Source organism: Triticum aestivum, chromosome 1D (assembly GCF_018294505.1).
Source record: "Triticum aestivum cultivar Chinese Spring chromosome 1D, IWGSC CS RefSeq v2.1, whole genome shotgun sequence".
Taxonomy (NCBI): domain Eukaryota; kingdom Viridiplantae; phylum Streptophyta; class Magnoliopsida; order Poales; family Poaceae; genus Triticum; species Triticum aestivum.
Window position 1 is genome coordinate 173,979,394 of NC_057796.1, and position 72,089 is coordinate 174,051,482.

Consider the following 72,089-nt stretch of genomic DNA (forward strand, 5'->3'; position numbering starts at 1 on the left):
GAAGAGGGGGGAAGGGGACCATCATATGTAGTACGCTTCATGAACCTCGCTCTGTGTGGGTGCATGGTTTACGATTTTTGAGGCATGTGGCACATCAAAGTTGTGCATTTTGGGTATTCAACATATATATGTTTGGCCCACATGCAAAGCGATGGTGGTTGTCCTCTCGCACCCATTTAAGCGGTTATTAGCGATATTGATGCTTTCCATCTGTGGGCCTGCTTGGTCCATCACTACTTTTTGCCTGACAACAAGAGAGGTTAATTTGTCTTAGGAGGGGATTAATGTTTTTGCTTGTAATACGGTATATATATAGGTCATGCTCTGGGATGACATGCATGATACAGTTTGAGCACACACACATGCATGTGTACGCATGAATCCCTCCCATCGAGTCGAAGTGGCTAGTACAATGACACATCATGAACTGATCTCGCTCTGTGTGGGGATGTACAATTTTCGACACACGTGCCACATCAATGTTGTGAAATGGTATTCAAACATGCATGCACGCATCACCTCTATACATATGCATGTAGTGGTTGCCTTCGAACGGTACACTCCCACGCGTGGTTATTGGCGACAAGCGTATATATTTGTGGGCCCGCGTAGACATCCATGATCACCTTGACCGACAACAAGATAGGTTACCATGGCGGATTTTTCATTTGGTTCGTGTTATCGTAGTATAGGTCATGGTGAGATTAAGACCTAATTAAGTTTGAGCGCATATACTATGCACGCATGCATGCATGAATCCCCGTCGTTGGCTTGAAGTGTGGTGTAACATACATATGCATCATCAACCTAACCCTCACTCAATGTGGGGATTTATAGTTCGAAATCACGGTGCCACATCAAAGTTGTTCCATTGTGTACTAAAAACACACCTCTCCATACATATGTTTGGGCCACACGCATGCAGTGGTTGTCTTCAGGGACTAGCTACTTGCATGATTATTGGAAAGCTAGCCCATCTCCGGGGTCGCATGGACGGCCATCACTTTGACCAACAACAAGAGAGAGGTTGTACGACCAAGGTGGATTATTCTTGCTCCGTTTTGTGATGCATCTTGGTGAGATATGCCTCTCTGGCCCGCCGACAGAAAGTGTGTGGGGGGGGCTGCTACTTCGAAGTTTGCAAGGTGAACCTCGGTTGGGGGGGTATGCATTCATAGCTTAGGATTCCCTTCGTACCGACACGAGGGGGGGCTGCTAGCTACTTCGCACTTTGCTAGGTGAACCTCGGTTGGGGGCATGCATTCATAGCTTAGGATTCCCTTCGTGCCGACACGAGGGAGGGGGGCTGCTAGCTACTTCGCACTTTGCTAGGTGAACCTCGGTTGGGGGGCATGCATTCATAGCTTAGGACTCCCTTCGTGCCGACACGAGGGAGGGGGGCTGCTAGCTACTTCGCACTTTGCTAGGTGAACCTCAGTTGGGGGAGAGGGGGCATGCATTCATAGCTTAGGATTCCCATCGTGCCGACACGAGGGGGGCAAGCAATACCGTGCGCTTTGCGATATAGGTGCCACATCGAAGTTTCATTTGGTATTTGAAAATCAAACCACCCTTTTCATACATAAATTTGGTCCACATGCAAGTGTGTTCGTGTTCTGACCCTCTCCTGTGTCATTTTTCGCCAAATTTATGAACATTAGACACGTCGGATGACGCAACAGACATGGTTCACTCAAACTAACCGTGTGCATTGGGCTCCACGAGGCTCCCCCCTCAAAAATATCTACCTGCCTGCAGCTTTTTCTGTTTGATAACACACAGTTCTTGTGTTTCGACCGTGTATAATATTTCTTGTTCCCAATCCCGCCTGCATCCCTCGAAAATATCTGCCAGCCTCGAGGATTTTTTCTGTTTCATAACACACGGTTGTTATCTCCGGACTATGTGTGATGCACCATCATCAAAAAATTTAATAGCCCTGGAATTTCACTCCCGCGTAGTAAAGTTTTCAGTACCTGCGTCAGTTCCTCAAACAGACACCCCCCCTCCACACACACACACACACACCAAAACCTCCTCGGGCGTGCATGCACACACACACACACCCCCTCCCTCGCTTGAAACCCTAGCAAGGTCCCCGCCGCCGCAAGGCCTCCATTGTCAAGATCTGCCGGTTTGCCCGTGCAGCTTACCCACCGATCTCCATACCCATTCTGCCCTGAGTTTCTTAGATGACGCCTGCCAAACGCCCCCTTTCCCACAGATCACCATCCCCATCCCCCACTCCAGAGCGTCGCAGCCTAAGCCCGGCTACGCATCCTGTGGAGCTCGAGGAGCGACTGGCCCAAAAGAGTTGTATCGCGGTCTCTTCGCCCGACGTCGCCGAGGAAGCTGAGGACTATTACTGGCGGCAGGCACTCAAGCAGCGGGCTAGAGTATGCGGGCATGTCTCGGCCGCCAGCTACGACATCGAGGTCATTGACAACGTTGGCCTTAGGTGGGCTATGTCACAGGTTTAAGTGGCCCACCCCCAACCCCTCGGGTTCAACCGCCATCGATCTCATCCATGGCCCCGCCGCTGATCTCCACTGGCTCGCTGTCAACAATTTGCCATCCTACATCACCATCGAGCCCCTTTTGTCATTTCTGAACGACACGTTCTGCGATGCTAGCTTGGGATCCATAGCTTCCAAGTCAGACCTCATCGACGGTGACCACGAGGAGGGCACCCTCTCCAGCTCTTCCAAGGGGAAAGAGCCCATCTGCTCTTCCAAGGGGAAAGCGCCCGTCTGTGACATCAGGGAGGGCACCCTACAGCCGTGCTCTTCCAAGGGGAAGGAGCTCATCTGTGACAACACGGAGCGCATCTAGGGTCCGTGCTCTTCCCACGAGAACAAGCCCATCTGTGACAAGTGAGGAAACCCATGATTTGTTTTGCCTTGCCTCTTCACAGGGGGAAACCCATGATTTGTTTTGTCGAGTCCCTTTTGTAGTGTAGTGAGAATATATCCAGTTTTAATCACTATATCTGGTTGTTTGCAGTATGACTTGTTTATTTCAGTTGTTCATAATGTGATGCTCTATATGTGCAATTATTTACTATGCAGTACATTTCATCAATCCAGTTTTAAACATACCAATAGGAATGCATATATTTGCTTGCTGTTAAGCCTGTTATAGCTAGCACATGCCTCTTTCAAAGTTTCTTGATTGTTCGGTTGTTTGTAGTTAGCATATGTCCAGTTTCAATTGCTATCTTTGGTTGTTCGTAGTATGCCTTGTTTATTCTAGTTATTCACAATGTGATGTTCTATATGTGAAAGTATGAACTGTGCAGTTCAATTTCATCAGTACCACTTTCAACAATACCACTAAGAATGACTACATTTAGTTGCTGCATCTTGTAGTTAACACGCCTTTCCATTTTTATTAACAATAACTAGTGTACTTAGACCGGCACAATACCAGTTTGAATGGCTATGTTTGCTTGTTGTTAAATGTTAGGCCTGTTGCAGTTAACACACCTTTCCACTTGTTTTGCTTTACTAGCGTCCTTAAACCTGCACACTGAAGCTATCTTTTGGAGATTATTTTGTCTGCCATGGATAATTTTGGTTGACGTTTAGCCTGTTGTGCTTAACAGGCTTCTCGATGTACCTACACTGGACAATTTTGGTAACGACTGATGTTTTCCATCGAGGTTAGTTTCATCCCATGGCTTATATATGCTCACTGTTCAGGATATCAGTAGCTGGTACCATATAGGCCGGGGGCTGATAAGGGACTAATCGGTGAATCGGACTTTTAGCTGAATATATCTGCAACCCATTTATTGGTAGGTTAACTAGGGCCATATGTAATATATCTGAGGCTACATAGCAACATGCACTGTACTTAATGTCTAAATATGCAATCCTAGGCTACATAGCAACAAGGAAGAGTGTTACATTAATGTTGTCATGATGTCTAGATATATGTAGAAGAGCAGCAACAACAACAACAACAACAACACAGCCCTGTTTGGATACTCAACTTAGCTAGAGGTTAGAGTTAGTTTCTAGCTCATGACTAACCCTGAACTAACTCCCTCCAAACAACTAGGGTTAGATTGAAAAATAAATGCACTAGGAGAACTAGCTCCAATTAGCACCTCTTGGGTTGGATAGTTTTTTTGGGTGGGTCATATATGCAACTAGCTCAAACTAGCCCTCATGTTTATATAAACTTTAGGGCTATTTGAGCCCGAACTAGCTCAAACTAACTTTAACCCATGGATACAGCAGCAGTTAATGGGCCGATAATTTGTGAGAATGCAATAAACTCCTTCCGGCCCATAATATAAGATGTTAATTCATCTAATATGTGAGTATATTGGATGTTATAAGGTATTATAAAAGAGTGGTGTACTACATCATTGTGCAATTGTTGTTTAGCTTCTAATATTAACTTGGTGCTTTTAGATACATATGTCATTGGTAAAGATCCGTGCTTCGACCCTTTCTGCGTATGGGGAAATGAGATATCGATGAACCAGCATCAAGTGAGGAAGCTAATAAATATTGTTAGTAAAATGGGTCCAAAGATGGCAATTAGACTATTTGTTTACACTTTATCCAAGACAACAGCGAACTACAGGATGGTAAGTAAGAACTCTGCAACCTTCTTTTTACTGCCCATAATGAGTTGTGTTAGATGACAATGTCTAAATCTTTTTCCTTTGCAGTGGTTGCCAAAGCAGCTTACTCAAGAATACCTCTCAAACTACATTATTCGTGGGCATGCAAATGTTAAAGTATTTCTACCAGAAAACGATGATTATCTAGAAATTTTCATGAAGACCGTGAAGGATGGGCGGTCGGCCATCAAAAGGGGTTGGACTAGAGTCGTGCGTGCCTGATGGATATGAATAAAGCTATAGCATACATTCAAATTCAAATTCAAATCCAGTACAATTTGAAACAGCAGCAATTAAATTACGGTGAAATTATGCTCTCCAGGTCCTTACGGCACACACGGTTGGTAAAACACAAACGTTTGCGATATACACCATAATCCGAGACGGTTCACGAAGAGGAAACGTGTGCAAGCATGCACACAGTTGTCGTTTGCAAAGCGTGTGCGATGTCAGATAATATAACAAACGGTGCGGGCAAACTAAATGTTTGTGTTAGTTGCCTTATCGTACACGATTCGCAACCATGAACTGTTTCTGATGAAGTATGCATCGGAAACGTTGCACCACAAAATAGCGTGTGCGATATTTGTCGTGTACGACGATGTTACGATGGTCCGACGTTTCGTAATCCTGTCCGACACTCGTACGACGATTTGCTAATCTTCTTAATTAGTTATCGCATATGGTTGGGAAAAGCGAATGTGTGTGATTGTATGCTTATCATACACGTTCTATAATAGTGAACCGTTTGTGATGGGCCGTGCATCGTAAACGTAGCACCACAAAATACCGACTGCGATGGCAATGTGAGCACAAACAAGTAGGAGTACTGTATATGCATCTTGGCTCCCTATCCCCGACGGTTTCTGGGCCGTGTGGGAAGGACCCCCCCTATCGCCGTCACCCACTAGGCGACGATTCTAAATGCCGTCGCGGAAAGGGGTTAAAAACCGTTTGTATAGCATCGACGTGTACCAGTGTCTATGTGATGTAAGTGTAATTTGGAAATGGTTTTTAGCAACTAAATGCCAGTTTTAAATAGGAATCTCGCTTGTTGTCGGATTTGCTCTCGGGACGTGACGAACTTGTGTCTGTTCCAATTTTACTGTCTGAGTTGCTCGATCTGAACTTCCCTTGGTGACAGGTCGAACTTCCTGCAACATTGTCCAAATGAGACTTGCAATATACCGTTCGAAAGCTGTGCACACGATGGTCATGACCCAAGTTGAATTTTTGGCAAAATGTAAGCGGTTTAAGTGCAGTTTTGAACAACTGTTTTTTCTTCACACAAAAAACATGAATCGTATTTGTGATCGCATTTCTAAACCGTTTATCGGAATGAGCCAAATAATATGGCGTTAGAAATCTGTTGCAAAACCGCTCCTTCCACATGTTGATAGTTTTCTCTAATTCCCTATGGTTAACGAGTAATTTGGAAAATCGTAAAATTTCGCAAATCGAACAGCCGAGTTCATATTTTCAATGCCATTTCTAAACGGCTAATCCAATTGTGGCAAATGATATGGAGTTGGAAAGCTTATGAAAATGCGCTAGTTCCTCATGTTGAATATTTTTTTCTAATTTTGAACAGTTTAAGAGTAATTTAGAAAACTGTAGAAGTTCCACCGAGTTCGTATTTTCTACGTAATTTTTTAACTGTACGTCTGAGTGCAGAAAATGATACGGTGTTGGAAATCTTGAACAAATGCCAAACTATTTGGTATTGTTTCTCCCAATTCTTTACGGTTTTAATCCAATTATCAAAATGGCTAAAACAGTATTTTCCACGTAATTTCTACAAACTTTATCGGAAAGGGGAGAATAATATACCGTTGAAAAGCTACGGAAAATGCGAAACTTCTTCATGTAGATGGTTTTCTCTGATTCCTAGTCGTATTCAAGTAATTTTGAAAACTACGAGATCATCCGTTCTGCCTTTATCGCGAAACAGATTCTTTGAAAATGCACCGCGTAAAGAACTTAAACTTCTCGGCATGCCTACTTGAACTGCACTCTGTTTTTCACGTGCTTTTTTTCTCGTAGCACTCCATCCACTCACCGGAATTGAGCAAGTGATATAACGATGGAAACTTGTTGTAAACATGCAACTTTGTCGTGTTGATCATTTTTTCATACTCGCGACGGTTTTAAAAGTTTTTCATCTGTAATTCAGTCATTGTAGTAGTTGAACTTCCTGCTGTTTTCATGTTGAACTTCTGTGGCGTATTTTTGTTTGTAATTTTCTAATCCATTCGTCAGAGTTACACAAATAATATTCCTTTTGTACAAACCTCCCTCACAATAAGTTTTTCAACTTTCTCAGACTGAGGACTTGAACTTACACAGATGATATTTCCTGTCGTTTTCAAGTAATTTAGAAAATGGTGATATCATGATTTTCTGCCTTGATCGCGAAAGGAAATGCATTGCGTGAAGTACTTGGACTTTTGTGGCAGTTCTGTTTGAACTACACTCTATTTTTGACGTGTTGTTTTTTGCTCGTAACTCCCAAATGACTTATAGGAATTGAGCAAATGATATACCGATAGAAAGCTGCTGAAAACATGCAACTTTCCCGTGTTTATCAGTTTTTCATACTGGTGATGGTTCAAAAAGAATTTATTGAATACATAAAAACATGTTTTAAAGGGTATACTTGGAAATTTTAAACCGTTCATCGAAGTGTAGCACATAATATACCATTGGAAAGCATATGAATAGCTGCAAGTTTTTCATGTAGACAGGTGTTACAAATTTGTTGCCGTTTCAAAGCAGTTTTTAAAATGGCAAAAAAACAACGTTTTTTGCCTTCTTTCAACCTGTAAATGAACGACGGGCATCTCGCACATGGATTTTGAACCATGCAGGGTGGATCACGTGAACTTCTTGCAATAAACCTTTTTAAGCTTTTAGTTTTGTATTCTTTTATTCTCATCCGAAATGCATTCCTATAGTAGTAGAACTGCTCGTTGTTTTCATATTGAGCTTTTGTTTTTAATTCCTCAACCATTCTTTGGAGTTCCACAAATGGTAAATCATTAGAAACTTGTTGAATAGACTCAACTTTTTCAAGTAAAGTTAAACTTTTCCTTTTGACCAACATACACCAATTTGTTTTTACGATTTATTTTTGGAATATAGCATACAATATACCTCGGAAAGTTGTTGAATAGGAGAAACTTTTTTCATGTAGAGATTTTTTATTTCCATTTGTAATGTATAGAGAGAATTGTTTTAAAACACAAAACTAACATATTTTGCATGTGTTTTTTTCCAAGTAAATACACGGTGAACCTCCTTCACAACAGTTTTTGAACTTTGAGGGCCCACCACATAAACTTTTGGCAAAAGTTTTTCTAGACTTTGCCTCTTTTTATTCCTTTTTCGTATATGAAAAACACTCCATGTAGTAGTTGAATTGCTGGTTGTTTTCATTTTGAAGTCTTGTGTTACTTTTATTTGAAGTTCAATTTTTTTTATTTTTTGAGTAAAGATTTCTTTTTGATTTTTCAAACGAACGTCGAATTTCGTTGTTTTTTCATGATTCTTTAATAGCAACGAATATATATATATATATATATATGAGTATTTTAAAAATGGCAAAATCCTCTATTTTAAAAATAAACATAGACCCACTTCGTTGTTTTAGTTTCAACCTCTTGTTTTTTTAAAAAAAAAGGGTGAAAATATTTTAAAACTTTTTTAGTTGTTCCTTTTTAAAAAAATTGAATTTCTTCATTTTATTCTTTAGTAATGAGAAAATTATGACTTTTTTATATACTTTGGACTTCTCTATTAATTTAATTTGAACTTCTTAGCCTTTTTTCAGAAAAAAAATATATTTTTTTAAATAAGTACCACACATTTTTTAAAATTGAACTTCATAATTTTATTTTTCCTATAATAAGAAATAATTTTAGTTTTCCATACACATCGAAGTACTCCGTTATTTTATTTGAACTTCTCGATTTTATTTGTTTAGAGTAATTAAAATCCGAGTTTTTAATTCGAACTTCATAGTTTTTTTAGTCTGGACTTCTCGTTTTTTGAACTATGAAAATCAAATGCTTCGTTATTCTAAATTAAACTTCTAGGTTTTATTTATTTTTGAATGAGAAATTTTGGATTTTTTTTAAACTTCGAACTACACCATTATTATAATTTGAGCTTCTAGTTTGTTTTATAAACGACCTTCTTTGCCAGAAAACTGCGCTTCATCATATCATTTTTTGAATTGCTCCGTGTATTCACTTCGAACTTCTGTCATGATTCTTGTTCAAAATTAAACGTTAATTGAGCCATATTTTAAATTTTGACTATCTTGGTTTTTATTTTTGAGTAAGAGGAAAAATCTGAGTCTTGTAATTAATATCGAACTGCTCCACTTTTTTTGATCGAATGTCTTGGTTATATTTATTTAGTAACGAGGAAAATCTGTATTTATTATATAGATTGAACTGCTCCTTTTTTGAATTTGAACTTCTTGGTTATATTATGGAATTTTTTTGACTTCCTTATTTTTGTCTTGATGTTCCAAAAAGGAACAATGTGCACTCCCTCGAATTGTCATAGTTCACTCATCTACAATATTTTTTTCTGTTCGCCTCTTTTATACTTTTGGACACCCAAGGTGTGTGTTTTTCCGAAAGTGTTCATTTTGAATTTCCGTGGCAGAAAATATGAACTTCTCATCCACAGTTTTTTTGTGTGTATCCACATTATTTTATAGAGTTCACACAAGTTCGGATTTGTAATTTAATTTTGTAGAGTACACACCCACTGGCGCAGAACTTCAGCATCCACAGCCATAGGTTTGCCACATTTTTTATAGTGTACAAACTTTCTCATCAGACACACCTTGAACTTTCCAAGTTCTAGAAATGCATGAAATCATCAGATGTATTTTTTTCGTTGATATGTTCGCTATCATGTACTGACAAAGAGATAAAAGACCAACAATCTCACAACACTTAACATGTTTAGGAAAGAAATGAAGACATTTTTAGTGGGATAACATGAAAACAAGGTTTTCAAACCCAATTTCCTCCAAGACACATAGAACCAACACATTTTTTGACAGCACAACAGTGTGGCTTAAGGAAACTCGAATTTCTTGATGAATAGAGAGGTCGTTGAGCATGTATAGTTGATGTGAGACACCACAGTGGGTTGAGTACCTTTGTCCTAACCTTCCTCAACATTGATGCCTGAACTTCTCTGTTCGTCACCCCCGACCTTCCAAATTCCTTTTTTCATATGCATAAAGTTTCATGGAACGATACTTGACCATTTGTTTATTTCTCTTACAAAAAACACATACATTTTTTGTCTTGTGTTTGCACAAAATAAGCTATTACTTGTGTCCCGATTAAGAAATCTAGTGAATTTCTCCACCACGCACATGTTCTTCTGAACATCACCATCACCACACACATTTTTTGAACCTCAACCTCACCACCACACACACGCATACATGCTCCTTCTCTCCGTTATATTTTTGAACTTTGCTATTTTAAGTTGCCATGGCAAAACCATACTTCTCAAAGATTATGTAGTGAGACGTTGCTCTCAAGATAGCCATCCTTATTTTCCCATGTATATTCTTTATTTTGATCTTACAAAAATTGTTACAAGTACAGCGTATGGGTATGTACAACTAGACAAGTCACCACAACAATACAAGCCTGCTGTCCTGAAAAACGTACAATAGTACATTTTATAGGTAACTTGACCTCTCATAAACATGCACTTTTTTTATTGAAACTATACATGAACTTTTTGTTAGTCAACATGAAACATGTTGTAGATCAACCACATTTTCTGTTAGTGTGTTTGAACTTCTTTTTCTGTTTACACAAGAAATACAATAATTTTCTTGAACTTTTACTTCTCCGCATAAGGGAACTTCAACGTTACAGTGAAACAAAATAATTTTGTTAAAGGGACTACTACAAATCTTAATTAGAACTTCAACCACGACCACAAGATTTGGCGAAGGTGAGGTCACAATTTTTAAAATGGAATCACCAAGCATCAACTTTCATGTACATGAATTTGTGATATATGTGAATTCCTCATGTCTATGTACATGAACGCCTCATGTAGCGAGATAGATAGATAATAGCCAAGTTTTAATCAACAACAAGTTCATTGGTAAGTACCCTTAGACTAGTCAGGTTCTGACAATCGGGATTGTTCCTATTAGCTTGCGGCACTCTCTCTTTTTTAGCTCCTCGCTGCTCAAAGAAGGACATGTAACTCTAGCATTGAACTTGGAAGGTCATTCCTGGGCAAAGACTTGAGCGCCTCACAATTACTGATCTCGAAATTTTTGAGAAATCGGGGGGCTGTTGGGTAGCGCCTTGATGGCATAATAATAGGCAATCTCCAATTTTTCCAGAGATCTCAGGATGTTGTTCGACAACGACTTGATGGCATAAGAGCAGATGATATGTAATCCCAGAACTTGGTGTATAGATGAAGTAAAACTTAATGTTAATCCACGGCTGTAGTAGAACTTATCCTTGAGCAGGGAAGAGCGGGGAGACATCGAGCATAGCCGGAGCCAGCTCGTATGCAGGTGGATGCTCGGCCTGGGGCAATGCGCTGCTACGTCATTGTGTGGCCGACGGTGGGATGCACGGCGGCTGCTCCCGGAGGAATGTGTGGCGGTGGCAAGCAATCTGAATGACAACAGAAGATGAACTTATAACCTGCAGTTATTTCGCATTTTGATTTTCCTCTCACAAGTTGAACTTCTAACTTGTAGTTTTTTTTGCACTGAATTAATCTTAGATGTTGAAGTTCCAAACTATAGTTGACTTAATGATATACAGGAAGACCATCAGTAGAAAGCACCTCTCATCAACCAAAATATGTAGCTTTCTTAGTAAGCGAGCAAAGAAGAACATCTTCAAATAACATATTTCCTCCAAGACGATGGGGAAAGCACCACTTATCATCGCTTCAACCACGGACAACAGCAAGTTCAAACCAGGAAAACATGGACAGCAACAACATCTAATCTCTCTCTCGCACTCAAGCTGAACTGTAGCAGCAGCACCGAGAGCAAAATGGGTATGTGAGAATTCATCCGTATTCAGCTGCGGTTGTGAACCTCCCAGGGACGCATACCTGAACGGCCAGAGGAGGCGTCGATGAACGTCGTGGTGCGGCAGTGAAGCTACACCAGTAGGAGGCTGCGCGGTGGGGGGAGCCTCCGCCCAGCAGCATCACTGGGGAGACGGAGGAGTGGGGCAGCGACCCGTTGACGCGCGGGGATGGCTGGCTTGTGGTTCGGGCGAGGCAAGGTCCTGACGGAAATGGATAGGGAGAGGGGCGGTGCTCGCTGGCGTGCTCGTGGCGGAGGCGAGATCCTGGCGGAGGTGGGGTGCGGCCGTAGTAGCTAGGTCGGGTCGGGGAGCAACGCTGGGGGCCAGGGAGGTCACGCAGCGGCGGGGAATCCGGGAGGCCGCGCCGTGGCGGGGAGTCCCAGCAGGTCGCGCGGCGGTGGGGTGGTCCGGGCGGCGGCAAAATTGACAAATTTGACTTTAAAGCGAAAGTATTTCACAAACTAAACTGTTGTTGAAAATATTTCACACCTCTAACCCTTTTATGCAGCGCCCGACAATAAGACGCTGCACTCTACTGTGCAACTCCTTACAGCTAGGCATTGCACAGTGTAGTGCAACTCCTTACAGCTAGGCGTTGCACAGTGTGGCGCCTAAGTGTTAGACGCTGCGCAGTAGAGTGCAGCGCCTTGCTGTCAGGCGCTGCACACTAGAGGTCAGTTAGATGAAATACTTTTAAAAACAGTTTAGTTTGTGAAATAGTTTTGCCCTGAGGTTAAATTTGTGCCTTTTGCCCCAGGCGGCGATGGGATCAGGGGATCGGGGCGAAGGTGGTCTGGTGGATCTAGCAGGTCGGGTCGGGGTGTTTTTTCCTTTTATTTTTGTCGCTGCTGGTTTCGGGAGTTCGGGGATGTGCTCGCGTCTTCTTACAGGGTGCGCTAGGACACTATTTTAATCCTGGGATTAGAATAACTATTTGGATTACAACCAGCTCTATATAGGGTCTGATGGACATATTCCCGGGATCGCAGAAAACGCACACCCGAGAAAATGGCCCAGTCCCGCACCTCCCGCAGCTTGCTCTCACCCGATTCCTCGTGCGAAGAGCTCACCGCCGTTCCCTGGGTCTGCCCCCTCCCCCCGGTGCCCGCCTCAAGATTCGGCAGCCGCGCTGCCACCGACCCACGGATCAGGCCGCCGCTTCGCCACCGATCTTGCATCCGGCCGCCGCGCCGCCTGCCTCTGCTCCTCGCGTGTCCACCTCCATGCCCGCACGAGGGGATGCCAAGCCCTCGTGCTCGTCCATCGGCAGCCACCGGAGGGCCTTCCGCGTAACTTCCCTTCCTCTCTTCCTTCTCCTTCCTTCCCCCTCACACCCTCTCTCTCTCTCTCTGTTCTCCCCGCAGGTACCCGCCATGGCCATTATGGACAACAGCCACACGGCAGGAGCTTGCCACCGAAGTCCCCGAGCATCGTCAGCCCCGAATCTGGCCGGGAACTGGACGTGGCCGAGCCCTCGCGCCCAGATCCGCCGCATAAATCTAGAAGTTTGCCGCCGCCACCTCGGGTGGTTTAACTGACTCGCCCCGCTTCTGGCACCACCTGCCGGGGCCACCACTGCCTCTCCCTCATCCTGCTGCAGGTGACCTTCCTCCTCCTGCTGAAGCTAACCTTCCTCCCTCCTGCTGCTTCCTCCCGCCGTCTTGGGTGATTTAACTGCGTCACATTCTACACGTTCAATTCTGCACTGGCGTATTGAAGGAAATATGCCCTAGAGGCAATAATAAAATTATTATTTATTTCCTTATATCATGATAAATGTTTATTATTCATGCTAGAATTGTATTAACCGGAAACATGATACATGTGTGAATACGTAGGCAAACAGAGTGTCACTAGTATGCCTCTACTTGACTAGCTCATTGATCAAAGATGGTTATGTTTCCTAGCCATAGACATGAGTTGTCATTTGATTAACGGGATCACATCATTAGGAGAATGATGTGATTGACTTGACCCATTCCGTTACCTTAGCACTTGATCGTTTAGTATGTTGCTATTGCTTTCTTCATGACTTATACATGTTCCTATGACTATGAGACTATGCAACTCCCGTTTACCGGAGGAACACTTTGTGTGCTACCAAACGTCACAACGTAACTGGGTGATTATAAAGGTGCTCTACAGGTGTCTCCGAAGGTACTTGTTGAGTTGGCATATTTCGAGATTAGGATTTGTCACTCCGATTGTTGGAGAGGTATCTCTGGGCCCACTCGGTAATGCACATCACTATAAGCCTTGCAAGCATTGTAACTAATGAGTTAGTTGCGGGATGATGTATTATGGAACGAGTAAAGAGACTTGCCGGTAACGAGATTGAACTAGGTATTGAGATGCCGACGATCGAACCTCGGGCAAGTAACATACCGATGACAAAGGGAACAACGTATGTTGTTATGCGGTTTGACCGATAAAGATCTTCGTAGAATATGTAGGAGCCAATATGAGCATCCAGGTTCCGCTATTGGTTATTGACCGGAGACGTGTCTCGGTCATGTCTACATAGTTCTCGAACCCGTAGGGTCCGCACGCTTAACGTTCGGTGACGATTTGTATTATGAGTTTATGTATTTTGATGTACTGAAGGTAGTTCGGAGTCCCGGATGAGATCGGGCACAAGACGAGGAGTCTCGAAATGGTCGAGACGTAAAGATCGATATATTGGACGACTATATTCGGACATCGGAAAGGTTCCGAGTGATTCGGGTATTTTTCGGAGTACCGGAGAGTTACGGAATTCGCCGGGGAGTATATGGGCCTTATTGGGCTTTAGGGGAAAGAGAGAGGAGAGGCTGTGCGCCCCCCAAGGCCTAGTTCGAATTGGACTAGGGGGAGGGGCTGCGCCCCCTCCTTCCTTCTGTTCTCTCTTCCCTTTCCTTGACTCCTACTCCTACTACTTGGAAGGGGGGGAATCCTACTCCCGGTGGGAGTAGGACTCCTCCAGGGTGCGCCATAGGGGCCGGCCCTCTCCCCCCTCCTCCACTCCTTTATATACGTGGCCAGGGGGCACCCCATAGACACAACAATTGATCATTGATCTCTTAGCCATGTGCGGTGCCCCCCTCCACCATATTCCACCTCGGTAATATCGTAGCAGTGCTTAGGCGAAGCCCTGCGTCGGTAGCATCATCAACACCGTCACCACGCCGTCGTGCTGACGGAACTCTCCCGCAAAGCTCTGCTGGATCGGAGTTCGTGGGACGTCATCGAGCTGAATGTGTGCTGAACTCGGAGGTGTCGTACGTTCGGTACTTGGATCGGTCGGATCGTGAAGACGTACGACTACATCAACCACGTTGTGCTAACGCTTCCCCTTTCGGTCTACGAGGGTACGTGGACAACACTCTCCCCTCTCGTTGTTATGCATCACCATGATCTTGCGTGTGCGTAGGAAAATTTTGAAATTACTACATTCCCCAACAGTGGCATCTGAGCCAGGTTTTATGCGTAGATGTTATATGCACGAGTAGAACACAAGTGAGTTGTGGGCGATACAAGTCTTACTGCTTACCAGCATGTCATACTTTGGTTCGGCGGTATTGTTGGATGAAGTGGCCCGGACCGACATTACGCGTACGCTTACGCGAGACTGGTTCTACCGACGTGCTTGGCACACAGGTGGCTGGCGGGTATCAGTTTCTCCAACTTGACGAACCGAGTGTGGCTACGCCCGGTCCTTGAGAAGGTTAAAACAGCACTAACTTGACGAACTATCGTTGTGGTTTTGATGCGTAGGTAAGAACGGTTCTTGCTCAACCCGTAGCAGCCACGTAAAACTTGCAACAACAAAGTAGAGGACGTCTAACTTGTTTTTGCAGGGCATGTTGTGATGTGATATGGTCAAGGCATGATGCTATATTTTATTGTATGAGATGATCATGTTTTGTAACCGAGTTATCGGCAACTGGCAGGAGCCATATGGTTGTCGCTTTATTGTATGCAATGCAATCGCCCTGTAATGCTTTACTTTATCACTAAGCGGTAGCGATAGTCGTAGAAGCAATAGTTGGCGAGACGGCAACGATGCTACGATGGAGATCAAGGTGTCGCACCGGTGACGATGGTGATCATGACGGTGCTTCAGAGATGGAGATCACAAGCACAAGATTATGATGGCCATATCATATCACTTATATTGATTGCATGTGATGTTTATCCTTTATGCATCTTATTCTGCTTTGATTAACGGTAGCATTATAAGATGATCTCTCACTAAATTTCAAGATAAAAGTGTTCTCCCTGAGTATGCACCGTTGCCAAAGTTCGTCGTGCCGAGACACCATGTGATGATCGGGTGTGATAAGCTCTACGTTCATCTACAACGGGTGCAAGCCAGTTTTGCACATGCAGAATACTCGGGTTAAACTTGACGAGCCTAGCATATGCATATATGGCCTCGGAACACTGAGACCGAAAGGTCGAGCGTGAATCATATAGTAGATATGATCAACATAGTGATGTTCACCATTGAAAACTACTCCATCTCACGTGATGATCGGACATGGTTTAGTTGATTTGGATCACGTGATCACTTAGATGATTAGAGAGATGACTGTCTATGTGGGAGTTCTTAAGTAATACGATTAATTGAACTTTAATTTATCATGAACTTAGTCCTGATAGTATTTTGCAAATAATGTTGTAGATCAATAGCTCGCGTTGTTGCTTCCCTATGTTTTATATGTGTTCCTAGAGAAAACTAAGTTGAAAGATGATAGTAGCAATGATGCAGACTGGGTCCGTGATCTGAGGTTTATCCTCATTGCTGCACAGAAGAATTATGTCCTTGATGCACCGCTAGGTGACAGACCTATTGCAGGAGCAGACGCATACGTTATGAACGTGTGGCTAGCTCAATATGATGAATACTTGATAGTTTAGTGCACCATGCTTAACGGCTTAGAATCGGGACTTCAAAGACGTTTCGAACGTCATTGACCATATGAGATGTTCCAAGAGTTGAAGTTAATATTTCAAGCAAATACCCGAGTTGAGAGATATGAAGTCTCCAACAAGTTCTATAGCTAAAAGATGGAGGAGAATAGCTCAAGCAGTGAGCATGTGCTCAGGTTGTCTGGGTACTACAATCGCTTGAATCAAGTGGGAGTTAATCTTCCAGATAAGATAGTGATTGACAGAATTCTCTAGTCACCATCACCAAGTTAGTAGAACTTCGTGATAGAACTATAGTATGCAAGGGATGACGAAAACGATTCCCGAGCTTTTCATGATGATGAAATCGATGAAGGTAGAAATCAAGAAAGAGCATCAAGTGTTGATGATTAAATAGACCACTAGTTTCAAGAAAAGGGCAAAAGGAAAGAAAGGGAACTTCATGTAGAATGGCAAGCAAGTTGTCACTTCCGTGAAGAATCCCAAAGCTAGACTAAAGCCTGAAACTGAGTGCTTCTACTGCAAAGGAAATGGTCACTAGAAGCGGAAATGCCCTGAATATTTGGTAGATAAGAAGGATGGCAAAGTGAACAAGGGTATAATTGATATACAGGTTATTGATGTGTACCTTACTAGTGTTTATAGTAGCCCCTGGGTATTTGATACTTGTTCGGTTGCTAAAAAGTAGTAACTCGAAACGGGAGTTGCAAAATAAACAGAAACTAGTTAAGGGTGAAGTGACGATGTGTGTTGGAAGTAGTTTCAAGATTGATATGATCATCATCGCACACTCCCTAAACTTTCGGGATTAGTGTTGAACCTAAATAAATGTTATTTGGTGTTTGCGTTGAGCATGAATATGATTTGATCATGTTTATTGCAATACGGTTATTCATTTAAGTTAGAGAATAATTGTTGTTCTGTTTACATGAATAAAACCTTCTATGGTCATACACCCAATGAAAATGGTTTGCTGGATCTCGATTGCAGTGATACACATATTCATAATATTGAAGCCAAAAGATGCAAAGTTAATAATGATAGTGCAACTTATTTGTGGCACTGCCGTTTAGGTCATATTGGTGTAAAGCGCATGAAGAAACTCCATGCTGATGGAATTTTGGAATCGCTTGATTATGAATCACTTGATGCTTGCAAACCATGCCTTATGGGTAAGATGACTAAGACTCCGTTCTCCGGAACAATGGAGCGATCAACTGACTTATTGGAAATAATACATACTGATGTATGCGATCCGATGAGTGTTGAGGCTCGCGACGGGTATCGTTATTTTCTGACCTTCACAGATGATTTGAGCAGATATGGGTATATCTACTTGATGAAACACAAATCTGAAACATTTGAAAAGTTCAAAGAATTTCAGAGTGAAGTGGAAAATCATCGAAACAACAAAATAAAGTTTCTACGATCTGATCGTGGAGGAGAATATTTGAGTTACGAGTTTGGTCTTCATTTGAAACAATGCGGAATAGTTTCGCAACTCACGCCACCTGGAACACCACAGCGTAATGGTGTGTCTAAACATCGAAACCGTACTTTACTAGACATGGTGCGATCTATGATGTCTCTTACCGATTTACCACTATCGTTTCGGGGTTATGCATTAGAGACAGCTGCATTCACGTTAAAAGGGCACCATATAAATCTGTTGAGACGACACCGTATGAACTATGGTTTAGCAAGAAACCTAAGCTGTCGTTTCTTAAAGTTTGGGGTTGTGATGATTATGTGAAAAAGTTTCATCCTGATAAGCTCAAACCCAAATCAGAGAAGTGCGTCTTCATAGGATACCCAAAGGAAACTGTTGGGTACACCTTCTATCACATATCCGAAGGTAAGACATTCGTTGCCAAGAATGGATCCTTTCTAGAGAAGGAGTTTCTCTCGAAAGAAGTGAGTGGGAGGAAAGTAGAACTTGATGAGGTAACTGTACCTGCTCCCTTATTGGAAAGTAATTCATCACAGAAACCGGTTCTTGTGACACCTATACCAATTAGTGTGGAAGCTAATGATATCGATCATGAAACTTCAGATCAAGTTACTACTGAACCTCGTAGGTCAACCAGAGTAAGATCCGCACCAGAGTGGTACAGTAATCCTATTCTGGAGGTCATGTTACTTGACCAAGGTGAAGCTACAAACTATGAAGAAGCGATGGTGAGCCCAGATTCCGCAAAATGGCTTGAGGCCATGAAATCTGAGATAGGATCCATGTATGAGAACAAAGTGTGGACTTTGATTGACTTGCCCGATGATCGGCAGGCCATAGAGAATAAAATGGATCTTCAAGAGGAAGACGGACGCTGATAGTAGTGTCACTATCTACAAAGCTCGAATTGTCGCAAAAGGTTTTCGACAAGTTCAAGGTGTTGGCTACGATGAGTTTTACTCACTCGTAGCGATGCTTAAGTCTGTCTGAATCATGTTATGAAATCTGGCAAATGGATAAACAAAACTGCATTCCTTAATGGATTTCTTAAAGAAGAGTTATATATGATGCAACAAGAAGGTTTTGTCAATCCTAAAGGTGCTAACAAAATATGCAAGCTCCAGCGATCCATCTATGGACTGGTGCAAGCATCTCGGAGTTGGAATATACGCTTTGATAGGTTGATCAAAGCATATGGTTTTATACAGACTTACGGTTAAGCCTGTATTTACAAGAAAGTAAGTGGGAGCACAACAACATTTCTGATAAGTATATGTGAATGACATATTGTTGATCAGAAATAATGTAGAATTTTCTGGAAAGCATAAAGGAGTATTTGAAAGGAGTTTTTCAAATAAAGACCTCGGTGAAGCTGCTTACATATTGAGCATCAAGATCTGTAGAGATAGATCAAGACGCTTGATAAGTTTTTTTTTCAATGAGTACATACCTTGACAAGATTTTGAAGTAGTTCAAAATGGAACAATCAAAGAAAGAGTTCTTACCTGTGTTACAAGGTGTGAAATTGAGTAAGACTCAAAGCCCGACCACGGCAGAAGATAGAAAGAGAATGAAAGTCATTCCCTATGCCTCAGCCATAGGTACTATAAAGTATGCCATACTGTGTACCAGATCTATTGTATACCCTACATTGTTTAGCAAGGGAGTACAATAGTGATCTAGGAGTAGATCACTGGACAGCGGTCAAAATTATCCTTAGTGGAATAAGGATATGTTTCTCGATTATGGAGGTGACAAAAGGTTCTTCGTAAAGGGTTACGTCGATGCAAGTTTTGACACTGAGCTAGATGACTCTAAGTCTTAATCTGGATACATATTGAAAGTGGGAGCAATTAGCTAGAGTAGCTCCGTGCAGAGCATTATTGACATAAAAATTTGCAAAATACATATGGATCTGAATGTGGCAGACCCGTTGACTAAACTTCTCTCACAAACAAAACATGATCACACCTTAGTACTCTTGGGTGTTAATCACATAGCGATGTGAACTAGATTATTGACTCTAGTAAACCCTTTGGGTGTTGGTCACATGACGATGTGAACTATGGGTGTTAATCACATGGTGATGTGAACTATTGGTGTTATATCACATGGCGATGTGAACTAGATTATTGACTCTAGTGCAAGTGGGAGACTGAAGGAAATATGCCCTAGAGGCAATAATAAAGTTATTATTTATTTCCTTATATCATGATAAATGTTTATTATTCATGCAAGAATTGTATTAACCAGAAACATGGTATATGTGTGAATACATAGACAAACAGAGTGTCACTAGTATGCCTCTACTTGACTAGCTCGTTGATCAAAGATGGTTATGTTTCCTAGCCATAGACATGAGTTGTCATTTGATTAACGGGATCACATCATTAGGAGAATGATGTGATTGACTTGACCCATTCCGTTAGCTTAGCACTTGATCGTTTAGTATGTTGCTATTGCTTTCTTCATGACTTATACATGTTCCTATGACTCTGAGATTATGCAACTCCCGTTTACCGGAGGAACACTTTGTGTGCTACCAAACGTCACAACGTAACTGGGTGATTATAAAGGTGCTCTACAGGTGTCTCCGAAGGTACTTGTTGAGTTGGCGTATTTCGAGATTAGGATTTGTCACTCCGATTGTCGGAGAGGTATCTCTGGGCCCACTCGGTAATACACATCACTATAAGCCTTGCAAGCATTGTAACTAATGAGTTAGTTGCGGGATGATGTATTATGGAACGAGTAAAGAGACTTGCCGGTAAGGAGATTGAACTAGGTATTGAGATACCGACGATCGAACCTCGGGCAAGTAACATACCGATGACAAAGGGAACAACGTATGTTGTTATGCGGTTTGACCGATAAAGATCTTCGTAGAATATGTAGGAGCCAATATGAGCATCCAGGTTCGCTATTGGTTATTGACCGGAGACGTGTCTCGGTCATGTCTACATAGTTCTCGAACCCGTAGGGTCCGCACGCTTAAGTTCGGTGACGATTTGTATTATGAGTTTATGTTTTCTTATGTACCGAAGGTAGTTCGGAGTCCCGGATGAGATCGGGGACATGACGAGGAGTCCCGAAATGGTCGAGACATAAAGATCGATATATTGGACTACTATATTCGGACATCGGAAAGGTTCCGAGTGATTCGGGTATTTTTCGGAGTACTAGAGAGTTATGGGAATTCGCCGGGGAGTATATGGGCCTTATTGGGCTTTAGGGGAAAGAGAGAGGAGAGGCTGCGCCTCCCCCAAGGCCTAGTCCGAATTGGACTAGGGGGAGGTGATGCGCCCCCTCCTTCCTTCTCTTCTCTCTTCCCTTTCCTTGACTCCTACTCCTACTACTTGGAAGGGGGGAATCCTACTCCCGGTGAGAGTAGGACTCCTCCAAGGCGCGCCATAGGGGCCGACCCTCCCCCCTCCTCCACTCCTTTATATACGTGGCCAGGGGGCACCCCATAGACACAACAATTGATCATTGATCTCTTAGCCGTGTGCGATGCCCCCCTCCACCATATTCCACCTCGGTAATATCGTAGCAGTGCTTAGGCGAAGCCCTGCGTCGGTAGCATCATCAACACCGTCATCACGCCGTCGTGCTGACGGAACTCTCCCGCAAAGCTCTGCTGGATCGGAGTTCGTGGGACGTCATCGAGCTGAATGTGTGCTGAACTCGGAGGTGTCGTATGTTCGGTACTTGGATCGGTCGGATCGTGAAGACGTATGACTACATCAACCGCGTTGTGCTAACGCTTCCGCTTTCGGTCTACGAGGGTACGTGGACAACACTCTCCCCTCTCGTTGCTATGCATCACCATGATCTTGCGTGTGCGTAGTAAAATTTTGAAATTACTACGTTCCCCAACACGTATCACATAGAGAAGTTTGACCCGGACAATCGCTTCAGTTCGACGTCGCTGCATGGTGCAGCTTTGTTATGCCCTTTTCATGTTCTGACAAAAGATGTTGTTTTTTCTGCAGATTTGTGGACATAAAGTTCAAAAATATAACAGAGAGAAGGAGCATGTATGCGTGTGTGTGGTGGTGAGGTCAAGGTTCAGAAAATGTGTGTGGTGATGGTGATGTTCAGAATAACATGTGTGTGGTGGAGAAATTCACTAGCTTTCTTAATCGGGACACAAGTAATAGCTTATTTTGTGCAGACACAAGACAAAAAATGTATGTGTTTTTTGTAAGAGTAATAAATAAATGGTCAAGTATCGTTCCATGAAAGTTGATGCATATGAAAAAAGGAATTCAGAAGGTCGGGGGTGACGAACAGAGAAGTTCAGGCATCAGTGTTGAGGAAGGTCAGGACAAAGGTACTCAATAGGAGCAAAACAAGAGTGAAAACCAAATCATGGCAAAAGAAATTGCACAACAACATAAGACTAATAACAACCATCATTTAATGTTGCCACTCAAATCAAATTGAAAACCCCATATGTTTACTTGCCACAAAATATGATATTACTAATCTGGATATTAGCAAATATTTTTGTTGTGCTTTTGTGTGCAAAGAGGCATTATTTTCATTCGAGAACTTGCCTCCCTCTTTGCCTCTTGCTGGCGCTAACATTCTACAAGAGTTCACTGACGTCTTTGCACAAGACATACCACCAGGATTACCACCTATTCTAGGGATTAACCATCAGTTTGACTTAAATCCCACTTCCTCGCTTCCCAACCATGCGCCATACCGTACCAATCAAGAGGAGACGAAGGAGATTCAACGTCAAGTACAAGAGCTACTCGGCAAAGTTTATATACGTGAATCCCTTAGTCCTTGTGTTGTTCATGTTATATTAGTGCCAAAAAGATGGAACATGGAGTATGTGTGTTGATTTCAGAGCCATAAATAATATTACTATTCGATATCGTCATCCTATTCTGAGGCTAGATGATATTATTAATGAATTAAGTAGCTCTATCATGTTCTCCAAATTTGATTTGCACTGTGGATACCATCAAATTCGTATGAAATTGGGTGATAAATGGAAAACAAGATTTAAAACTAAGTTTGGTTTATATGAGTGGTTAGTCATGCCTTTTGGGTTTACTAATGCACCTAGCACTTTCATGAGATTAATGGATGAAGTTTTATGTGCTTTCATTGGACGATTTGTGGTAGTATATTTTGATGATACATTGATTTATAGCAAACCTTTGGAGGAGCATTTGGATCATTTACATGTTATTTTTATTGCTCTACGTGATGCATGTTTGTTTGGTAACGTTGGGAAGTGCACCTTTTGCATGGATAGAGTATCATTTCTTGGTTCTGTTGTCACCACACAGGGAATTGAATTTGATAAAGCCAAGACTGAACGATTGAGAGTTGGTCACAATCCAAAAAGGTCAAACAAGTAAGGAGTTTTCTTGGCCTTGCTATTTTTATAGCCATTTTGTGAGAGATTTCAGCACCATTGCTACACCTCTCAATGAGCTTACAATGAAGGATGTGCCTCTTGTTTGGGGTGCCGCACAGGAAGAAGCCTTCATGATATTGAAAGACAAGTTAACAGATGCTCCTACAATTGGATTAGGAGGTGTATTATTACAAGATGGTAAACCTATTGCATACTTCATTAAAAAGTTGAGTGGGCCTAGTCTTAACTATTCTACTTATGATAAATAATTATATGCTCATGTCCAGACTTTGGAAACTTGGAAGGATTATTTGTGGCCCAAAGAAATTGCTATACATTGTGATCATGAATCTTTGAAACATATTAAAAGTCGAGCAAAACTAAAACATAGACATGCTAAAGGCTGATGCTACAAATCATCCGGCTGATCTCTCTGCAAGAACAGCTGGGCCGACAGCCGTTAGATGGTCACATCCATGGCATTTAAGATCCCGTGAGTGGCTACTGCAGAAAAGGACCAAGGCAGCATGTGTGTTCCAAATTAATGACATCACATGCAGCGAAAGATGTCAAACGCTATTTGTCGTGATTGTCCATGTGTGACACGTGAGCATATAGAGGGTCCAGTAAAAAGTGATTGCTAATTCTCTCATGCTCTAGTGTGCCAGTAAAAAGTGATTGCTAATTCTCTCATGCTCTAGTGTGCTAGCATCACCGTAAAATGTTTGCAACATTTTTTGTATAATATGATGGCATTGTCTGTTGTGTTAGACTTCAAATGTTGTGTAAAACATAATACCTCTGTAAACTAGTATAGGACCTTTTAGAGCACTACTTGGGTTCTCCAAAAGGTCTTATATTAGTTTACAGAGGGTGTATATTTTAAGTTTATGCTATTCGTCGATCAGGTGATACGAGGATACTATGGCTCAACTGACCGATTCTAATTTCCAGGAGAAATCAGTCGGTTACTAGGACGTCAAATCCGTCGCTCGCCACCTGTTGGATTCAGTCAACACCATCGTGCAGGTCATCCCCTAATCTCATCATAGCTGCAACAGGAGCAACCGAAGCGCATCGCCGTGGGGAGCGGCACCGCCCGACTCGTAACAGGAGCCGCTACCCTTGCCGATAGGGCAACGATGCTCCATTGACGGCCGCCGGTGACGCTTCACTGCAGCACCAACATCGGCGTCGCGGTGCTCCATCGCAACACCCGACGCCTTTGGCGATGCTTCACTGCAGTGCCGACATAGGCGCGGCGGTGCTCCGTCGCAGCACCCGCCGACCGCTAGAGATGTTTCACTGTAGCGCGCCAACATTGGCATGACGATGCTCCATCGCAGCACCCAGATGGCCGCTGGTGATGTTTCACTATAGTGCCAGCAACGACACGACGATGCTCCATCGCAGCACCCTGGCGGCCGCCAACGATGTTTCACTACAATGCCAACACTGACCCGACAATGCTTCATCGCATCACCCCGCCGGCTCTAGGTGAAGCTTCACTACAGCGCCACCAACGCGCGGTGGTGCTCCATTGCAGCACTGATAGCCCCATCAAAGCTCCATTGCAGTACCCGATGGCCGTCGGCGAAGCTTCACTGCAACGCCACCGTCGACGCACATGGTGCTCCATCACAGTGCAACGGTGACTGGGTCCTTCGACGAGGCACACGGTGGTGACAGCGGATGCTACGACGCAATTGTTGCGGTGGAGATGCAGCAGACGGGTGGTCGTTGTCGTTCTCCCCGGTTCGTAGTAGCGGTTGGTGGGGTGGTCGGCATGATGAATGGAGATGGAAAGAGGAAACGGGAAAGGAGACAACCAAGCCCACTATGTGCTGTGTTGTGAACCGATCAGGTCCAAGGACGACCAAGGAGTATTTCCAATGTGAGCGCTACATGACTTATGTTGCAAACCCCAAGCGCAACATGTGAGATACTGCAACATGGGCCTAAAGGCAAGTTGTAATAGTCATAAAATGTTTGGATGGCTGAGGAGTGTTTGCAATGTGAGCGTAACAGAGGTCTTGTTCAAATATTTGAATGCAGCATGTGTCATATTGTAAACGATAGGTCACATTTCAGGTGACGCGGCCCAAATCAGATGGTTGTTGAGCACGAGATCCAATGGTTTTTAAGGCGGCTGATCCAATCCGCGCGTCAGTTGGTCGAGGTGTAGCACGCGTCATATTCTAAGCGTATATATATGAAACAAATACTAAATCATTGAAAAAAACAAATCCACTCAAAAAATATCAACATTTTTTGAACATAATAATTTCTCGCAGAAAACATGACAATTTTTTTTGACATAGCAAACATGAAAAAGTTAAGAATGGATTCTTATGTGTGACGTAGGTAGCAGAGGCTAGCATTGGCTGGTGGATAGTCTTCAAGCGAGAGCAACACTAGGCTGATGATGCAAAGCAGCAGCAGGAACACATAGAAAGCGCACACACAAAAATAGCGGGAGTTTGGAACCATAGCCCACGTAGCGGCACGTGGTTGGCTTGCAAAGCGACTTACGTTACGCGCAGCTTCAACCGGCTGATTACAAACAATTTCCCATGCTAAATGGGTTGAATTCACTAGGACTTTCCCATAATTAAACACAATAAGGGTAAATAAAATGTTATTGTTGATGCATTGTCTTGTCGCTATACTATGCTTTCATAGCTTGACTTCAAAATATTTGGTTTGGAGACCATCAAAGATCAATATGTGCATGATGCTAAGTTTAAAGATGTAATGCAACATTGTAAACAAGGAAGACATGGAACAAATTCATCATTAATGATGGGTTTGTGTTTCGTGCTAACAAGCTATGCTTAGGGTTGTTTTAAAGAATATATTGAAAATGTGGGAAGAATACTTGTATCATATTGAATTTTCTTATAATCGTTCACTACATTCTACCACTGAGATATGCCCTTTTGTAATTTTTTATGGTTTCCTACCTCGTGCACCCATTGATTGGTGCCTCTTTCATCTTCATAGAAGGATAATTGTGATGCTAAAAAACATGCAGAATTGATATTTAAAAATGCATGAGTTAACTAAGGAAAACATTGAGCATTTGAATGCTAATTACAAACTAGCTGGAGATAAGGGTAGAAAACATGTTGTCTTTGCAGCTAAAGATCTTATTTGGTTACATTACGCAAAGATAAGTTTTCTGATTTGCGCAAGTCTAAGTTAATGTCACATGCTGATGGTCCTTTTAAGGTGTTGGAGAAAATAAATGACAATGTATATAAATTTGAGTTGTGCAGATTTTGGTTTAGTCCCACATTTAACATACCAAATTTGAAGCCTTATTTGGGAGAAGATGATGACGTTTCGTTGAGGAAGACTTCAATTCAAGAAGGGGAGGGTGATGGGGACATCCCTACCATTGTTACACCCATAGCCTCAATTTCTACACAAATTGGACCAGTTACTACCACTCGCGCACGTCAACTAAATTATCACATACTTCCATTTTCTCCGAAATATTCTAATGTTCATGAGAGTATTTTTTTGCGGGTGAAGTTCATGAGAGTATGATGCTGCCTAAATCAGATATGTTTGTATTAATTAGGAAAGAAGGGCCTAGCATGGAGAAGAAGGATGAACATTGAAGCATGATCAAGCATGGAGAACAAGGCAGGCGCGTAGGGGATGCCAAGGGCATTCCGGGCGAAGATTCTACAACACTGAGGCTATCCTCATGATGCGAGGAGGCATGGACGAAATATACAAAGACCATACTTCCTATTTTCGCCCGTAGACATATATAGGCGTCGTGCCACCTCACTTTTGGGTTGTACCCATGTAATTTCGAAATACCAGATGATACGTCCATTTTGCATCATGTTTTTTCACTGTTATTTATAATGTTTTTGGTTATTATTCCACTTTATGATGCAATTATAATGCCTTTTCTCTCTTAGTTTGCAAGATTTACATGGAGAGGGAAATTACCGGCAGCTGGAATTCTGGACCTAAAACAGCTACAACAGAAATAGCTATTCTGCGGAGCTCCAAATAACCTGAAACTTCCGCGAATTTTTTATTAAATATATAAAAAATACTAGAGCAAAGAACTAGCAAAGGGGGGCCACCAGTTGCCCACAAGGCAACAGGGCGCCCACCCCAAGGGCATTCCCTGATGCCTTGTGGGGCCCACGGCTGGCCTCCGGTGCCCATCTTCTGCTATATGAGGGCTTTTACCCTAGAAAAAAAAAGAAGAAGACTTTCGGGATGAAGCACCGCTGTCTCGAGGTGGTATCTGGGCAGGAGCACTTTTGCTCTCCGGTGGAGCGCCGCCGAGGAAACTTCCTTCCGGGAGGGGGAAATAGAAGCCATCGACATTAGCAATGATCCTCTCATAATGGGAGGACCAATATTTATCAACATCTTCACCAGCACCATCTCATCTCAAACCCTAGTTCATCTCTTGTATTTAATATTTGTCCCAAAACCTCATATTGGTACTTGTGGGTTGCTAGTAGTGTTGATTACATCTTGTAGTTGATGCTAGTTGGTTTATTTGGTGGAATATTAAATGTTCAGATCCTCAAGCATATTCCATACACCTCTGATTTTGAACATGAATATGATTTGTGAGTAGTTACTTTTGTTCTTGAGGACATGGGAGAAGTTTTGTTATAAGTAATCATGTGAAGTTGGTATTCGTTCGATATTTTGATGATATGTATGTTGTTCTTCCTTTAATGGTGTCATGTGAATGTCAACTACATGACACTTCACCATACTCGGGCCTAAGGGAAGACATTGGGGAGTAATAAGTAGGTGATGGGTTGCGAGTGTGACAGAAGCTTAAACCCTAGTTTATGTGTTCTTCTATAAGGGGCTGATTTGGATTCATATGTTTCATGCTATGGTTAGATTTATCTTAATCCATCTTTCGTAGTTGCGGATGCTTGTGAGAGGTGGTAATCATAAGAGGGTTGTTTGTTCAAGTATGAATAGCACCCTAGCATCGGTCTACCCACATATCAAATTATCAAAGTAACGAACGCGAATCAACTAAACACTATGAACGTGACCAGACGACAATTCCCATGTGTCCTCGAGAACGCTTTGCTTCATATAAGAGAACATTCTAGCTGGTCCTTTTCTATAAAAAGGATTGGGTTACCTTGCTGCACTTTGTTACTATTGCTACTTGTTACTTGTTACGAATTACCTTGCTACAAAACTATCTGTTACCGCTAATTTCAATACTTGCAGAGAATACCTTGCTGAAAATTGCTTATCATTTCTTTCTGTTCCTCGCTGGGTTCGACACTCTTACTTATCAAAAGGACTAAAATTAATCCCCTATAATTATGGGTCATCACCAGACCACATGTTGTTTTATAGTCCGTGTTCGTAGGGAAAATGACTTAGGAAGGAATTTAGCCTCGACATGCCAAGTGTGTACAAAATTCCAGTGTGTCTCAGTATAAATACAACCCTTAGGCCATTGTTTTAGACTTGCGTTTTGTTTAGATAAAAGTTTGCTATAGCCACAACTTGAGTACTTCATTTGTGTCCAACGACCAGGCCGAGATGTTCACGAAACCGCAAACTTTATTAATAAAGCTTTCATCTTAATTCGCAATATCCAGATTGCAATCTTAGTACTTTCTTGTTCTTCATTTGCATGCAGGAATTAGACGTTTGTGGTCAAGTTGATCATGCTCCTCTATTGTTAGTAACCTCAGAAAGTTTGTTTGGTGATTGCTATAGCACGAAGTCTTCACACGTTCGTAGTCGGATCGTGAAAGGATACTCCACAAAAAGATATTTACCCCTCATTGAAAGATCGGGATAAGCCTGCTCTATCAAAATCTGTCTTTTCGCTGCAATGAACTTTACTTCTCTATCTTTTAGTTATGCCCCTTCAGATTGTAAATGTTAACCCACGGTCTGACAACGTTTGGCTCACTTCGAGAGGATATCAGGCATGTATGATGGCCTTCATGGAATGTAATGGGGCGGGTGGCCAACGTTTGTGGGTACCGGATCCTCTAACTCTAGTTTCATGAACAATGTTCATTTCAATTTTTGAAAAATTGAGTCAAATTTTCAAAAGATCTGTTTCAGCTTTTAACATACGAATTTCAATTTTCGAAAGACTCATTTTATTTGTTCAACAGTTCCATTTTAATTTCAAAAGGACTCTAACTTGCTTTCCCCCTTTTTTTACAAAAGAGCACTGTACCTTCCTGACTTGCCTCGTGCAAATTACAGGATCAGCTTCGTGTTGGTGTTCCATTTCAAAAAAGACAAAAGAATCTGATATACCCACCTACCAGTAATAATAATTCAAGAGGGTTTTACAGGTCTTTTTGTTGTGTGCCCAAGAAACTAAGGAAGTTCTTGACAAACTATCAGAGCTCGTTTCCACCCGCTCACCTCTAGGGTCCACAACTCGGAAGAATGAACAATCATTTACCGCACCAAGAACACTACACATGCCTGCCTGATATACCAGGCAATCACACACATATTTTTTCACATGAATTCTAGCCTGCTTCCAGGAGCTGAAGTAGCGGCGATGGATCTGACAGCACTTGCAAGGCCTGGACCAAAACTTGGAATGAGGATCACACGTTGGCGGGAATGAGCTCCAGTTGCTGCAGCGGCTCGAGGGAGGCGACGATGTCGCGCATGAGCGGCCGCGCCTTGGGATTGCTGCTGAGGCAGTGGTACGCGAGCATGGCCGCCTTCTGCACGGACCTGACGGGGTAGTCGTCAGAGCCGAGCCTTGCGTCTAGGATCCCCAACACCTTCTTCTTGTGCGTCAGCATCGGCAACGCCCAGTCCGCCAGCGTCTGCTCCCTCACCGGCCGCGACTTGTCCAGCGACTTGCGCCCAGTTACCAGCTCCAGCAGCACCACCCCGTAGCTGTATACGTCGCTCATCGCCGTCAGGTGCCCTGATCGCTCGCAGTCAAATCAATTTAGCCACCAGACCCATATGTATGATCTAGCTTAATTTGAGTTTGCAATCTCTTTGTTTTTGGCATGGCACCTGTCATGATGTACTCTGGGGCGGCATAGCCATAGGTGCCCATGATGCGGGTGGAGACGTGGGACATGTCGCCGATGGGGCCGTCCTTGGCGAGGCCGAAGTCGGAGAGCTTGGCGTTGAAGTCATGGTCGAGGAGGATGTTGGAGGTCTTGAAATCGCGGTAGATGACAGGCTTCTCGGCCTCATGGAGGAACGCCAGGCCCCTCGCCGCGCCCAACGCGATCTTCATCCTCGTCGCCCACGCCAGGGGCGCCATCACCCCTGAAATGAAAACCCCATGCATCGATCGCACCGGCTCCGGACACGCACCAAACCAAAACTGTGGAAAATGGAGGTGGTACGCCTACGTACGTGAGAAGAGGTGTGACTCCACGCTGCCGAGCGGCATGTACTCGTAGACCAGCATCCGGTGCTCGCCCTCACAACAGTAGCCCGCTAGCTTCACCAGGTTCGGGTGTGACAGGTGGCCCAAGAAGATCACCTCCGCCTACATAAACTCAACACAAAAAAGCATAGGAAGATAGATGCTTGTCAGGCCTACCACGCTTACAATTACTACATTTATTATGGAAATAAACACTTCGGTCTTATTTGACTTTACTATTTATTGATGTAATTTAGTGTTGGTTGTGTGCATCTTAACTATGTAGAGATCGGGTATATACTCTTAGGCTACTCATAGTGGGGAGTAACATATACTAATATCATGCATATGATACTAGTGTATGATACTGCCTTCATAGTGCATAGTATCATAAATATCATAGATTACCATATTTATTGCCATGCATGACATAAAGTAGCATAACATTTAACATGATACGATATCTACCTATGTTACTATAACCCTCTCTCTTATTTAATTGTGTGCCACATAAGCATGTTTGCTAGTCCCAAGTGGTTACCGGTTATGTTACCCCACTATGGCTAGCTTTATAATTGTATCACTCGGTGCCACATTATGAGTCAATAAAAAACACTCTTTATCGAAGAAAAAGCAAAGATTTGCGAGATTTAATTAATGTACGTGTCAATTTGCAAAAAAAAAAAAGTAGGTGTCACGATTAGAGAGACTGACCAGCCATTCCCTGTGGCCCTGGAAGCTGTTATCTCCGTCGTGCACCTTGACGGCGACCAGCAGGGGCTCGTCTCCGGGGCCGTCCGTACCCACGGCGCCCTTGTACACCCTGCCGAAGCCGCCGCCGCCGATTAGCGAGTCCTGCCGGAACCCGTTGGTCACCTTCCGGAGCTCCTCGAAAGAGAAGGCGGTCAGCGGGTTCCGCGCGGCCGAGTCGAGCCGCATGGCCTCCACCTCCCTCGCGTTCGACGGCAGCCTACTCTCATCGCTCCGGTCCCTCTCCGACGGGCTCTGGATCTTGGGAGTCTCTGCACGCGTACGTACCACAACTGTCAATACCATCACCACACCAACTGAATTATCTCTCTTCGAAAAATGGATTTTGCTGGAGCTAGTGGTAGTGGGTAATCAAAATTTCAGGAAAGAATCCATTTGCCTAGAATACTGAAACAGAGTGCCCAATCAGGACTTCCGGTCCGGACAAAAAACGAAATCAAATTTCTGAATCTGAGGGCGGTGGATCACGCATAACGATCACTTAGAAAGCAGAGCAGCAAGGAAGAGGAGTATTACTCACCTGACTTTGCAGTGGAGACCCTGTTAATGTAGGAACTCCCCCGAAACCAGCAGTTACCCATAAGACACAGTATTTATTCCCTCTATATCTAGCCCTCTCCCCTATTTCTGCCACCAAGAACAGCCCGAGGAAGAAGAAGAAGAAGATGGTAGAGAGGTAAAGACTGGAAAAATAGAGAAGGAAGCAGAGCGAGTATCCTGATAAGAAAGGAAGAAGACGATCACTGTGTCTATATGCGGGGCTCAAGAGTTGACGAGACTCCGGACGATCGAACCAGCTTTCGTCCTAAACAAAACAGGGAAAGGGCTAAAGGCCCACGGAGAGAAAAGTTGGTCACAAACGAAAGAGGAATGAACACAGAGAGAGAGAGAGACCGGAGGAGGATCGGTACTCGGTAGTACTACTTCAACAAGAGGAGAAAGGAAAGAACGAAAACAAAAACAAACAAAAGGCAGTAGTACGATTCAAGTGAACCATCACTTTCTTCCCTTTATCATTACCTTTAATCATGAGAAACCACTAATTAAACGCTAGGCAAAAGCATATAAAATCTGCAATTATGCAAGGCAGTTGGCATGTTTCTGGTAGCCGGTTACACCAGGAGAGCATAATTCCTGAGCACGAATCCATGTTTGGTTCGTACAGGCATTTCATGTGCCAATTTCGGTTGAATTGCCAATACAATACAACATCATTGATTATCAATGATACAAGGTGGTGAGGAGCACCCTATGAACATCATCAATTCACCATGGATCGTGCACCAATATGATGCGGAGTATCCTACGGTCATCCCCATGGACTCGTCATCATCATCCCAAGCATCAAGCGGACCTATGACAAGAGCATGTGCAAGAGCTATTGAGACTGAGGTGACATCTCTCCTTAATGAACTTTAATTTGAGCCATTTGAGACATGGCTACTACCTCAAGAGGGAATGCTATCTGTGCTTAGGTATCAAAAAGACGACCTCGGAGACACTCGGGATTAAGGCCAAGCCTCCACGGAAGCGGACAAAAGAACACCTCAAGTGGAGTCACCGAAATGCTACAGCGGCCGGGCATCTCGCCCCAGCCTAGAAATCCGGCGCCTCCAAGTCTAGCGCGAACTCCAAGAACCTGTGCCTGCTAAAGCTACAATAACCAGACATCCGGTGCACTGTGACAGGCTGGACATCCGATGCCTCCCCGAAAACCGGCCAGAGGAGTCCATAACGTTTTTGAATTGGGCCATCACCTGGCCGGTCATCCAGTGCCCCAAGTCGAGCCGGACATCCCACATGCTCCCGGACATCCGGCGCCTGCATGCGCAGAGCCGGGCCAAAGGCCCATGTAACCCTCTCCCTCTCACTTATTCCATCCTAGATTATAAATAGACCACCCCTACCTCTAGCTAGGATTAGCAAAGCACTTTTTGTGAGATCTATAGAGCTTTGCTCCTATCTATCACATCTCCCATAGAGATCAAGACCTCCATGTGAGAAGATCCCTAGTGGATATCAAGACGCCGTCTAGATCTAGGGAAAATCCTCTAAGGATATCAGGGCCCCCCTCTTGAGATTGGGATGAACTATCTACCTATTTGCCTACCTATGTTCGATTTGGGTCTTGTAACTCATATGTGTATGTGGATTTAGTGGATGTGTGACTTGAATTTTGGCTTGAGTGTTTTCCTCCTTGTGTTTTCCTCTTGATTTCTCTTTTTCCCACCTCCAAGTGTGAAAACATCAGCTACGAGGGTTTCACCCCGTATCATCTTGGATCAGCGCATAGGTTGATTCACATCTTGAAGCCCCATCCCCCCACTTTCTAGCCTAATTTTGTTTGTTTTTGACCTAATTCGAAAATTCCCACCAAAAATAGCCATTCCAAATTTTTTGTGATTTCTTGGTTTTGATAAGATTTTGTTGATTCTGATCCATGGATTTGAAGTATTGCAGGTGGATCTATCTTTCCACCAGCTGTCCACCACTTCTCCCCACGAAACCCACCCATTTTTTCTCCATGCCTTTAAACTCGCGAGGTCAGATTTGTCTCGGATTCCAGTTGTCGGACATCCGCCCCGATGCGGCCAATGTCCCCATTTCACCCACTGTCGGTGTCAAAACCGACACACCTCGAGGTAGGGGGTCCGGAGCTATGGATCTCAGATTGGTGACAACAGGAACAAGGGAGACGATGCCTACCCAGGTTCATGCCCTCTTGATGGAGGTAAAACCCTACGTGCTGCTCTTGTTTATATTGATGATGATTTATCGTGTACAAGCTTGATCTACCTCGAGATCGTTAGTTGTGTTCAAACCCTAGGGCTAGGTGAATGTAATTATCATCCGTTCCCTTTTACAGGCTAAACTCTTTGGCTTGTATACACGCCAGGTAGGGCATCTAGGGTTACATGGTCGGTATCCAGGGGGATCGCATGGAGGCGGTAGGAGATGCCTTGGAGTATACGTCAAGTCTTCGGCAAATGCAGTCTTGATTACATCCAGGCGTGCAGCTTTCGGAGTCCTGCCGACGAAGAGTGGGGCCCACAGGCCCAGCCCGAGGACTACAGGCTGACTCGATTGGCATCCCTCAGTGAAGGACACCGTCAGTATCCCCCGAACTGGTCTTCTATGCTGAGGACGACCTCCTTGATATAAATAACTTTGGATCTGAAGTCTTTGGCTCAATAGACGAGTTCCCCTTCTACGGCAATTCGAGATTCCTTTCCTTTAAAGGTTACTATGGACCACCCCTCAAAGGAGTGGCGTTCCCCAACCATGGCTAGCCGAACTCACTTAGCGCCGAAGACGCAAGGTTACTTAACCATGAAGGCCCACCATATAGGTGTGAAAAATGCTTTCTAGCTTGATAACTTTATCGAAGCGGCACCACCCATGACTAGACGAGCCGTTACTGCTCACCCGAATCACAGCCCGAGGAAATCTTCTTATTGGCACGTCCCATCGAAATGGAGATCGTGCCTGTTTTCCTAGGGATATCATTAATATTTTGTTTCTCCCCGTACGCATAATGACATCTTTCGCAGGGAGTGGCAATTTCAATGGTGCGTTAGAGGGACTCTTGGCCTTTTATCAGCCTATATAAGAGTAAAGAGATAGCGACGGAAAAAGCACGCTCTAATTCGTCCTCGCCTGCCGCCTCTCGAGCTCAAGCGCCCAGATCCAATCTCAACCCCATCTTGCGTAGCATGTCCTAATCTCTGTCCCCAGCAATGGCAGATGCCAACCTTAAGGGGCACTAGACTAGTTCCTCCATTACGAAGGGCACCATCTTGGAGTTGCGCAGTGCGGGGTACATCCCCACTAGGATCAACACCCGAGTGCCGGACCCAAACAAACGGGTACCTGCTCCCAATCCAGGGGAGAGGGTGGTCTTCATTCCCCACCTCGTCAAAGGCCTGGGGTTCCCGCCGCACCCATTCGTGTGTGGGGTCATGTTCTTCTAAGGGTTGGATTTCCATCATCTTGCCCCAAATTGTATCCTCCACCTCGCCTCCTTCATTACGGTCTTCGAGGCCTTCGTTCGCATCGAGCCACACTTTGGCCTATGGCTGAAGATCTTCGGTGTCAAACTGAAGTCTAGCGGCTCCGAGCTCGCGGAGTGCGGAGGTGCGATGATCAGCAAGAACCAGAAGGTCGGCTGTTTTAAAGTCACCTTCATGGAGACCATCAAAGAGTGGCAGCGCAAGTGGTTTTACGTCACCGAGCCGCTTACTGCTGGCCAGGCCGAGGTTCCGGCTTTTCGACTAGGCCCCCGAAGAAGCTTATTTCTTGGAAGAAGAAGGGCATTGCCTGGGGGAACCCAGCGCAGGTGGAGGTGTTGTCCCAGAAGATCCAGTTGTGGAATGATGAGAAAAACCTCTAGCTGGGAGACGTAGTAAACGTCATGCTCCACCGCCATGTCCTCCTGCTCCATTCTTGGGCCACCCTGATGTGGGTTTACAAGCCCGAGGACATGGCACCCATTCACCACTTCCTCCGCTCCACCTTGGCAGGAATGTGGACACTACTGTTCAAACCATCCGAGAACAATTTCCCTTCGGAAGGGCGGGACCTTGGCTTTGAAGCCAGCCACGACCCCCCCCCCCCCGAGGTAATCTTTCAATACACAGGTCTATAATCTCCATTTATTTGAGTGTTATAGACTTCGACTAATCGATTGGTCTCATACTTGCAGAAGTGGATCTCCAAGGTGCAATAGATGATGTGCACAGCGCTGCTGCACGAGGGGGAGAGGACCCCCCTACTCATGTCCCTCCTAGTTGAGGAGCCGCACGTGGCGATCACCAAGGGGTCAAAACCTCCAAGGGGCAAAGCTGGACCTCAGGCATGGGAGAACTCGGTCACCCGATCCGAGGAGATCCATGCCTCCTCCACTCAAGAGGGTGACGTGGAGGAGGACAGGGGGACCCTTTCCTCAAGGGAAAGAGGGAGGCATTTGAGGACGTCGAGGCTGAAGCGTGGCCGAAGGGCCAGAAGAGGTCGCGCAAGTCCTCTGTTGAGCCTGCCGGCAGGCCTGCTTTGCCGGAGAAGGCAAACTTCTCTGACGAGTCGGACGACGACCTCCTCGAGTTGTGGAGGGAGAAGCCAGCGCCCCGGAGGTATGTCATTGTAACCATATTTGGTCTTAGAAAAGTAATTCCATCAAGATAAAACTCATACGGGTTATTTTCTTCAGTCCGCCGAAGGTACGCCTTAGCAGTGACACCTCAAGCTTGCTATCGACCGGCAGCGGGATTCCCAATCACGCCATTCCCCCTCCAGCTCTCGAGGGGCTGGGGGAAGCGACATCTGGTCTGCCCCCCTAGTAAACACCACGGGGGCCGAGATATCGGTCGTCATGCTTGAGGTCAAAACCTCGGCCAAACAAGGCCAAGGGGACAAGATCCCTGAGATCAACAAGGAAGGGTTGGGCCAGGCATCGACCTAGCCTAGGCCAACTCTGGCACCCACGCCACAGCCAGAGGCTTTTGTTCCCAGCACCTCGGTTTTGGGTCTGAGGTTCTACCGCTCCTCGCCCGAGGGCGGGCTGCCGCAGGATGAACCGAGGAGATGGAGGTAGCCTTAACGAGCTCCTCCATCAAGGGAGAGCACCGCGCGCTGACCGACGCGACGCTATAGGGCTTTTGGTCTGGAGAGGTCGGAATGCATGAGGTCTTCAAGGTCCTCATCAAGAGCTTTGAGGTATATTTCTTAGTTTTTGCATTAAGAATAACCTCGATGCTTAGAATTATTTGTAAATCCGTGCGTTTGTCCGAAGAGATTTTCACTTACAACATAGCATAGCATTAGTACAGTGTAGCTATTGAGTAGGCCCTAAGCCAAAGGCTAGTTTTAAGAAACTGGCTTTGGGGTCAAAGCAAAGGCTCATAAGGTGATTAATAAGTAGCCCCCAAGACTCTGGCGGGCACTGAAAAATGTGTATCCGGAGCATTGATATCGGGAATGGGGGCTAAGTAAGAATTGTTTGTTTACAGATCTCAACCTCGGCTCTGAACTCCGCCTTCGAGGAGATTGCGGACCAGAAGCTCAAGAGGTCTAAAGAGGACCTCGATCTAATGAACAAGCAGATCAAGCTTGTAAGTGCATCTAGTGCCCCTTAGTGATTTTTGTGTATTGAAGACTTATAGGTTAAGGGACTAATGCGTTTGTGAGTGTACACAGATCTATAAGTCTATGAGGAGTTTGATAATTACAGAGAAAGTCGACCCCTAAAAATGAAGTTCTTCGACTGAAGACTTTGGATTACTGAAGACTTTCTGAAGACTTTGAAGGTGAAGAAATTGGTGTGACCTTGAAGACTTGGTATTCATTTGAGGAATATGAAGCGTGAAGACTTTTGTTTTCGTAGTTTCATTTTCTCTTTCTTGAGTCATAGGAAACACCGTACTGTTAAAGGGGGTCGAGGAAATACTAAGGAAAAATTTCCATGTGATGCTCAACTCAAAATCCTACACCTACCAATCCCTTCGAGTGAAGCCATTGGAAATCTCATACAGTTCAGTCATATTCTTCAGTGACAGAGACGAAGTTCTTCTGGTCTCTGAGGAATTTGTTCTGACTGAGGAGTTAGGAATTCGCCAGTGCGGATTGCCTACACAGTGAGGAACATGATAGCCCTGAGGAATTTGAACCTCAAATTTCCGACCGTTGCTGTGCTATGCGCCAGCTGTCCCAAAATATCTACCCACCTAACGGTCATATCATTGAAGGGCATTTATGTCTTATCATGCGGGCTGCTCCCTAGGCTATAAATAGCCGCCCCCTACAACCACTAGCTGGTTGGCTGCTCCGAGAGAAACTGACACTTGTCATTTGAGAGCATCCCATCCTCCGAGGACTTTGAGCGAAAATCATCAAGTGAGGAAAAACCCCAAACCCAAACACCTACAAACCCAAAGTGATTGAGCATCACTGAAGAGATTGATCCTGCGTGGATCCGACGCTTGTTACCTTTGAAGACTGTGCTTCTTCCAGACGGTTAGGCGTCATGGTCTAGAGCATCCAAGAGGAAATTGTGGATCGCCGAGTGACCGAGTTTGTGAAGGTTCGGAAGTCACCTGAAGACTTACCACGAGTGATTGGACGAGGTCTGTGTGACCTTAGTTCAAGGAGAATACGGTGAGGACTGTGTGTCCGGGACTGGGTGTCCTCAGGTTTAAATACCTAGCCGCTCCAACCAGACGTACAACTGAGACAGCAGTTGGAACTGGTCTACCAAATCATTGTCTTCACCAAGCCAACTGGTTCTATTTCCTCAACTCTTTCATTTCCTCATTCCTGTGTTGTGCAATTGTTCATATCTGTGTTTGAAGACTTTGACTGAAGACTTTCTCAATTTCCTCAGTTCAATTTCCTCAGTCTGTTTGTCTTCATCCTGTGTTATCCTGTGTTTACGCTTTCTGTACTCTGTGCTTGTTTTCATTTCATCATGATGACTATGCTTGTGTTCTGCTATGCATACTTTTGAGTACTTATTCCGCTGCAAGTAGTTCTTCGCTAAGGAATTTCCTCACCCACAAATTCCTCAGTGAAGAATTTATAAAAATCGCCTATTCACCCCCCTCTAGTCGATATAACGCACTTTCAATTGGTATCAGAGCAAGGTACTCCCTTGTTCTGTGTGATTTTGGTTTAACCACCTGGAGTTTTAGTTATGTCGACCGCAGGTATGATCAAGGTCTCTGCTGGGTGTCCTACCTTCGATGGGACGGACTACCCCTACTGGAAGAATAAGATGCGAATGCATCTTGAGGCAATTGATAACGATCTCTGGTATGTTGTGGAAAAAGGTGTTCCCTCTGTCTCACCCTCACTGAACGCTGCCGATGTGAAGAGATTCAAGCAACTCGATTCTCAAGCGAAGAATATCATATGTGGCCATCTGAGCAAAGGACAGTATGGAAGAGTGAGTGCTTTGGAAACTGCTAAGCTTATCTGGGATAGGCTGTCCAAAGTAAATGAAGGAGTCTCAACACAGCGTGACTCTCGAGTTGATGTTCTTCGCAATCTCTTCAACCGCTTCAAAAGACTCGACAATGAGAATGTTCAACAAACCTTCGATCGCCTCACTGACATCTCAAATGAGCTTCAAGCACTTGGTGCCACTGACATCACCGACCACGAGGTGGTGAAGAAACTGCTGAGATCGCTTGATTCCTCATTTGATACTCTGGCCTTGATGATACAAGAGCGTGCTGATTACAAGTCACTTGATCCCGCTGATATCCTCGAAAGGCTAAACACTCATGAGTTCCAGCTTGCTGAAAAGAGAGATCTCTATGGTTCGAGCTATGGCAGATCACGTGCACTGAAGGCCAAGGCAGTTTCTGAGTCTGAAGATGAAGACTCTGAAAGCAGTCTTGGTGATCCTGAAGAACTGAGCCATGATCTAGCACTGCTTGTGAAGAAATTCCAGAAGCTCTCAAGACGTGGTCGCTTTGGAAGACCCTCAAGGAGCAATGATTCCTCATCCAGTGACTACAAGAAGAGGCTTTGTCACAAATGCAAGAAACCAGGACACTACATTCAAGATTGTCCTCAGTGGGAAAAGGAATCAAAGAAGAAGAAATACAAGGATTACAGTTCTGATGATACGAAGAAAAAGAAGAAATCCTCAAAATCTTCATCATCAAAATCCTCAAAGTCTTCATCTCACAAGAAGAGTAGCTCCAAGAAGGCTCGGGCATTCATTGGCAAGGAAATGGACTCTGAGGCTGAATCTGAAGAAAATGAGGAAGAGGAGGCATCTGAGGATTCCGAATCCGGTGTGGCGAGCCTAGCCCTCGCTACTGCATTCGTCAGCAAGTCTATCTTCAACTCTGAAGAAAATGACCTCACCAACAAGGCTGATGAAGGCAATGATGACTACGCTCCCACCTATTGCTTCATGGCAAAGGGTGCCAAGGTACTCAAATATGCCTCATCTGAATCAAGTGAAAATGAATCTGATGAAAACCTTAAGCCTAGCTATTCTAAACTTGCTAAGATTGCTGTGAAACAACAAAGGGCCCTTGAAAAGGTTCAAAACATGCTAGACAAGAGTGATGATATGTTGGGTGAAGAAATGGATCGCACTAAAACCTTGACTGAAAATCTTCAGAGACTTCAGACTAGGTATGACAACCTTCAAGGTCATCATAACACTCTTTTGTCTGATCATGAGAAGCTTTCTTATGAATTTCTTCAAAGAAAGCAAGATCTAGAGAAGCTAAAAGTGAGTTATGAAGATCTTCAGAAGGAGCGCGATTCATTACTTGCTCAACAAATCAGCGCTGCTCAGGAAGAATTTGTTCCTCCATGTTTGAAATGCATTGAACGTGAATCTGCTAATTCTTCACCTGAATGTTCAAATGCTCCTAATGCTACAAATTCCTCAACTGTCTCTGCAATCATTAATTCCTCATCTGAGGACATTGCTAGTATCACTAACGATGCAGGGCTGAAGGAATTGTACATGACAGGCATGTACAAAAGTCTCAAAGGGCATCAGACTCTTTGTGATGTGCTTAAAAAGCAGATCCTCAACAGAAACCCTAGGAAAGAGGGTATTGCCTTTGAGAGAAACTCAATGCTGATGGTACATATTGGAAGCCTGAGCAGTACCCCAAAACCTCATGGGTTGCTACAAAGGGACCTCCAGTTGATCCATCTAACTTATCTGGCTTTACATGTGAATCTCCTCATTCTTCTGATGAGTCATTTGACTCCAACTATAAACTGTTCAAAAATCAGAATGGTGAAGTATTTGCTAGATATGTTGGCACTAACTGCAGGAACGGTTCTCCTATGAAGAAAATCTGGGTTCCCAAAAGATGCCTTGAAAGTCTTCAGGTGAATGTCCTCATGACACCACCTGTGAAGGAATAGGAACCCCAGATCAAATTCTTCATATGGACCAAATTCTTCATATGGATCCAAGTCCTCATACGGACCAAATTCCTCACATGGATCAAATTCCTCAAAAGGATCAAAGTCCTCATATGAACATCATCGTGCTAACAACTCTGTTTCGCAGGGAAGAGCCAAGGGCTATGAATATGAGCATTATTCTTCTAATCATTATGTTCATAAGTCCTCGAAGAATTTCTCTGCTTATTCATATGCTTACCCTAACTCCTCTTATGTGAAACGAAATGGATTGGCTTCTATGCCACCTTTCTCATATGGAGCTCGCAGAGTGATGAACTCTTTGCCACCCCTTCAGATGTGGGTGGTGAAGAAAAAGAACTAATCTCTTCTGCAGGGTCAGGTCTCCAGACGTACTTGAACGTCTGAAGAATTTGCTGGAGACCTGAAGTTTGCCTGAAAGGACGCAGGCTAATCATGAAGAAATGAACTTTCATTTCTCACGTCCTCATACTGCTTTATCTGTTCTATTGCTTGATGAAATTGATCTGATGAATTGATGTCATATTCTTCACTGATGAAGTATATGAAGTTCGTAAGCTGCACTAATTCATCTGCAGGATGATCAACCCAAAGCCACTGAGTGGGTCCTCGATAGTGGATGTACAAATCACATGACTGGTGACAAGAATCTATTGATTGATGCTCCCTTATCACCATCGCATCTGAAGCATATCATCTTCGCTGACAAAGGCAAAAGTCAGGTATTGGGTCTAGGTAAGGTTGCGATCACAAAGGATCGACACATGGACAAAGTCATGCTTGTCGAGTCCTTAGGATACAACCTCATGTCTGTCTCAATGCTTTGTGATCTTGATATGGTAGTTGTCTTTGGCAAGTATCGTTGTGTTGTGGTTATGGAAGCTGACAATTCCAAAGTCTTCGAAGGCTTTAGGAGAGGAGACTTGTATATTGTTGATTTCTCTACAGGACCGCAACCAGCCGTGTGCCTACTTGCAAAAGCTTCAGAAGGATGGCTATGGCATCGACGACTTGGTCATGCAGGCATGAGGAATTTGCACACGCTTGCGAAGAAGAAGCATGTCATTGGCATTGAGAATGTCAAATTCCTCAAGGATCACCTATGTGGAGCTTGTGAAGCTGGAAAGATGACCAAGGCTAAGCATCCAGCGAAGACTATCATGACCACTACTCGACCATTCGAATTGCTTCACATGGACCTCTTTGGTCCTAACCATTACTCAGCTGTCACAAATGACGCATCTCTCTATGGGCTTGTTATTGTTGATGATTACTCTCGTTACACATGGGTACACATTGTTACTTACAAACATGAAGTGCAGGAAGTCTTCAAACGATTTTCCTCGAGGGCTTCAACCAACTTTGGTGTGAAGATCAAGCACATCAGAAGTGACAATGGAACTGAGTTCAAGAATTCTGGTCTTGATGACTATCTTGATGAACTTGGTATTACTCATGAGTTATCTGCTCCTTACACTCCTCAGCAAAATGGCGTCGTGGAGCGCAAGAACAGAACTCTTGTTGAGATGGCTCGCACTATGCTTGATGAGTACAAGACGCCTCGTCACTTCTGGATTGAGGCAATTTATACTGCGTGCCACATCATCAACAGGGTATATCTTCACAAATTCTTCAAGAAGACTGCCTATGAACTCCTCACTGACAAGAAACCCAATGTGAGTTATTTCAAAGTCTTCGGTGCTAAATGTTGGATTAGAGATCCTCATCACAATGCTAAATTTGCACCGAAAGCACATGAAGGTTTTATGCTTGGTTACGGAAAGGACTCGCACACCTACAGAGTCTTCAACACCGTTCTTCACAAGGTTGTTGAAACTGTAGATGTGCGGTTCGATGAAACTAATGGCTCGCAAAGAGAGCACCTACCCTCTGTGATAGATGAACCAGCACCTGAGGAAACTATCAAGTTCAAGGCTACTGAGGATGTCATTCCTACCGAAGAATCTGCTGAAGAATTCATTCCAGAACGTGAAGAACGTCGAGCTAATGCACCTGAAGAAATTGCTGAAGAAAATGCTGATCAAATTCCTCGACGACAACCTACTCATCCTCGCGTTGCAAAAGAAGTGCAAGTTGAGAAGATCATCGATGACATTGAAGCACCAGGTCCTCTCACACGCTCAAAAGCTTCACATTTATCTAACTTTTGTGGGCACTATGCTTTTGTCTCTATCTCAGAGCCCACTAAGGTAGATGAAGCATTTCTGGAGCCTGAGTGGATTCAGGCCATGCAAGAAGAATTACATCAGTTCGAGCTCAACAACGTTTGGGAACTGGTCAATCGTCCAGATCCTCGCAAACACAATATCATTGGCACAAAGTGGATCTACCGCAACAAGCAAGATGAAAATGGCCTTGTGGTGAGGAATAAGGCACGGCTAGTAGCTCAAGGCTACACACAGGTTGAAGGAATTGATTTCGATGAAACTTTTGCACCTGTTGCTAGACTTGAAGCTATTCGCATATTACTTGCTTATGCTAACCATCATGATATCACTTTATATCAAATGGATGTGAAAAGTGCATTCCTCAATGGTAAGCTTGAGGAAGAAGTATATGTTGCTCAACCCCCAGGTTTTGAAGATCCTAAGCATCCTGACAAAGTCTTCAGACTAAATAAGGCCCTCTATGGCCTCAAGCAGGCCCCTCGGGCGTGGTATGATACTTTGAAGGAATTCCTCATGAAGAAAGGCTTCAAACCCGGTTCACTCGACCCTACTCTTTTCACTAAATCATATGATGATGAATTGTTTGTATGCCAAATATATGTTGATGACATCATCTTTGGCTGTACTGACCAACGTTATAGTGATGAATTTGCCTATATGATGAGTGAAGAATATCAAATGTCTATGATGGGAGAGTTGAAATTCTTCTTAGGTCTTCAAATTCGTCAACAGCGCAATGGCATATTCATATCTCAGGAGAAATACCTCAAGGATGTACTGAGGAAATTCGGCATGCAAGATTGCAAAGGCGTCAAAATTCCTATGCCCACAAATGGCCATCTGTGCACTGATGAAAATGGTATTGACTTCGATCAAAAGGTATACCGCTCCATGATTGGTTCTTTATTGTACTTATGTGCATCTAGGCCAGATATTATGCTTAGTGTTTGCATGTGTGCCCGATTTCAAGCTACACCGAAGGAATCACACCATAAGGCTGTGAAGCATATTCTTCGATATCTAGCTCACACACCAACACTAGGATTATGGTACCCCAAGGGCTCGGCTTTTGATCTCGTTGGATATTCTGACTCTGACTATGCTGGTGATCGTGTGGATCGCAAGTCAACATCTGGTACATGTCATTTCCTCGGACGATCTTTGGTCTGTTGGTCCTCGAAGAAACAGAACTGCGTATCACTGTCTACTGCTGAAGCTGAGTACATTGCTGCTGGTTCTTGCTGTGCTCAATTGCTGTGGATGAAGCAAACTCTCAAGGACTACGGCGTCAACGTGAAGAATGTGCCTCTCTTCTGTGACAATGAGAGTGCCATCAAGATTGCTCACAACCCAGTTCAGCACTCAAAGACAAAGCACATTCAGATTCATCATCATTTTCTTCGCGATCATGTGTAGAAGGGCGACATTTCCATTGAGCATGTGAAGACTGAAGAACAGCTAGCCGATATCTTCACAAAGCCCTTGGATGAGAAGAGATTTAGCAAGTTGCGGTGTGAGCTAAATATCTTAGAATCTTCGAATGTTCTTTGAAAAGGACACTCATCCTAACACTTATGCAAAATTGATGACTTAGATGTGCAACACATGAACAAACGTTTTTCTTCAATCAATGAAGAATAACACTCTAAGTGTGAAGAAATTAATGAAGAATTTGATTCTCAGAACCCTACGACGATTGTACGCGGTGTCTGGAATCATCATTCTTATACGGTGGGTCACGCCACCACAAAAGTTGAAAATCTTCAATTTGAGTTTTTCCTCAGTTTTGAAATTCCTCAGTTGTTCATATTCTTCAACTTTGCAAAATCTTCATTGTTTCCGTCGTTTCTCCTCAGTTGTTCATACACACACACACACACACACACACACACACACACACACACACACACACACACACACATATATATATATGAGTTTATGTCCTCTATAGCATTCACTTATGGCTAATTCTTCAAGTTGGTTTTTCTGCTAAGTGAATGTGATCGGACCCTTCCCCCTCTATGCTATACTCAACCCAATCTATTCACAAATTCTTCATGTGCGTTATATTTGAAACTCGTTCAAAATCTTCACTGTGTCCTTGTCAGCTGAAGAATTTGCGAACGGAACTTTTAACTTATCTTATCCAAATTTCCGGCTTTGCTGCTCAAACCATTCCGCTTCCCATGATATACTTATCTATTCACACACGATCTAACACGATCTCCACTTATCAGTACGTGGGTGACACATGTCATGCGAATAAGAAGGGTTAGGGGCACGTTCGTCCAATTTCTTCAGGCGAACCGTTTTTCACCGTGGCTATAAATACCCTCTCTCCCCTGCCTCACTTCTTTTACTCCGCTCGACCTCTCTCCAAGCTCGAGCTTCTCAAACCCTAGCGCCGCCGCTACATCATCGTCGCCGGTGAGGAAGAGCTTCACTGCCTCGACCTCGTCGCCGCCGTACTCACGCCGGCCGCAGAAATCTTCACTCCGCCGCCGCCGTAGCCGTCTTCCTGCGCCAAGTTAGGGCGTGGAAGATCTGCACAGACGAGCTTCACTTCTCCACATCCCAGTTCGTCGTGTTCTTCGTTCAGGATAATTAAAAGTTACTTTTACTGCCCACTTTGATTCAAATGTTTACTACAAAATCTTCAAAGGTGTTTTTTTCTTCAAATCCTTACACACTAAACACCTCACATGTCATCTGCTCTTGATTCGTTTCTCTAAGCATCACTTTTCTTCAAGATTCCTCAATTGTGTGGATCTTCGATCTATACAACTCTGGAACCTAAGACAAAGAACGCTTAGTGAAATTCTTCAAGACTCATCTGGTCAAATTCCTCAAACTTGTTCTTATTGAAAAACCTTCTGAGAACGCATATGACCTCTCCAAATTCCTCGCAACTATACTCTGTTCACAGGTACTCATGTCCGCTGCTGAATCACTAGGTTCTCATCAACTTAACTCATTTGCAGCGTTCCTTGAAGAAAAGTTGCATACTTCTTCAGAGAGTTCAATTGTTCAAATTCCTCAACTAAAGAAAATGGCTAATGAAAAGAGGCCACAGAAAGGAGGAAAGAAGCCTGAGGTCAATACTGCCTTTGAAATCCCTGAGGACATTTATGCTGGGTACTGCACACCCCCTGAGGAAGATAAAAATCAGCGCAAGGTGCGCATTCAGAGGATAGAAAGGAGATGGGCAAAAGAGTGGAGGGAGTACAGGTATGTGACTCCAAAATACATGAAGAAATTCGCTGTTACTCCTCCATGCTCAAGACCTCCATTGGCACCTGGCCAAGAGGCAGATCCCACTAGCATCAAGCGCGGTGAGGATTTTCCTGAAGAATGGGCCAAGCGCCAGGCCAAGTTGGCCAAACAGGCAAAAGATGCAGTGAGGAAATTCAACGAAGATTCCACTGCTGCTGCTGCTGAGGCCTCTGTAAGGCCGAAGAAATCCATGGCAAAGAAGCCTGCGCACAAGCCAAGTGCCTCTTCTTCAATGCCCTCACGGCCAATTTCCTCAGCTAAGCCCTCACGGCCAATTCCTCAAGCCGCTCCTGCTCCTCCAAAGTCCTCAGCTGCTCCGACAAAATCCTCAGCACCTGTGCATCTTGCCACGTGCCAAAGGACTACAGGCATCTCCATTGCCTCAGGAGCTTCAGCTAGTTCCTCAGCTGCACCATATTCTTCAACAGGACCCTCTCTGCTGAAGACTAAGACCACTGCAGGACGAGGCTCTCGCCCAAGTCCTCAGAAGAAGCAGGTCGCCTTCCAAGTACCGTCTGAAGATGATGAAGCAGATGATGAAGAACTTGCTAATATCATCAGAGACAGGCAAGTCAGGGCCGCTAGAGCCAAGGGCACAGAAGTGCCACTGCTTTTGGATCCAAAGCTGATCCTCGACTATATTGATCTCTAGCACAAGGACCCAAACACTCCTATGCCTGATTTCAAGTTGACACCTGGCCAAAGTCACATGCTGACCCATTTCATCAGTGAAGAAAAATGGAAATATGAGAAGGCCAGGCAACTCAAGAAAGCACAGTACAGGAAGGAGAAGTTTCTGAAGAACAACGTTGTCCCTATGACAACTGATGAACTCGTAAAGCTCCAGTCTGAAATCAAAGTCCTCAGCGATGATTTCAACGCTTACTATGCTGATTGGAAAGGAGCCAAGGTCAGGTTCGTCAATCTAACAAAGACACTCACTTCAAGTGCCACTGCCCCTGTGCATATTGAAGTCACTCCGGCTGAAGCATCTGCTCAGCAAACTAAAGAACATGCCAGCACCGCTGATGACAATCAGGCTGCTGAAGATAATGTGAGTTCCAGGGCTGATGACTGCATTCCAGCCGCTGATGAAATTCCCAGGGCACCCACTTGTGGTGCGCCTGAAGAAAATGAAGAGGTCAGGGCAACTGCATCAGTTGTGCCTGAAGAAACTGCACCAAATTCCTCTGCTCCACCTGCGCCTACTCCAACTCCAATCCTTCCATCTGCATCAGATGTGAAGAAGACCAAGGCTGCAGAGCGTGCATGAATGAAGAAAAGGAAAGCATCAGCATCTTCAGATTCTTCTGCTCCGAAGAAAATGAAGCCTATGACTAGCTATTTTGCAAACCCGATTGATGCTGTTCCAATCTCAACCATGCCATCCAAGGACCTTGTTCCTTTTGGTGAAGAATATGTGATCCCTAGTGGATCTGATGAAGAAACTCCTTCTGCTGCTACGTCATAGCAGATGGATGAAGAAATTGAAGTGGATGAAATCCGTTCAACCCCAGTTGTTTCCTCGCATGTGCCTCAGTTTACTGCTGAAGAGGCCGGCGTTGAAGAAATTGAAGATGAAGATGTGGACATTGGCTGTACCACACCTATGATGAATGATGACTTTTGGGAAAGTCAGCACCCCAATTCTCCACTCTTCACTCCACTGCAGCAAATTCCTCAGTCCCCAGTCACTACAGTTCAAATGGGATCTGATGAAGCTCATGAAGACATTCCAGCCGCTAGTGCTGAAGAAACTGAAAATGAAGAATTCAAGAACCAGGCTGCCACTTAAGAGGAACCAGAAAATCCTCAGCCTGAAGAACCTGAGATTGCGATTCCTGAGGTTGTGATGCAACTCACTGACACTCCTCTCCCCAAACCAAAGGATCCATTCTCCAGGAAGCAAAAATTCAAGACTGATGCCTTCTTTGGCGAGCATGTATTCTTCACTGATTACAACCCTTATGACTCTGCTCGCATAAGGAAGAGGCGTTTCCGGACTGCCAGCCAGGCAAATTTCTATTCCTCAGTGCTGTTCGACATGGACAAAGTCTTCGATCATGAGCACATTCCTCACGTGGACATGGAATCTCTGCCGTGCTTCGTGCCAGTCCTCAGTGTTCTTCATGACGCTAGACTGTTAAATTTCTGCACGGACATCTGTGATTGGAATGAAGAACTTATTCTTCAATTCTATGCAACGCTGCACATCACGGGAAATTCTGAAGATGTGAATTCATGGGTGCTGGACTGGATGTGATGAGGACATCAATACCATTGTTACACCCACAACCCCTGCTGCTATACATACTGGACCAATTACTAGAGCTCGCGCACGCCAATTAAATTACCAGGTACTTTCGTTTCTTGGTAATGATTCTAATGTTCATGAGAATATGATGCTGCCTAAATTGGATACATTTGTTTTGCTTACAAATGAAGGGCCTAGCTTTGAGAAGGATGAACATTGGAGCAAGAACAAGCATGGAGATGATGGCATGCGCATGGGGGACAAGAACGGAGTTACAAGTGATGATTTCAGGACGTTGAAGCCACCATAATGCGTGCATGAAGCCTTGGACGAAATATACAAGATGCTACTTCATAACTTTCGTCCAGAGGCTATTCTAGGTGCTGCGTCACCTTATTATTGGGCCAGGCCCATGTAATTTCGAAATACTTGAGTATAGGCTATTTTTAGAGTCCGTATGTGTGGGGAAACAAGAGATTGGGTTGGTTTCGGACCCCTTCCCCAAGGGCCACGAAATTCCCCCTTCTTCCTCCATATATACAACCCTTAGGGCGTCGTTTAGACTTTGGGTTTTGTTTTAGATTAAAAGTTCGCCATAGCTGCAACTTCGCGTACTTCGTTTGTGTTCAACGACCAGACAAAGGCGTCACAGAACCCCACCTTGATCAATAAAGCTTTCATCTTATATTCGCAATATCCAGATTGCAATCTCAGTTTCTTGCTTGTTCTTCGTTTGCTCGCAGGAAACAGACCCTCGTGGTCAGGTTGATCGTGCTCCGGCGTGGTCAATAACCTCTCGGAGTTGGTTTAGCGATTGCTAAGGCGCGACGTCATCGCACGTTCGTAGTCGGATCGTCAAAGTCGACTTCCACCAAAGCGATATCCATCATCTCATCGAAAGACGGGACACCTTTGCCTCTATCAAGTGGTATCAGATTTCCAGGTTGCTCGGTGAGATTTTACAGTTTTTCGTAGTTTAGATCGAGTTTGTTCTTCATACCTACAGTCCACGAAAAAGCCACAAAAAAAATTAGGGTTAGTTCAGTATATCCGAACCAATCTTAGCCTTTACATAATCTTTTTAGGGTTTTTGCTTTGTTGAATTTGCGGTTGCATCGTCGTGTCAAGTTGCTGGTCTTAGAGTCTAGTCTTTTAGAGTTTCGAGTTCTGGTCATAAGTTGTCACGCCGCCGCCGCACCATCATCATCGCCTTGCCATCTACCACTATTGCTTATCCGCCACCGCTCTGAATCCGTATCCATATACCACCACCAATCCGTATCCATATACCACCACCGATCCGTATCCATATACCACCACCGATCCGTATCCATATACCACCACCGCTACCTATACCACCACCGCTGCCATATCCTACCACCATATATCCACCACCAATCCGAGTTCTTTTCATATTCGGTTTGTTTTAGAGATCCATCTATTTTCCGTTTCGTGTTTCCTTGCCTGAGTAGGTCTAAAAAAAAGAGTCTGGAGACCCCCGGGCAGTTTTTAGGCCAAAATTTCCGCAACCAAAAATATTTTTTCCCTATCCTATTTTTAGGTCCCGGGGAGTGTTTTGAGACACTCGCCATCATAGTGATTTTTTTGTCGCACTTTTTCGTCGTCGCTGCCCTGATTTCTGAAAAAAATAGTCAAAAAAATTTTGTGCCCATCCTGTCAGTTTGACCTGGGAAGAGTTTTGAGACACTCGCCATTATAGTGATTTTTCGCAAAAAAAAGGAGCGCAAAAAAAAGAGCGAAAAAAAGAGCAAAAAAAATTTCCAGAGTGTGCTTTTCCCTTGTTTACATGCAGCGCCGTGATTTTGTTAGTGTTCTAGGCTCGCGTCTCTAGCACGGTCTAGCCTAGGACCAGCACAGTACCGTCGTTGAGCGTTTCTTCAACTTTGCATCTCTGAATTGATTATTGCAGACCATTTTTGCTACCATATTATAAGCCTTCCCAGCTCCACATACATCTACATCGTGCGTTTGACTCTCCCTGGTAATCGCTCTATCCAGTTTTGACTACACCGGTTGACGATCACCACCTGCTGCTGGGTAAGAACTGGTAAGAATTTGAGATTCGCTTGATGGTTTTGTGACATACCACCATCACCACCACTTCCTAGTAGTCTGCAGGATCATATTCTTTTGTGTTTCTATTGCTGCTAACTATGGCAGGATCACAAGCCGATGAGACTGATTGGGAGAACATGACGAACAAGGAGTTGCATGATAAATTTCAGCAAATGATGAGTGGCCAGGTGGGAGATGTGCTAAACAGATTTGAAGAGGCTATGGAGAAGATAGATGCCGTGGAGAAGTCGTTCGAGACAAAGCTGGATAACAAGTTTACTGAATTACTCGAGCATCTTCCCCAACCACCACCGGCTGCACATGTTGCACCTCTACAACAACAACAACCACATCTCCAACGCCGCCTTCCAAATCAAGCGGGACGAGCACAGCGCGTTCCAATTGAGACTGGTCAAAATTCGGGTGCCGCTGCACCTACTGTTGATGCTTCTTTGGCTCCTGAGGAGGATGACGATTATGCGGGCGATTATGAGGATGAGGTTGATCAAAATTAGAACTACGTGCAGCCACCAGCACCACCACCAGCAGGTCGACCTCAGGTATATATTCGCAACGGTAGGCCGGCACCACCACCTCAGGTACGCGATCATGACCATCTCCCTAAACTGAAATTGAATATTCCACCATTTGAGGGTAGATATGTTCCTGATATATATCTTACTTGGGAGTTAGAAACTGAACAACGATTTACATGTTTACAATATCCTGAGGAGAGAGGTGTTCCTGCTGCTGTTTGTGCTTTCACTAGCTTTGCATGTGTTTGGTGGTCTGAACATTGTAGATTATATCCTGTTCCAGCTACTTGGGCTGCTTTGAAAACTGCTATGCGTACTCGTTGGGTTCCACCATATTATCAACGTGAATTACTTCAAAAATTGCAGCGCTTAAGACAAGGGAAAAATTCTGTAGAAGAATATTATCAGGAGTTACAAACTAGCATGATTAGATGTGATATTGTTGAGGAGAATGAAGCTATGCTTGCATGTTTTATGGGTGGATTAAATAAAGAGATTGTCAGGACCGGTTTTTCGGGATATTAATTCCCAGAAAATGGCCTTTGTGCTCACCAGCCCCAGGATTACTGTTAGCTGATGAGGCACCAACTTGATACAAGAATTCCAAGCAAAGTACAAAATATGTAGTACAAGACCATTGTGGCCTATGAGTACAACACTTGGTTTCTAGTGGTTGATGGCGGAAGCGGTTTGTGGTTCATCTGCGTCTATGGGACTCCATTTCCCACAAGAACAGCTGACCAGGATAACTCCTATCTTCGCGAGGCTGCTATCACGATTGCGTAGGTTCCGGGGCTGTCATCGCAATGGTCTCTCCAAGCAAGGAACCTGGCCAAGACAATAGCCAGGGACAAGCCAGCGAGTACGTTTGAATGTACTCGCAAACATTAAGGGCACGGGTATAATATAATAAGGGATAATCATGCTCCGAAATATTCTATGATCATAACGTCTGTCACGAATTAAACGAAATCCATGATGCACGGATGCGGGGAAAAATTATGAACATGCAATACGGGTGTAGAAATAAAATGCACCGATCGCGTGTCTGAAGCGACGCCTCGGAAGGATAAAAGATAAATCATGCCTCAGTCGAGCGTCTGAGCGACACCACATAAAGGGCTTATAATGTAAAGAAAATAGCAAGCATGCCACAGTCGGGCGTCTATGCGACACCACATAAAGGGCTTATAAATAATAGAAATAACAAACATGCCACAGTCGGGCGTCTATGCGACACCACATAAAGGGCTTATAAATAATAGAAATAACAAACATGCCACAGTCGGGCGTCTATGCGACACCACATAAAGGGCTTATAAATAATAGAAATAACAAACATGCCACAGTCGGGCGTCTATGCGACACCACATAAAGGGCTTAAAATAATAGAAATAACAAACATGCCACAGTCGGGCGTCTATGCGACAGCACACAAAGGGCTTATAATACAAATAGTCGCGGTGAGTATCCAGGAGGTAGAACCGTCCCAGGGATACTCGATAATTCAAATAATGTAAATGGTTAGTCCACAATAATAATAATCATAATCCTCATATGTCATAGGTCAAAAATCAAAGATCTAGTTTAGCCGTTTCTCCATCCGAAGACCGTCACTAGACCCATCTCAGAGTGTAGTCCTTACCTATGAACATGGCTATCCAAATAGATATAACCTCTGCAGAGGGTGTACTCTTTACCCACGAGTAACGGAATTATTTAGTCCATCGGGACTAATTCCGCCTACGGCCTTTTAATTGAAAACACGCCTGACCTGCACACACCAGCTTAACTTACCGATGTCTGGAATCACCCACGACACCTGTCAAGCAAACTCTAAGTGGGGAGGCTACAACCTCGACGTAGCATGGGATCAAATTTATATCGCGCGCTCTAATGGGTGCCCCCCTCTCGGTCCCAACCGGAAACACCCATGCCCCCGGACCAGGTGGCATGCCTACGAGATGCATCCGGTATCTTCCACCATGGCCTCTCTGTACGGTGTGTGCTTTGGAAAGGGGTTGACAACTTACTGAACCGTACCCTGCCTGCGGCAGGGACAAGTGGTAGTACGAAACAAGTATGGGGGTTTACTGGAACAAGACTCGATCTATGGCCGAATCAGGAGGTCAAAGTATTCTCCGTAGGATTAGCATGACAAAAATATTTCCATTAACAGATAAACTCACCACTCATCAAGCCTCACCATGCTATACCGGACATACTCATCTCAACGAGGAACTAGGGACAAGCTCGTGTCTACCCAAGACCGCGACTTTCCCGGCTTCCTTCCGGTATGCATGAGAAGCTTACGAGGATGATTACCATCACCAGCATATCCATTACTAACAGCAAAGCATCTCCAATATGCACTCATGCGTATGACTATCGTCACATAAAAATAACGTTTGCTCCAAGTCAAGGTGGAGTTGTAACCGTATCAACAACACCCAAACAATATTATGCCAGGGTTCAGAATGCTTGCCTTCAGGTTGTGGAGAGGAAGTGTGCATTCCAAAACTTTTTGAAAGTTTTCTTCTCTCTCCATTTCCTATTTTGAAAAATATTCAAATAACACATATTTCAAACACAGTACAAAAAGTTGTCCCAATTATTTTTGAAATAAATCTTAAAATAAACTAGATGAAATTTGAGAGAGGTAGGAAAAAGAATCAACTCATTTGGAGTTTTATTTTAAAAGATATAGCCAGTCAAAGTTCTGTTTTTAATAAAACCAGAAAAAGAAAACGTTTCGATACAGAATACGCTTTCGGGGTAGGGGATACGTACTCGAGGATATACACTTCCACTAAAGCCAGCGTGGGTGGCGCGTGGGTCACTGACGGTGGGTCCAGCGGGCCCACTGGTCAGGTTTGACTAGTCCCCCTCTCCCTCCTCTTCCTCTGCCCGAACGGAGGCGGGACTCCGGCGATTGCCGTCGACGAACGGCGCCTCCCCGCGTGGTCCTGAGGGCGGGGATGGATCCGCCAGTCTAGGGCGGTCCTTCCGGTGGTCGTTGGGTTGTCGGGGGTGGAAGGAGTCGCCGGCGGCGAGCTCCACGGCGGAGGAGGTTTCGGTTGGTTTTGGGGTTCCGGGCTGCGGTGGTTCTTGGTCGCATTTGAGAGGCTGGGCGGCACCGTGAGGTCGAGGGGAGTGGGATGGTGGTGCTAGATGAGCTGGGGAGGCTTTGCTGGCGACTAGCGGGACCGGAGGGAGGCGGCGGCCGAACCTGCCGGAGGTGGGGGAGATGGCCTCTTCCGGTCAATCTGCGGCTAGGGGAGCACTAGGGGGATGGCCTGGGGTCGCCTGAGGGCTTGGACGAGCTTGGGGTCCCCTTATATAGGCGTTCGAGGTTGGTCCCGCGGCGGCCGTGGATAAGAACGCCGGCGACCGTCGCTCTGTAGCCGCAGGGCGACGTGGCGGCGACGAGCACGTGCCGACGGGCTCCAGGATAAGCTCGAGCTGCTCCAAGGGGCAGCTGGCGCGCGCGGGTGGCTTGGGCGGCGCCGTCCGTGGCAGGCGCCTACTGCCGACGCCGGCATGCCGCCAAAGGCTCTGACGGCGGCGCTGTAGGGCGCCAGGGGCGGCTCTGCGACGCGGGAGGGGTGGGCGTGCTGGCTGCTAGTGGGGAAGGCCAGAGCGGGCGCGGGGAGGCGACCGTGCGACGCGGTGGCTCGGGCGCCCACACGTGCAAAACGTGCGCTCTGGGCGCGCCCAGAGCACGCACGGGACATGTTTGACAAAATGCCAGGGCAGCCTAGAGTGCTAGAGGGAGGCTGGCAATTAACAGGACATGGTTAGGGATAGCTAGGAGCTTAGTGGACAAGGTTACTGGGTCAGTGGATCAAGTTCACAATGCAAACTAATAACCATGCCAAATCTGCCCATGCACACCAAGTGTTCGACAAAATGCTAAGTGCTGTTGGAAATATGCCCTAGAGGCAATAATAAATGGTTATTATTATATTTCTGTGTTCATGATAATAGTCTATTATTCATGCTATAATTGTATTGTCCGGAAATCGTAATACATGTGTGAATACATAGACCACAACCTATCCCTAGTAAGCCTCTAGTTGACTAGCTCGTTGATCAACAGATAGTCATGGTTTCCTGACTATGGACATAGGATGTCACTGATAACGGGATCACATCATTAGGAGAATGATGTGATGGACAAGACCCAACCTAAGCATAGCATAAAAGATCGTGTAGTTTCGTTTGCTAGAGCTTTTCCAATGTCAAGTATCTTTTCCTTAGACCGTGAGATCGTGCAACTCCCGGATACCGTAGGAGTGCTTTGGGTGTGCCAAACGTCACAACGTAACTGGGTGACTATAAAGGTGCATTACGGGTATCTCCGAAAGTGTCTGTTGGGTTGGCACGGATCAAGACTGGGATTTGTCACTCCGTGTAAACGGAGAGGTAACTCTGGGCCCACTCGGTAATGCATCATCATAATGAGCTCAATGTGACTAAGGCGTTAGTCATGGGATCATGCATTGCGGTACGAGTAAAGAGACTTGCCGGTAACGAGATTGAACAAGGTATTGGGATACCGACGATCGAATCTCGGGCAAGTAACATACCGATTGACAAAGGGAATTGCATACGGATTGATTGAATCCTCGACACCGTGGTTCACCCGATGATATCATCGTGGAACATGTGGGAGCCAACATGGGTATCCAGATCCCGCTGTTGGTTATTGACCGGAGAGGCGTCTCGGTCATGTCTGCATGTCTCCCGAACCCGTAGGGTCTACACACTTAAGGTCCGGTGACGCTAGGGTTGTAGAGATATATGTATGCGGAAACCCGAAAGTTGTTCGGAGTCCCGGATGAGATCCCGGACGTCACGAGAGGTTCCGGAATGGTCCGGAGGTGAAGAATTATATATAGGAAGTCCAATTTTGGCCACCGGGAAAGTTTCGGGGGTTATCGGTATTGTACCGGGACCACCGGAAGGGTCCCGGGGGTCCACCGGGTGGGGCCACCTGTCCCGGAGGGCCCCGTGGGCTGAAAGTGGAGGGGAACCAGCCCCTAGTGGGCTGGGGCGCCACCTTGGGCCTCCCCCCCATGCTCCTAGGGTTGGGAACCCTAGGGGGGAGTTCCCCCTTGCCTTGGGGGGCAACGCAACCCCTTCCCCCCTTGGCCGCCGCCCCCCCTTGGAGATCCCATCTCCTAGGGCTGCGCACCCCCCTTGGGATCCTATATAAAGGGGGGGGGAGGGAGGGCAGCACACTACAGCCTTTGGCGCCTCCCTCCTCCCCTGCAACACCTCTCTCTCTCGCGCAGAAGCTCGGCGAAGCCCTGCCGGAGAGCCGCTACATCCACCACCACGCCGTCGTGCTGTTGGATCTCCATCAACCTCTCCTCCCCCCTTGCTGGATCAAGAAAGGAGGAGACATCGCTGCACCGTACGTGTGTTGAATGCGGAGGTGCCGTACGTTCGGCACTCGGTCATCGGTGATTTGGATCACAGCGAGTACGACTCCGTCATCCACGTTCATTGGATCGCTTCCGCTCGCGATCTACAACGGTATGTAGATGCACTCCCTTCCCCTTGTTGCTAGTAGACTCCATAGATGCATCTTGGTGAGCGTAGGAAAATTTTAAAATTATGCTACGATTCCCAACAGTGGTATCAGAGCCAGGCCTATGCGTAGTTACTATGCACGAGTAGAACACAAAGCGGTTGTGGGCGTTGAGTTTGCCAATTCTTCTTGCCGCTACTAGTCGTTTCTTGTTTCGGCGGCATTGTAGGATGAAGCGGCCCGGACCGACCTTACACGTACGCTTACGTGAGACTGGTTCCACCGACTGACATGCACAAGTTGCATAAGGTGGCTAGCGGGTGTCTGTCTCTCCTACTTTAGTCGGAACGGATTCGATGAAAAGGGTCCTTATGAAGGGTAAATAGAAATTGGCAAATCACGTTGTGGTCATACGTAGGTAAGAAACGTTCTTGCTAGAAACCTACAAACCACGTAAAAAACTTGCAACAACAATTAGAGGACGTCTAACTTGTTCTTGCAGCAAGTGCTATGTGATGTGATATGGCCAGAAGATGTGATGAATGATATATGTGATGTATGAGATTGATCATATTCTTGTAATAGGAATCACGACTTGCATGTCGATGAGTATGACAACCGGCAGGAGCCATAGGAGTTGTCTTTATTATTTTGTATGACCTGCGTGTCATTAAGTAGACGCCATGTAAATTACTTTACTTTATTGCTAAACGCGTTAGCCATAGAAGTAGAAGTAATCGTTGGCGTGACGACTTCATGAAGACACAATGATGGAGATCATGGTGTCATGCCGGTGACAAAGATGATCATGGTGCCCCGAAGATGGAGATCAAAGGAGCATGATGATATTGGCCATATCATGTCACTATTTGATTGCATGTGATGTTTATCATGTTTTTGCATCTTATTTGCTTAGAACGACGGTAGCAAGTAGGATGATCCCTTATAATAATTTCAAGAAAGTGTTCACCCTAACTGTGCACCGTTGCGAAGGTTCATCGTTTCGAAGCACCACGTGATGATCGGGTGTGATAGATTCTTACGTTCGCATACAACGGGTGTTGACGAGCCTAGCATGTACAGACATGGCCTCGGAACACACGCAATACACTTAGGTTGACTTGATGAGCCTAGCATGTACAGACATGGCCTCGGAACACGGAGGACCGAAAGGTCGAGCATGAGTCGTATAGAAGATACGATCAACATGGAGATGTTCACCGATCTTGACTAGTCCGTCTCACGTGAAGATCGGACACGGCTAGTTGAGCTCGGATCATGTTTCACTTAGATGACTAGAGGGATGTCTGTCTGAGTGGGAGTTCATTAAATAATTTGATTATATGAACTTTATTATCATGAACTTAGTCTAAAATCTTTACATCATGTATTGTAGATCAAATGGCCCACGTTGTCCTCAATTTCAACGCGTTCCTAGAGAAAACCAAGCTGAAAGATGATGGCAGCAACTATACAGACTGGGTCCGGAACCTGAGGATCATCCTCATAGCAGCCAAGAAAGATTATGTCTTAGAAGCACCGCTAGGTGAAGCACCAATCCCTGAGAACCAAGACGTTATGAACGCTTGGCAGCAGCGTGCTGATGATTACTCCCTCGTTCAGTGCGGCATGCTTTACAGCTTAGAACCGGGTCTCCAAAAGCGTTTTGAGAAACATGGAGCATATGAGATGTTCGAGGAGCTGAAACTGGTTTTTCAAGCTCATGCCCGGGTCGAGAGATATGATGTCTCCGACAAGTTCTTCAGCTGTAAAATGGAGGAGAACAGTTCTGTTAGTGAGCACATACTCAGAATGTCTGGGTTGCACAACCGCTTGTCTCAGCTGGGAGTTAATCTCCCGGATGATGCGGTCATTGACAGAATCCTTCAGTCGCTTCCACCAAGCTACAAGAGCTTTGTGATGAACTACAATATGCAGGGGATGGAAAAGACCATTCCCGAGGTATATTCAATGCTGAAATCAGCTGAGGTAGAGATCAGAAAAGAACATCAAGTGTTGATGGTGAATAAAACCACTAAGTTCAAAAGGGGCAAGGGTAAGAAGAACTTCAAGAAGGACGGCAAGGGAGTTGCCGCGCCCGGTAAGCCAGTTACCGGGAAGAAGTCAAAGAATGGACCTAAGCCCGAGACTGAGTGCTTTTATTGCAAGGGAAGTGGTCACTGGAAGCGGAACTGCCCCAAATATTTAGCGGACAAGAAGAAGGCCGGCAACACCCAAGGTATATGTGATATACAAGTAATTGATGTGTACCTTACCAGTACTCGTAGTAGCTCCTGGGTATTTTATACCGGTGCGGTTGCTCATATTTGTAACTCAAATCAGGAACTACGGAATAAACGGAGGCTGGCAAAAGACGAGGTGACGATGCGCGTCGGGAATGGTTCCAAGGTCGATGTGATCGCCGTCGGCACGCTACCTCTGCATCTACCCACGGGATTAGTTATAAACCTCAATAATTGTTATTTAGTGCCAGCTTTGAGCATGAACATTGTATCTGGATCTCGTTTAATTCGAGATGGCTACTCATTTAAATCTGAGAATAATGGTTGTTCTATTTATTTGAGAGATATGTTTTATGGTCATGCCCCGCTGGTCAATGGTTTATTTTTGATGAATCTCGAACGTGATGTTACACATGTTCATAGTGTGAATACCAAAAGATGTAAAGTTGATAACGATAGTCCCACATACTTGTGGCACTGCCGCCTTGGTCACATTGGGGTCAAGCGCATGAAGAAGCTCCATGCAGATGGACTTTTGGAGTCTCTTGATTACGAATCATTTGACATGTGCGAACCATGCCTCATGGGTAAGATGACCAAGACTCCGTTCTCCGGAACAATGGAGCGAGCAACCAACTTATTGGAAATCATACATACCGATGTGTGCGGTCCAATGAGTGTTGAGGCTCGCGGAGGATATCGTTATGTTCTCACTCTCACTGATGATTTGAGTAGATATGGGTATGTCTACCTAATGAAACACAAGTCTGAAACCTTTGAAAAGTTCAAGGAATTTCAGAGTGAAGTCGAGAATCAACGTGACAGAAAAATAAAATTCTTACGATCAGATCGTGGTGGAGAATATTTAAGTCACGAATTTGGTACACACTTAAGGAAATGTGGAATAGTTTCACAACTCACGCCGCCTGGAACACCTCAGAGAAATGGTGTGTCCGAACGTCGTAATCGCACTCTATTGGATATGGTGCGATCTATGATGTCTCGTATCGATTTACCGCTCTCATTTTGGGGTTATGCTTTAGAGACTACCGCATTCACTTTAAATAGGGCACCGTCTAAATCCGTTGAGACGACACCGTATGAATTATGGTTTGGGAAGAAACCTAAGCTGTCGTTTCTAAAAGTTTGGGGATGCGATGCTTATGTCAAGAAACTTCAACCTGAAAAGCTCGAACCCAAATCGGAAAAATGCGTCTTCATAGGATACCCTAAGGAAACTATTGGGTATACCTTCTACCTCAGATCCGAAGGCAAGATCTTCGTTGCCAAGAACGGGTCCTTTCTAGAGAAGGAGTTTCTCTCGAAAGAATTGAGTGGGAGGAAAGTGGAACTTGATGAGGTGATAGTCACCCCTTCCGAACCGGAAAGTAGCGCAGCACGGGAAAATGTTCCTGTGGTGCCTACACCGACGGGGAAGGAAGTTAATGATGATGATCATGAAGCTTCGGATCAAGTTGCCACTGAACTTCGTAGGTCCACAAGGACACGTTCCGCACCAGAGTGGTACGGCAACCCTGTCCTGGAAATCATGTTGTTAGACAACGGTGAACCTTCGAACTATGAAGAAGCGATGGCGGGCCCGGATTCCGACAAATGGCTAGAAGCCATGAAATCCGAGATAGAATCCATGTATGAAAACAAAGTATGGACTTTGACTAACTTGCCCGATGAGCGGCGAGCCATAGAAAACAAATGGATCTTTAAGAAGAAGACGGACGCAGATGGTAATGTGACCATCTACAAAGCTCGACTTGTTGCTAAGGGTTATCGACAAGTTCAAGGGGTTGACTACGATGAGACTTTCTCACCCGTAGCGAAGCTGAAGTCCGTCCGAATCATGTTAGCGATTGCCGCATACTATGATTATGAGATATGGCAGATGGACGTCAAAACGGCATTCCTTAACGGCTTCCTTAAGGAAGAGTTGTATATGATGCAGCCGGAAGGTTTTGTCGATCCTAAGAATGCTAACAAAGTATGCAAGCTCCAACGCTCAATCTATGGGCTGGTGCAAGCATCTCGGAGTTGGAACATTCGCTTTGATGAGATGATCAAAGCGTTTGGGTTTACACAGACTTATGGAGAAGCCAGTGTTTACAGGAAAGTGAGTGGGAGCTCTGTAGCATTTCTCATATTATATGTGGATGACATACTATTGATGGGAAATGATATATAATTCTTGGAAAGTATAAAGGCCTATTTGAATAAGTGTTTTTCAATGAAGGACCTTGGAGAAGCTGCTTATATATTAGGCATCAAGATCTATAGAGATAGATCGAGACGCCTCATTGGTCTTTCACAGAGTACATACCTTGACAAGATATTGAAGAAGTTCAATATGGATCAGTCCAAGAAGGGGTTCTTGCCTGTATTGCAAGGTGTGCAATTGAGCACGGCTCAATGCCCGACCACGGCAGAAGATATAGAAGAGATGAGTGTCATCCCCTATGCCTCGGCCATAGGGTCTATTATGTATGCCATGCTGTGTACCAGACCTGATGTAAACCTTGCCGTAAGTTTGGTAGGAAGGTACCAAAGTAATCCCGGCAAGGAACACTGGACAGCGGTCAAGAATATCCTGAAGTACCCGAAGAGGACTAAGGATATGTTTCTCGTTTATGGAGGTGACAAAGAGCTCGTCGTAAAGGGTTACGTCGACGCTAGCTTCGACACAGATCTGGATGACTCGAAGTCACAGACCGGATACGTGTATATATTGAATAGAGGAGCAGTAAGCTGGTGCAGTTGCAAGCAAAGCGTCGTGGCGGGATCTACATGTGAAGCGGAGTACATGGCAGCCTCGGAGGCAGCACAGGAAGCAGTCTGGATAAAGGAGTTCATTACCGACCTAGGGGTGATTCCCAATGCGTCGGGCCCAATGACTCTCTTCTGTGACAACACTGGAGCTATTGCCCTTGCGAAGGAGCCCAGGTTTCACAGGAAGACCAGGCATATCAAGCGTCGCTTCAACTCCATTCGTGAAAGTGTTCAAAATGGAGACATAGATATTTGTAAAGTACACACGGACCTGAATGTAGCAGATCCGTTGACTAAACCTCTCCCTAGGGCGAAACATGATCAACACCAGGACGCAATGGGTGTTCGATTCATCACAATGTAACTAGATTATTGACTCTATGCAAGTGGGAGACTGTTGGAAATATGCCCTAGAGGCAATAATAAATGGTTATTATTATATTTCTGTGTTCATGATAATAGTCTATTATTCATGCTATAATTGTATTGTCCGGAAATCGTAATACATGTGTGAATACATAGACCACAACCTGTCCCTAGTAAGCCTCTAGTTGACTAGCTCGTTGATCAACAGATAGTCATGGTTTCCTGACTATGGACATAGGATGTCACTGATAACGGGATCACATCATTAGGAGAATGATGTGATGGACAAGACCCAACCTAAGCATAGCATAAAAGATCGTGTAGTTTCGTTTGCTAGAGCTTTTCCAATGTCAAGTATCTTTTCCTTAGACCATGAGATCGTGCAACTCCCGGATACCGTAGGAGTGCTTTGGGTGTGCCAAACGTCACAACGTAACTGGGTGACTATAAAGGTGCATTACGGGTATCTCCGAAAGTGTCTGTTGGGTTGGCACGGATCAAGACTGGGATTTGTCACTCCGTGTAAACGGAGAGGTAACTCTGGGCCCACTCGGTAATGCATCATCATAATGAGCTCAATGTGACTAAGGCGTTAGTCACGGGATCATGCATTGCGGTACGAGTAAAGAGACTTGCCGGTAATGAGATTGAACAAGGTATTGGGATACCGACGATCGAATCTCGGGCAAGTAACATACCGATTGACAAAGGGAATTGCATACGGATTGATTGAATCCTCGACACCGTGGTTCACCCGATGATATCATCGTGGAACATGTGGGAGCCAACATGGGTATCCAGATCCCGCTGTTGGTTATTGACCGGAGAGGCGTCTCGGTCATGTCTGCATGTCTCCCGAACCCGTAGGGTCTACACACTTAAGGTCCGGTGACGCTAGGGTTGTAGAGATATATGTATGCGGAAACCCGAAAGTTGTTCGGAGTCCCAGATGAGATCCCGGACGTCACGAGAGGTTCCGGAATGGTCCGGAGGTGAAGAATTATATATAGGAAGTCCAGTTTTGGCCACCGGGAAAGTTTCGGGGGTTATCGGTATTGTACCGGGACCACCGAAAGGGTCCCGGGGGTCCACCGGGTGGGGCCACCTGTCCCGGAGGGCCCCGTGGGCTGAAACTGGAGGGGAACCAGCCCCTAGTGGGCTGGGGCGCCACCTTGGGCCTCCCCCCATGCGCCTAGGGTTGGGAACCCTAGGGGGGGAGTTCCCCCTTGCCTTGGGGGGCAAGGCAACCCCTTCCCCCTTGGCCGCCGCCCCCCCCTTGGAGATCCCATCTCCTAGGGCTGCGCACCCCCCTTGGGATCCTATATAAAGGGGGGGAGGGAGGGCAGCACACTACAGCCTTTGGCGCCTCCCTCCTCCCCTGCAACACCTCTCTCTCTCTCTCGCGCAGAAGCTCGGCGAAGCCCTGCCGGAGAGCCGCTACATCCACCACCACGCCGTCGTGCTGTTGGATCTCCATCAACCTCTCCTCCCCCCTTGCTGGATCAAGAAAGGAGGAGACGTCGCTGCACCGTACGTGTGTTGAACGCGGAGGTGCCGTACGTTCGGCACTCGGTCATCGGTGATTTGGATCAAGGCGAGTACGACTCCGTCATCCACGTTCATTGGAACGCTTCCGCTCGCGATCTACAACGGTATGTAGATGCACTCCCTTCCCCTCGTTGCTAGTAGACTCCATAGATGCATCTTGGTGAGCGTAGGAAAATTTTAAAATTATGCTACGATTCCCAACAAGTGCATCTAGGCAACTCTTGGAGTGGCCAAAAACTCCAGAACAGTGTCTCTCTAGATGATAAAGAGGGTGGCAAGGTTAGTTGGTCAAGACCAGAAACTTGTTAGTGCAAAAATTTGAGAAAACCAGTTTTGGGCAGAAACTAAAGGCCATTATCTCATGAACCAAAAATACTCCAATGGGTCCACTCTCTTGGACTTAAGGGTTTTGTAGGGAGGACAATAAGCAGGAAAAAGCTCATGGGCACTAGAGCAAAATAAATTAGGGTTGCAGTACAAATCACCAAACTGGGGCAGAGAGAAGATGAGGTTGATTCATTCAATTTTTCAAAGAACACCAATGGGTTTTTGCATAAAGTTGAATCATGTGCATCTACTGACATCTCCAAACACTTGGAAGAATTTTTAAAGGAATATTTAAATAGGTTGTAGTGCAAAAATACCTACTGGACCAGATTTGAAAAGTTGATGTAGAGCTCAAAATCTCCAATAACCAAAAGGTATCTTTGCATAAAAGTGATGTGGAAACATCACATGACATCCCCAAATTTTGGTGAAAATTTTAAATGTATTTATCAAAAGGTTGCAGTGCAAAAGAGGCTCCAATTTCATGAAAAATCATTTTAAAAGAATAAAGCTCAGGAAAAGCAAATTTTGCAATTAAATCCACTGGTAAAGAATTGTTTTATAGAGAGAGTATACAAGTCCAATAATACTTTTGGAAAGTTTCCACTTGAGGTAAAAACCCACAATATAAAAAGGTAAATCCAGACAAATGGAAAAGTTTAATTTCCTGGCAAAATTTTAATTAATAAAACAAGGTCAAAATTTTTGGGGGTGTCACAACACTACCCCCCTTAAGAAAAATCTCGTCCTCGAGATTTGTTAAAAGCTGTTTTGAACAAACATCGTTCTTACCAAAAGAAATCATTCTACTGTGCAATAACAACGTATCTACAGTGAGAGGGCAATAAGTGGTGTAAACCACAGTGTGGTATACTGGCGTTGCGTGGAAAAAATCCATGGTTGGGGAAAAATGAGATATTTCTACGTGGATACAGTAATTTAGAATAAATTCTAAATTACTAAAACACGCTGGTCGTACCCGAGAGCACAGTGCTCTCTCTGGCTGACAGGTGGACCCGGGGCCCACTGTCGGCCTCTTCTTCTACCTCTCGCTCTCTCTTCCCTCTCGCGTGCTCTCCCGCGCTTCCTCCACCGGCGACGCCTAGCGCGTAGGGCATCTAGGCCGTACTGCGGTAGTGCGCGGCGTGCTAGCTGCCGGTGCAGCGTGCACTCACCTCGCGGGGCAGTGCACTGTCGGCAATGCTCGCGGACTCGCCTCCGAACACCGGCGATCGAGCGACGAGTGGCGCTGGTGGACCTCGCCCACCGTACACCGATCTCGAGCTATAAAATGATCGCGGTGCTCCTCTCTTCTTCCTCACACCTGGCCTCGCTTCTACTTCTTCTTCCTTCTCCTCCATTGCTGTTTGCAGGAGATCGAGACGAGGCTCCAATGGCGGAGGCGATGCCGGACTGGTATGTGGTCCTGGTGTGTGGAGGTTTGGCGACGTTGCTGGGGTTCTCCGTGCTCTTGTGCGCGATGATCCTGGATGATCATCGTGATGCTGCCGCTCGAGTGTTAGCTCTTCGCGGTGGCGGCGATCACGAGGATTAGGTGCGGCATCGAGTGCTAACTGCTGTCGGTGTGCTGGGGCAACTCGCGCCCGAATGATTACTCACAAATCTCTCTTACTGAGACTGTGGTGTCCTCGGGTGTGATCAGTTAGGTGCAAAATGTGTACGAGGATTTGTAATTAGCACGCGAGGTCGAGTGGTTGTGGTTGTGAGCCTGCCGCTGCGTGAATAAAAATCTACGTCGTGAAGAGACATATGCTGCAGCAACTCAGGGAAAGAAATCTCACTACAAAAATCTATCGCGAGTGAAAAAATTAGTTAAATCAAACTTAACAGCAGTAAAACTGCTCACATAATTGAAACCAAATATTTGATCCGTCGCACAAATTTTTGGATACCACGCACAAGTTACAACACCTAAATAAATACTGGGATAATAAACACAGCGGTGACGTCTACTATAAAAATGGTAAACGGACAGGGTCCTGAGAAAACGTCTCTGGTACTGGGGCACACTCCTCTTCTATCGGGGGAAGTGGGTTGACCAGTCGATGAACGCGTCTCTCCTGGTCAGGCCTCAGTGGTCTGCCAATAGCGATCCGAGGATTTAAATCAGCGAGGCTCTGGAGATAACCCATTACCCGCTGAGTCAAATGCTCCTGAGCGATAACGTACTGGGCAAGGTTGGCCAGTACTGGATCTCTCTCAATTCGTCCACCGGGAAAAGATGCAACTTCTCCGGGTGCTGCATGACTCGGAAAATAATAGTATCCTCGTTCGCTGGCATAGGGTACCGCGAATCGAAGACGAGCGAGCGCTTCGTACGCAACAGCTTCTATGGCCATATGCGGAGTCGGCATGGATTTCCCCACGAAGGAAACTTCCGTTGGGTCTTGGTTTGGGTTTGAGGGAGGGATGTGCACCACTGCCCAATATTTCGAGGTGGATGGGGTGATCCTCGATTTGAGCAACTCGTATTGGGGTGGATGGATGGCACTCATGGTACTGCAGGTAAAGTCCCACAATAATTTAACAAAACTACCCGGGGTTGCGTCTGGAGTTCTCAGATAAATACTGGGGGTCGGCATGGCAAGGAAAAAGGCTGTGAGTGTTGTGCGCAAGGTGAGGGGTACTCGGCAAGGTCACGAGGTGGCCTTTTATATAGCATTGGGGCTGGGTTATCTACCGTGGTGAAGGGTAACTAGCTGTCGGTTCTGCTCTATGGGGTCGGGGTCAATGCCACAGATACACATATCTCATAAATGTGACACATTGCTATGGGTGTCATCGGGTGTGGTTTTGGTAGCTGTGCCCGGGATTTTAAAAATGTAACTGTACACTGGCGTACTTATGCATGGCTACTATTCAATAATAGGGGCGCACAAGAAGACAGCATTTAATAATAGTGATACAGTATCACACAATTACACGGCGTAGGAATACTAAGGCTCGATACTACTCGAGCGACTTAGTCTACTTCGTTAATGTCTAAGTGGGCTGGCCTTGTGGACGTCGAGGCTTCTCCACGGGTTTCACCGTCGGGATTAGCCGGATGAGGTTGAGGGGCTGCAGGGTCGGGGTAGCGATGATGACCATCGCGGGGGTTGTTGGCCACAATCCCGTTGGAGTGTGTTCCCAAAAGGCGACGAAGCACTTCTGGGGACACCAAAGTATTTTGGCCGATGGCTGGGGCAGACCTCAAGGATTCGATCGGGTGTCCGAACAGCACGACTGGGTTGTCGGCGTCGGGCTCCTCTTCTCCTCTCGCCGGGGCTCGGCGAATCAGTTCACCACGAGCTGCGATCAGATCAAGGGTGATTTGATCGAACAGTTCCTCTAGTGCACTTACATAGCGCACCAGATGCAATAGTGCAGGATCCGTCTCATGATCTCTGTTGGCAACCTGGGGCGGCCTACCATACCCGTCACGACTGGGGTAGTAGTAGAATGAGCGACAGTTAACTCTGGGCGACAAGTGCCGGAGTTGAACTATAGCCTCTCAAGCTGCCAGTTGGACGGCTTGTGGCTCAAAGGAAGTTGTCCTTCCAGTGAACCTGTAGGGGCGTTCTGGCGATAGTCCCCTACCATAGATGTGCACAGTGGCCCAGAACTGACGGCTCTCACCGCTCATGGGTCCTTGGTACACAACATATTCTGGGGGCTCTTCTAATGCATATGCACGTCGGGTGAGGTTTGCGAGCACGGTCACAAAACCTCCAAGGTTGGTTGCTGTGGTCTCATTGTGAACAATGGGGCCAGGCATCGTGGCTTGGTTTGGGGGTAGAGGCTGTGTTGTGCTGGGTTGAGGCTAGCGTGCCCTTTTTATAGAAAAAGGGGGCGGGGTCTTCCTTCGCACGCTTGCGAATGAGACATGCTAGGTGTCGGTCACTGGCGCGTGATCGACAGGCTAGGCTGATAGGTTGGGCACCGACTGCCAAAAGCGTCGGGGTCACTGTGTGGCTATCTTACGCGAGAAGCTTGGCCGGGGTTAGGTTAAGGTCTGGTGGGTTGGTTAACCTAGGTTTATTGACCTGGCCAAGATAGGATTAGCCAATGGTCAGCCTGGTTCTGATACCAAGTTTGTCAGGACCGGTTTTTCGGGATATTAATTCCCAGAAAATGGCCTTTGTGCTCACCAGCCCCAGGATTACTGTTAGCTGATGAGGCACCAACTTGATACAAGAATTCCAAGAAAAGTACAAAATATGTAGTACAAGACCATTGTGGCCTATGAGTACAACACTTGGTTTCTAGTGGTTGATGGCGGAAGCGGTTTGTGGTTCATCTGCGTCTATGGGACTCCATTTCCCACAAGAACAGCTGACCAGGATAACTCCTATCTTCGCGAGGCTGCTATCACAATTGCGTAGGTTCCAGGGCTGTCATCGCAATGGTCTCTCCAAGCAAGGAACCTGGCCAAGACAATAGCCAGGGACAAGCCAGTGAGTACGTTTGAATGTACTCGCAAACATTAAGAGCACGGGTATAATATAATAAGGGATAATCATGCTCCGAAATATTCTATGATCATAACGTCTGTCACGAATTAAACGAAATCCATGATACACGCATGCGGGAAAAATTATGAACATGCAATACGGGAGTAGAAAGAAAATGCACCGATCGAGTGGCTGAAGCGACGCCTCGGAAGGATAAAAGATAAATCATGCCTCAGTCGGGCGTCTGAGCGACACCACATAAAGGGCTTATAATGTAAAGAAAATAGCAAGCATGCCACAGTCGGGCGTCTATGCGACACCACATAAAGGGCTTATAAATAATAGAAATAACAAACATGCCACAGTCAGGCGTCTATGCGACACCACATAAAGGGCTTATAAATAATAGAAATAACAAACATGCCACAGTCGGGCGTCTATGCGACACCACATAAAGGGCTTATAAATAATAGAAATAACAAACATGCCACAGTCGGGCGTCTATGCGACACCACATAAAGGGCTTATAAATAATAGAAATAAAAAACATGCCACAGTCGGGCGTCTATGCGACACCACACAAAGGGCTTATAATACAAATAGTCGCGGTGAGTATCCAGGAGGTAGAACCGTCCCAGGGATACTCGATAATTCAAATAATGTAAATGGTTAGTCCACAATAATAATAATCATAATCCTCATATGTCATAGGTCAAAAATCAAAGATCTAGTTTAGCCGTTTCTCCATCCGAAGACCGTCACTAGACCCATCTCAGACTGTAGTCCTTACCTATGAACATGGCTATCCAAATAGATATAAGCTCTGCAGAGGGTGTACTCTTTACCCACGAGTAACGGATTTATTTAGTCCATCGGGACTAATTCCGCCTACGGCCTTTTAATTGAAAACACGCCTGACCTGCACACACCATCTTAACTTACCGGTGTCTGGAATCACCCACGACACCTGTCAAGCAAACTCTAAGTGGGGAGGCTACAACCTCGACGTAGCATGGGATCAAATTTATATCGCGCGCTCTAAGGGGTGCCCCCCTCTCGGTCCCAACCGGAAACACCCATGCCCCCAGACAAGGTGGCATGCCTATCGGATGCATCCGGTATCTTCCACCATGGCCTCTCTGTACGGTGTGTGCTTTGGAAAGGGGTTGACAACTTACTGAACCGTACCCTGCCTGCGGCAGGGACAAGTGGTAGTACGAAACAAGTATGGGGGTTTACTGGAACAAGACTCGATCTATGGCCGACTCAGGAGGTCAAAGTATTCTCCGTAGGATTAGCATGACAAAAATATTTCCATTAACAGATAAACTCACCATTCATCAAGCCTCACCATGCCGTACCGGACATACTCGTCTCAACGAGGAACTAGGGACAAGCTCGTGTCTACCCAAGACCGCGACTTTCCCGGCTTCCTTTCGGTATGCATGAGAAGCTTACGAGGATGATTACCATCACCAGCATATCCATTACTAATAGCAAAGCATCTCCAATATGCACTCATGCGTATGACTATCGTCACATAAAAATAACGTATGCTCCAAGTCAAGGTGGAGTTGTAACCGTATCAACAACACCCAAACAATATTATGCCAGGGTTCAGAATGCTTGCCTTCAGGTTGTGGAGAGGAAGTGTGCATTCCAAAACTTTTTGAAAGTTTTCTTCTCTCTCCATTTCCTATTTTGAAAAATATTCAAATAACACATATTTCAAACACAGTACAAAAAGTTGTCCCAAATATTTTTGAAATAAATCTTAAAATAAACTAGATGAAGTTTGAGAGAGGTAGGAAAAAGAATCAACTCATTTGGAGTTTTATTTTAAAAGATATAGCCAGTCAAAAGTTTGGTCAAAGTCTTGTTTTTAATAAAACCAGAAAAAGAATATGTTTCGATACAGAATACGCTTTCGGGGTAGGGGATACGTACTCGAGGATATATGCTTCCACTAAAGCCAGCGTGGGTGGCGCGTGGGTCACTGACAGTGGGTCCAGCGGGCCCACTGGTCAGGTTTGACTAGTCCCCCTCTCCCTCCTCTTCGTCTGCCCGAACGGAGGCGGGACTCCGGCAATTGCCATCGATGAACGGCGCCTCCCCGCGGGGTCCTTAGGGCGGGGATGGATCCGCCAGTCTAGGGCGGTCCTTCCGGTGGTCGTTGGGTCGTCGGGGGTGGAAGGAGTCGCCGGCGGCGAGCTCCGCGGCGGAGGAGGTTTCGGTTGGTTTTGGGGTTCCGGGCTGCGGTGGTTCTTGGTCGCGTTTGAGAGGCTGGGCGGCACCGTGAGGTCGAGGGGAGTGGGATGGTGGTGCTAGATGAGCTGGGGAGGCTTTGCTGGCGACTAGCGGGACCGGAGGGAGGCGGCGACCGAACCTGCTGGAGGTGGGGGAGATGGCCTCTTCCGGTCAATCCGCGGCTAGGGGAGCACTAGGGGGATGGCCTGGGGTCGCCTGAGGGCTTGGACGAGCTTGGGGTCCCCTTATATAGGCGTTCGAGGTTGGTCCCGCGGCGGCCGTGGATCAGAACGCCGGCGACCGTCGCTCTGTAGCCGCAGGGCGACGTGGCAGCGACGAGCGCGTGCCGACGGGCTCCAGGATAAGCTCGAGCTGCTCCAAGGGGCAGCTGGCGCGCGCGGGTGGCTTGGGCGGCGCCGTCCGTGGCAGGCGCCTACTGCCGACGCCGGCGTGCCGCCAAAGGCTCTGACGACGGTGATGTAGGGCGCCAGGGGCGGCTCTGCGACGCGGGAGGGGCGGGCTTGCTGGCTGCGAGTGGGGAAGGCCAGAGCGGGCGCGGGGAGGCGGCCGTGCGACGCGGCGGCTCGGGCGCCCACACGTGCAAAACGTGCGCCCAGAGCACGCACGGGATGTGTTTGACAAAATGCCAGGGCAGCCTAGAGTGCTAGAGGGAGGCTGGCAATTAACAGGACAT

The 72,089-nt window shown here is 45.5% G+C and overlaps 1 protein-coding gene across 1 annotated transcript; it reads right to left on the bottom strand.

Moving 5' to 3' along the window:
• Nucleotides 1–30,091: 30,091 nt before the first annotated feature.
• On the bottom strand, nt 30,092–32,445 carry LOC123158305 (probable serine/threonine-protein kinase PBL16). The gene is made up of 5 exons (XM_044576350.1): nt 32,174–32,445; nt 31,597–31,904; nt 30,870–31,005; nt 30,519–30,779; nt 30,092–30,423 (listed from the first exon to the last, which is right to left on the bottom strand). The coding sequence occupies exons 1-5, from the start codon at nt 32,232–32,234 to the stop codon at nt 30,092–30,094; spliced, it is 1,098 nt and encodes a 365-aa protein (XP_044432285.1). The 5' UTR covers nt 32,235–32,445.
• Nucleotides 32,446–72,089: the final 39,644 nt, after the last annotated feature.

Excerpts from the sequence above, each read along its gene's own strand:
- LOC123158305 (XM_044576350.1), bottom strand. The coding sequence starts at position 32,234 with ATGGGTAACTGCTGGTTTCGGGGGAGTTCCTACATTAACAGGGTCTCC. Across the intron at positions 31,006-31,596 it reads AGGGCCACAGGGAATGGCTG|GCGGAGGTGATCTTCTTGGG; the intron begins GTCAGTCTCTCT and ends GAGTTTATGTAG. Across the intron at positions 30,780-30,869 it reads GGAGTCACACCTCTTCTCAC|GGGTGATGGCGCCCCTGGCG; the intron begins GTACGTAGGCGT and ends TTTTCATTTCAG.